Genomic DNA, 70,854 nt, shown 5'->3' with positions numbered 1-70,854 from the left:
AATGCAATGAAATTGACAAATCTCTAACTAGACTTACTCAGAAAAAGAGAGAAGACACAAATTACCACATTGTGACAGACGCCATGGCCTCTCAAAGGGTGACAAGGAAACACTGGGAGCAACGTTACTCCCATTACTTCAATAATTTAGGTGAAATTAATTCTTTTTCGAAATGTTACTTTGGTTGTATAAAAGAATGTCCTTGTTCTTAGGAGATGCATGCAGATGTTCACAGTGCAACTCACTTTCAAATGGTTCAGCAAAAATTTAACAATTGGGGAATCTGAGTGGTGGGTATACAACTGTTTATCGTGTTCTTTTCCTTTTCTGCATTTTTGAACATTTTCATATTACAAAGTCAGTAAAATAAATCAGGCACCAACTCTTGCCAGCAGAGAGGCTCCTGCCCCTGGCTTGTCATTTGAAACAGGCGGATGATGGAAAGAACAGTGTCCTGATCTTTTTCCCCAGAGGGCAGGGTCATGACCTTCCCTCTGTGTCAGGATGAAGCTTCTGGGTGATGCTGGTGAGCTGGAAGCTCCTACAAGATGAACACAGAGGGAGGCCAGTCTTGTCCCTTCCACCCGCAGAAGGAAGGAGCAACAGAAACGATTGAGCGGCTCTGAATGTCCAGCTCCTAACAACTTGTAAAACTCCTGGGGCCGTCAGCGTCAGCGCTGGGCCTCGCTTTGTAAACAGAGGCCTGACCTACTTAGTTCTTCCCAGAGGTTGGAAAAAAGAGGCCTTGGCTCACAAAGACATGAAACCTTTGACCTAATTGGATACTAATTACTCATAACAGCTTTGTTTACTCAAACATTAACCCAAGCTCCCTATGTGATTTGAATATATATAAAGAAGCAGCATCACTGCTGGGCAAAGATACAAAATGTCCTTTTTTTCAGAAAAGATATTGCTAATTGCATAAGAATAAATAATACTCGGGTTGATCAATACCATATGGCGGGGTTTATTTAGAGAATGGCTCTCCTGAATTCCTGAGGAGCAGTGGATCCAGCATTGGGTAAAACTAGAAGGCAGGGAACTGGTTATCGAAGCCAAGCTGGATGAGACAAGCAGAATCTCCCATAATGCGGTATCTCTCTGTGATCAGAGAATCTGTAAAGGAAACAAATGGTTGTATGTTTACTGATTTTAATAAAGTGCAAGGAAGAGAGGCTGATAATGTGAGTTTCCGCTTGGCCTTGAGTCCTGGCTCAGTGGAGGCTTGAGAGGCAGTGAGAGGTAGGAAGAGCCGCAGAACGTCTTGGCAAGCTGTAATTGACCCACTTAGGACTTACCTTCTCGGGACGCACTTGTTGAACAAATGGAGCATCTGACTCATGCTCGATGCTATTGTTGATGCTACGTATAGTGGTAAAAATAGAATAAATTGCAGTGTTTATGCAGCTTACATTACGGTTGATTGGGTAAAATCAAAATTATTTATATAAGGAAAAAAGATGCGAGGAAAGCGTTGGGCTGAGGGAATCTGAGTTTTCGTCCCAGCTTTGCAGCTGCTTGTTGCAGACGTGTGCGAGGTCCTCTGATCCATGTCTAGACCTTGAAGCCTCTCGTCCTCTGTGGGAGCGAACTTGACCGGGTTTCCAGTAACAGCCCATCCAGCCCAAGTGTCCTAAGAAAAGACCTATGCGTGCTCCAGGAGAGAAGACCATGGGCTCTGGAATAAAGCATTTTTAGTTGGTCAGTCATTAAGTCTCTGATCTTGGGCAAGCCATTTAACCACTCTAAGCTTCAGTTTCCTTGCTGCAAAATCTCTTGCTCACGGGAGGCACCCTAGACAGTAACCCCCACGGCTCCTGGCTCGCCATCAGACCCCTCTCAGGAGCTTCTGTGGGACAAAAACGTTTTGTAATGCAAAGACCATGATCATTTCACTGGTTAAGCAACCAAGAAACTGGGCAATTTGCCCTCGATCACATGGCCAGCCGATGCTCCACCTAATTCGTCTGGAAGACTGGAAGAGTTCCTTCAAATGAAAAAAAAATCTGGTGGCACCTACATTCAGGGTCCACACTCAGTTTTTGGAAAGTGTGTCCATTTTAATAATCAGGACCATTTTTCACGCAGCCTGTCCTGGTTCACTGACTGCTGCAGGGGCCCACGTGTCGGGGGCAAAGCTCCCCGTGACTAAAGTGTCGCATCCCTTAGGGCCCTTGTGGTAGGAACACCTTGCCCAGGTGGGTTTGACTTAAAGCCACCTCTGCACTCACCGCCGAGAGCAGAGGAGCGCACAGAGGTAGAGTCTGTGCGACAGGATCTCCGAGCCTCCTTTAATGCACCTTTTTGGGAGTAAGACCGAGGCTGTAGGAGTCAGGGTGCCCATTTCCCTCCCTCTCCTTCCTGCCTTCCGCCCAGCAAACGCAACGGAATTTGTGTCTACTTGGCATTTGCAGTATTGCACCCGGGTGCAGCTGTCAACTAATGTCACTGGTCAAGTTCATGGTGAACTTGTGTCCATCCCCGGACATTTCCAGAAGGTCACTTTTAATGTAACTATCCAAAAAAGGAGTATCATTTTCCTGTGTTTCTGTCTGGTTACCTCTGCTTCCTTAAAAGTACAAGTGGTATCAGACACACACACACGCTTTTCACAAACCCTTTTCCTTGTGCCTGTTTGTTTCTCTCAGCAAATTAGCTGATCCAACCTGGAATTAACTTTGCTCAGGGGGAAAAAAATGTATCTTTTATCTTCAGCCTATTTTTTATAAATCTTCATAGGTGAGGTAATAGCTGTCTAATTTTCTCATCCCATTCAACGAGTCCAGAAGTGGGGAGAGATGTGATTTCAGCTTAAAGATTCTGTCTGATGCCTGAAATGAGATATTCCGGAGGCGTGGGAACAGAATTGCCGCTCACATCAATCTTATGATTATGCTAGTCTGTCAGGTTCCATTCATCTTAACCTTATGATTCAGACTTGAAATTCCATCAGCAGTGGGACCAGGAGAGAATATTCAAGTTGAAAGCCAGTCTCCCATGGGCCATCGCTGAGACCGATGATGACTTAGCACCAGTGCCTAGTTGGCAGGGTCAGGATCAGCGGCTGGCGTGGGAGCACTGGGCAAGGGGCTTCGGGGGACGCGTGGGCTGTTGGATTCGGAGCCTCTCCCTCCGGCACCATTCATAACTGCTGGGGGGTCTGAGGGTGGGGGTTCCAGTCGGGACAACCCCTGCCTGCGCAGAGGCCCGACGAGCGAGGGCGGAGGACACCTGGGTGGGTGTGGGCCTCGTCCACGCAGTCCCTCCCAGCCTCAGCCTCAGGGAGCCCCGGGGAGACCTGGCCGCAGGCCTGGGTTTGGAAGGCCCAGGAATAACCCTCAGCTGGGAGTCCAGGCTGTGCCTCATGTCATCGATGATGTCATGTCATGATGTCCATCGATGTCATCTGGATCTTGACTCCAGTGGCCTTCTCCTCCCCCAGGGAGCTGGCAGCTGCTGCTCAGAAGCCTACCCCGGCGGGAGGGACCCCCTGCACGTGCGGGAGCTCAGAGTGCCCGGCTCCAGTCCTGCTCCCAGGAGGAGCACCCCCTGGGCCTGGCGGGTCAGGGGTCAGGGCTGAGCCCTTGCCTCGTGGTCTCTTCTGGGCCCGCTGGGAGGCCTGGAAGAGGCCGAAAGAATCTCACATCCTCAGGCCCCATAAGTGAGTGTGCACCACGGGGCAGAGTAGGGGACTCCAGAAGGGGTGGCCCTATAAGTGTGCAAACGGGGACACTTGCATCTGGTCTTGCGCTTAGAAGGCATGAACCCAAGTACGGCCAACTGCACCCGTGGGCTGTCTCACTTCGGCTGCTCTGATGGACCCTGTGACTCTGGACAGAATGTTCTACCTAACACGGAGCTTGCTCATGGGCAGAATTATCATAAAATACAACCAATAATATCCTTTCACATGCAAGCGGCAGAAACTCAGTTCAAACCAGCTTAAGCCCCCAAGGGAACTCGCTGGCGTGGGTCATTTATGAGACCAGGAGCGGGCCTTCAGGAACAGCTGGATCCAGGGGTCCGCTGCCGGCATCCAGATTTTCAGTGGCTTTTGGCTCTCCTGCTTTCAGGGTGACAGCTCAGAAGGGACACCTTTGAAAGGGGCCAATGGCCATGGGCGCCCAGGGCCTACAAGGTTCTTGGTGCTTGCAATTTCAGAAGGAGGCAAGGCCCCTTTTTCTCAGTGTCTGTATCCATCTGTGAAAGGGCTGAGCCTGGGGAGACCTCATGCTCCCACCTGCACTGAGAGGTTGCAGGTCTCTCCCAGGGAGAAGGGGCAGTTCCCAGAAGGCAAGAGAAGGGGGCAGAGATGTGGGGCAGGTCCCCCATCAGTTTTAACTAGTGGGTGTGGAGACCAGCCTCCCAGCCAGCATGCGCTACTGGGCGTCTGGTGATCGGGGGGAGGAGTAAACTAATAGCCCCTGCGGGGGTGGAGCCTCTAAAAGCCCCTTCTCAGTGACAAAGTGCAGCACTGAAAGACTGAAAGATTTGTGTGTCCCCCCCACAAAATGACAGCCAAGGGCTTGCCAGCCCCTTGGTACCCAGCTACGGTGGAGCTGACATTTCAAAGTGTCCCACCCACAGGTTTCCTCTGGGAGACTTGAGCATCTCTGAACTTCCCGTTCAGGGAATGAAGAGAGCGCTCGGGAGGGCTCCCCACCTCTGAGAGGCTGTCGCTTAGAGAACTGCGAGAGGGGAAGGAAGAGATGCGGGCTGCGTCCACGCTCTCCCTGTGGCTCCCAGCTCCCAGCGAGGGGGAGTCCTTTCCCACCTGGACCCCTGCCGCCCCAGGCTTGGCAGTCACCGCAGCCCCCACCGCAATGACTCCTCAGGGTCCACGAATGAACTCGGATGGGGAAAAACTGCATTTTAATTTTCACTAGCATCCAGCTAAAGGTAGCCTTGTCTTCGATTACCGAATGGCGGCAACAGACAGCAGCCGCTTCAGCAGCACCTGGGATTCATCGGTGGCTCTAGTCGCAGGCATTCCTGTCACAGGGCTATTGCGGCAGAACCTCAGAATGCCCCTGCTATCCGTCACTGCTTTGAAGTTGCAAGTTATTAGACCTGCCACGGGCCTTACTGTGTGATACAGAAGCTCAGAGGTTCCTTTCCTCAACTGTAACTCTATATGCATTGCAGTGTAATTGGTTTCCTCTTACATTTTATTTTAGGCATTAAAACTAGGATTCTGAGAGGAGGTCCGCAGGCTTCCCAAGCCTGCCGAAGGGGCCCCAAGGGGGGTTGTGAGTTGTGCATGTGTTACTGGTGGAATCCCTGCCACCCCACTGTGAGGTAGTATTAATAATCCCCCATTCAACAAAGGGAAGGGCTGAGGCTCACAGTCGCTACGCTCCCCAAGGACACAAAGCCAGGAAGCGGCAGTGCTGGGATTCAAATCCAGAAAAGCCTGGCCGGGAGCCTTCCGTGCCCCCGGGCTCCGAGGTGAAACCCATGCTGTGGCCCAGCGAGGGGGCCGGTGCCAGGCCTGTGCCCAGGGCCGGTGCCTGCCCCCGGGAGGTTTGGAGGAGGGTGCGCACCGGGCAGATGCCCTAGAAGGCTCCCTGGAGAGGGCGGTGGGAGGTGGCGGCCAGAACGGGGCTGGGCCCGGGGCCACGCCCCGGGACCGCTGGGTTTTCCAAGTGCACTCCTTGCACGGGCCTTTTCCAGACCTCAGTGTCTGCGAGCACTTAGTGTATCTGCGACTTACCTTCTGAGAACAGATTCGAGGAAAGTTTTACTTTTTCAAAGGAGCCCTCCACTGTGTCCTGGGTTGGCAGTGACACACTAAGTTTCGGGCGGTGCGAGGGGAGGCCTTTTCCCCCAGAGCCTTCCATCCGTGTTGGTGACAGAGCCCCTGAGCCACCCAGGGGGTTTCTTTTCTTTTATTTAAATAAACATTTTATTTATTTATTTTTTAGAGAGAGTGGAAGGGAGGGAAGAAGAGAGGGAGAGAAACATCCGTGTGTGGTTGTCTCTACCACCCTTCCCCCCGCCCCGCGGGCAACCTGGCCCGCAACCCAGGCATGTGCCCCAACGGGGGAATCGAACCGGCGACCTTTTGGTTCACAGTCCAGCACTCAGTCCATTGAGCCACACCAGCCAGGGCCAGAGGGTTTCTTTTTTTATCCTTTACACTGGAAAAGCCCAGCTCACAGGTAAAGGTCATAGCAATTGGCAGTGAATAAATAAATAAATCCTCAAAGAGAATTCAAGTCCAAAATGGATCCAGAAATCAGGGAGAGGTCTCTCCCTGAAGAAGGTTCTTCTTTCCTAAAAGACTGCAGAGCCGTCCGGAGAGTCTGAGTTCATTCATCCTGGGGAAGGCTCCATTTCTTCCCATCCCTTCCCCTCCCCTCTGCTCCCCTCTCCTGCTTGTCCTTACCATGCCCACCCCCAGCTGGCCCCCTTCCCCCAAAGCTGAATGGCACGTGAGCAGGGTGTCCTGGAAACAATCGATTGAATGTTACATAGAAGTGGAAACCAACGGGAGAGAGATGGATCACATGTTCAGCTCACTTTGATTTTTTTCCTGGAAACCCTGAGCACAACCCTCTTTTGTGTAATTTGGGGCCGTATTTACCGGTGCCCTGGGTCAGCAGGAATGTCCAGCTGTCTCCACGTGCTCAGCGCCTGCCAAGTGCTCCCTGTGCGGAATGAGGGTGGGGTGGGGCGGGGCAGTGGGCGTTGGGAGAGGAGGAGAAGAAGAGAAAGGAGGAAAAACTTGAGGAGAGGAAAGGGAGAGAAAGAGGCAGGAAGGGGAAGAATGGGGGGAGTCAAAGAGACAAAGACTAGATAGACGTGGGCCAAGGGGAGAGGGGAAGGGGCGGAGACCAGGCTCCCCCATAGGCGTGGGTTCAAATCCTGCGCTGGCCTCACAGGCTGTGTGAATCCGATCTCTGGTTTCTCAGCTGGGGACGGGAGGCCTCCGGCATACCCCGGAGAAGTGGCAGGAGGGTGTGGACTCTAGCGTGGGCCCGGGCAGGGCCTGGCCTTGGCGGGCGCCCAGTCCATGGAAAGAGATGATGTGGGCCTGGCGTAACCTGTCACCCTGAGCCGCAGCTCCTTTGGGCTTCAAGGAGAAAGCCTTGTTCAGTGTTTCGTCCAGTCCCGTGTGCTGACCTTGGGAAGGAATCCTGACTCTCCACCTGCCCTTCCCTCTGAACCCACCCAGGCCCCCACGGCAAGGACCTGGCGCGCAGGGAAGGTGCGGTGCCCCCGAGAGCACCCAGGACCACCCCGCGGCGGACCAGCACTTTCTCTCAGTGTCATCTGCTGGCCGCAGTCCCAAGGAATTGACTTGGGGGTGTCCGTGCCCAGAGCCCTGTCCTTTCGCCTCCATCCGTGTACCTTCTCGGACCCCGTACGGTGACTCAGGAACCTGGAGAGCGCCCAGGACTCCTGCCCTAGCCTTCTCTTCTGTCCCTGGGCTCGAAGCCACGACTCAGGTTTCACATTTCACTGGCAGCCCGTCCTTAAAAACAAGCCCAACCCCTCCATCCCTGCCGTCTCTTCCTGGCATCCTCCCTGGCACAGCTTAGGGACAATAAATAACAGGTCCCCTTTCCAAACATCCTTTGATAAACTCTGCATGGCCCTGAAGACAAGGCCACAAGTCTTCCAGGCAGAGCATTTGTCAAATTATCACTTCGGTCCCTGCTCTTAATAACCGGCTGCTGGGCTGCGCACATGTCCCCTGCCCTGGTGTGTGACCGTCCTCTAATTTCCATGCTGGCCGCTCTGTGTGTGAGCGTGCCCACATGTGTGTGGGTGTGCACATGTATGTGAGTGTGTGTGAAGGGAATGTCATTGTCACAGGAGGGAAGGCAAAGGGTCCCTTGACCAGGGACCGAGCAGAGGGTCCTTCCTGGGTGGCCCGCCCAGACTCGCACGGCGGCTGACAGTGATGGGCGGCCCAGCAGGAGGGGGCGCTGGGGGTCTTCACTCAGGCACTGCTCGGGATGGATGCCGCGATGCGGCTGGGACCCGGGTCAGGGGGCTCTGCAGATGCCACCTGTAAACCTGTGACTGCGGCATGGATGTGGCCTGATATTAAGATGCTTTATGGCTTCGATTGGCCAAGATGGGGGGGCCAAAGGACACGCCCATGACGTTGCTCAGGGTCCGCATGTAGATGCCTGGGGAGAGCTCCTTGGCAGCCCAGCCCTGAGCCCGTCCCTGCTTCTTCTGGGATGAATCCCTCCTTGCTGGTCTGGTTTCCCTTCCTGCTTGGCCCAGAGCACTCAGGGCGACACTGGGACTCAGCGCTGTGAACTCTTGAAGGCCCATAGTCTACACCGGTCCTTCCAGCTCCTCCCTCCCACATCTTAGTTCTCTTTGTCCAGATCACTCAGCGTTTGAGGTTCTCTTTCCAGCTTTACCGCCTGCCCCCCATGGGCATTGGACTAGCATGGGATGGGGCCTGGGGATCCACACGCTTGTCCTTGTGTCCTGGACAGCCAAGGGGTCCCCACGTCCTCACGCATGGGACTCCTGGTGTCCCTAGAGGAAACGCTTTCTCCCATCTTCCAGAGGAGATTGGAACATAAGCACGGGGTCCCCGGCGCACTGGGCGGTGCTCTCCATCCCTGTGTCCCCACCACCCAGGGGAGCCCTGGGGTCAGTGGAGAGCTCTCAGGCGGTTACTGAAGGAATGGGGGTCAAGGAGGCAAGAGAGCCCACGCACGCTTCGGCTCAGACTGAGCCTGCCAGTCCCTGTCCGAGGGCCCCGGGCCCTTTGCGGGCCTGCCCCGTGCCCGGGGCCCACCCCGGCCGGCACTCCCCGGGCCCAGGGGTGGGGGCAGTTGCCCTCTTGCCGGCACCCGGGCCCGCCCTGCTCCCTCCCTCAGCCCCGTCACTGGGAGGAGGGCCTTTGTCCCAGGGTCTCCTCCGGCCCCGTTTCTGAGCGGTTTCTGGTGGGGCCTTGTTGGACGCTCCGGGCAGCGCAGCTCCTGTGCCTGTGAGGTTCCGGGGACGTCTCTCTGCGCACAAACCACAGGCAACCACGTTGTCTTTCTACGGGCTTATTTATTAGACATACTTATTTAAGCTTGCAACACTATTTTAAAACTTTATTGCGCTTGAAAACAACGAAGAGAATCTCGCACCTTCACGTCGTGCGTGCGTGTGTGAAAGGACGAGAGCGCGTGCGTGCGTGCAAGCGAGGCCATCCAGGGAGGCCCTTTCGTTTCGACTGCAGAAAATTGAGGAATGCTGGACAATAAAGAGGACCTTCTACAAAGAACAAGGGAAAACTAGAATGCAGGAATAAACTCTAACGCTTTCTAATCTCTAAGTTTAGGGCGAAACGATCTATCATTAAGATTAAGCTATGCATTCAGGAATAAGTAATACAAATATTATGTGGTTTGATTCTGGCGTTGTCCTGTTCCAGTTCCGATTTTTTTTTTTTTTTGGCATTGATATTAAAACCAGCCACACTTTTTTCAGGTACATATTAAGTCACTTCTATAGATCTGAGAAGCACCCGTAGTGTGCAATCACGGCCTTTGTGAGACAACCACATCAAATGGAGGTGGCGCTTTAGGCCACAGTGAGGGGTCACTTAACTCAAAATACAATACTTCTACTAAGCAGATAATTCTGAAGGGTCTCGTGGGGGGTTTTGTGCTCGTGAGAATGACCTTAACGAATCTGCGTCCAGGTGGCGTCACTGGAAGGCTGCAACGCCGTGCACCACGAGAGCAGCGGAGGCTTCGCTTGGGTGAGGGTGGCCTCGCTAACGAGGGCCTGATGGATCAGAGTCCCTGGAGGAGACCCCCAGGCGGGTGTTGTGTCCTGGGCGGGTGGTGGGGGGCACTCAGGGCCCCGCCCCTGTGGGAGCCAAGTCAAACCGGCAGGTGCGCCTGGATCCTTGAGACCCCGCTTCGTGACCCTGCTCCTTCCTGGGGACCCGAGGACCCAGGGGAGGGCCTGGCACTTCTGGGCCTCTGTGGGCTGCGGGCGGAGCGGCGGGAGCAGAAGGCCCCCCCGGGAAAGGCTGGCGGGTGGACTGGGCCTTGGCCAGCATCTGCCCGCTGCGGTCGTTCTCTCTCCGTAGCTCCTGCAGCTCTCTCTCCGCGCGCGCGGCTGCCATCCGGGCTCCTTCAGCTCTTTCCTGGTGGTACCGAACCTCCCCGTCGTAGTAGGAAGCGCTCCTTCGCAGATCCTGGTTCATGTCTTGGAGCATCTTCTTGTACGTGTTCAGCATCTGAGAGGTGGAGTTCATGTTTCTCCAGTTGTTGAGAAACCTCTTCTCCATTTCGAAGCAGCGCATTTCCGCCTCACGCACTTGCTGGTGGAGCTGAGTTAAAGGATCCTCATCTGTTTCAGGCCGCGCTTGGAGCTTCAGCGTCAGCTGCTGGATCTCAGCTTTCAGGTTTGTATTTTCACACCGCAGAGACGCATTCTCGGTGCGCACGCGCGCTATTTCTGCTGCCAGCCCCTCGCTTCTTTGCCTTTGCTCCCGCAGCTGCCTGGCTGTGCCCTGCTTTTCCTCGTCAGCACGTGGAAGGGACGCGTTGAGGCCCGCATCACGAGGCACACGTTTGAGATCACCTTCCAACCCACGGACGGACCGATCCCCGCTTTCAGCTTCCCTCTGCCGTTCGAGCTGCGACTTGACGTGAGCCAAGTGACCCCTGAGGACCTCGGGCCTGGGGCTGGGCTGCGGCGGGGTTCCCGCCAGGGACAGGGACCGGCTGACTCTACCTTGCAGGACCCGCGCCATTGGTGCCGTCGACTGCTCCGGCCCTCGTTTCTCCTCCTCCTTCTCTTGCCTGTCCTGCTTCCATCCCAAAATTTCGTCTCGGCGCAGTGCTGGACTTTCGGGGTGGCGACTGTTTTCGTTCAAGTCACCCGGTGTGTTCCCCTGAAGCTGTTCTCCCTCAGTCCCCGGTGCCTCGGAGATGGGCCTCTCACCGGTCACGTGGGAAGGTCGAGGAGGCTGGCTCCTGCGCACCGTTTTCACCAGGTCAGCCAGGTCCTGCAGTGACAACATCCTGCTCAGCTGCTTGTTCAGGGCCTTCAAGCACAAGGTCTGTAACCAGGGAGGACGGGCCTCCTCCCCGCCAGGGGGCTCGAGGGCGTCGTCGGCTTCGGTCGTCGGTCCCGTATTCTCACCGCATCCTGCACAGACTTCGTCGCGGGCAGGTCGCCTTTCGCCCAGCGCCTTCGCCCTTCTTGACGTGCGTCGCCGCTTGACCATCAGAGACACCACCACCAGAGCGCCCCCCAGGGTCACGCAGAAGAGCGCAGGCCACGCCGGGGCTTGCCTCCAGCCCTCAGAAATCAGCAGCAGGACCGCGCACAGGTGCTCCAGGATCAGCTGGGGGGTGGACGCGGAGGCTCTGGCGCTGGCCGGCACCAGGCCCCCCATGGCTGGCGGGGCTCACCGCTCTGCCACCGCCTGCCAGTGTCCTGTGGGCACAGATAACTGCTCAGAACCCTGTGCAGTGTTCTGTCTCTACGGTGAACAGGTGCCTAGCAACCAGCGCTGGCCAGTGGGCTGGGGGAGGGGAGGCCGGGAGGTCTAGAAACCAGTCCCCCCCATGGCCCTGGAGCAGGAAGCGGTGGCATTCCGCAGCCCCGGGCCCAGGAGAGCGCTGATTGGCCCGGAGATGGTCCCCCTGGGCCCACCCGGCTCCGCAGCAAACCCGGGGGGTCAGGGCAGGGCCGGGCCACGTCCCTGTCTGGGCGCAGGAGCCCGTCAGGGCCCTGGCCGGTGTGGCTCAGTTGGGTGGGCATCATCCAGAAAACCAAATGTCATCAGCTCCATTCCCGGTCAGGGCACATGCCTGGGTTGCCGGTTCGGTCCCCAGTCGGGGTGCATACGGAAGGGGACCGATCAATATCCTCCATCGGTGTGTCTCTCCCTCTCTTTCTCCCTCCCTTGAGAAAGAGAGAGAGAGAGGGAGGGAGAGAGAGAGGTAGAGAGCGTGCGCTCACCAGTCCGGGCTGATGGTGGGATCATCCTCAGGGGAAGCCCGTTTTCCCGATTGGAAGTTTCCTTCTGCTGCAGGGACGCCCACGGCACCCCCCTGCCGTGCCTGGGCCGTCCCCCTTCCAGGGAGGTATCACTGTGCACTGTGCCACTGTGGGCCGGCAGGGGCCCAGAATCAAGGGCGTCACCATGGCTATTTACCAAGGGTTACACAATGGAATACTACTTGGCCATAAAAAAGAAGGCAATCTTACCTTCGCCACAGCATGGATGGACCCAGAGAGCTTTACGCTAAGTGAAACAAGCCAGTCAGAGGAAGACAAATACCCTGTGATTGCGTTCCTATGTGGAATCTAATGAACAAACTGAACTAACAAGGAAAATGGGGACAGACTTATAGAAGGCGAGCAGGATGACAGCTGAGGGGAGCGGTTAAGGGTGGAGGGAATGAGCAAAAACAAAAAGGACTCATGGGCAAGCACACCAGTGTGGGGGTTGCTGCGGGGAGGAGGTATAAAGGGACTAAATGGTAATGAAAAGTAATACAATAAAGATTAAATTTAAAAAGAAAATTATATTAAAACCTGAAAGAAAACGATGTATGATTGCTAGTACTAAGAGAGAAGATAAAACAAACATATAAATTGTGTGATTCAGATCACAGAAAGCAGAAACGGAGGTAAAGGTAAAAAGTAAACAGAACAAAGGTAGCAAAGAGAAAATGACAAACATGGTAGGTGTTAAGGAAGAAAATCTCAATGAGCACTTTGCATGCCAGTGGTCTAGATACATGAATTGAAAGGCAGAGACTGAGTGCATTAAGAAACAAGACCCAGCTCCAATGTTGTGCCCAGGAAACCCAGCTGGATGCTAAGATGCAGAGAGGTTGCAGGTGCAGGGACAGACAGCTGTGCAGGCTGACGCTCATTTTAAAAGGCTGGAGTCACCAGGTCAGCCCTGGGCACAGCAGACTGAGAGCTAGGAAAGCGCCGGGTCAGGGGCGGGAGGGTGACTCACCAGGTGGAGCAGTAGCGATTTTCAGGGCAGTGAAACTACCCTGTGGGGCCGTAAGGTGTGTACAGACATCAGGCCTCCCTGCCGGCCCACAGTGGCACAGTGCACAGTGATACCTCCCTGGAAGGGGGACGGCCCAGGCACCGCAGGGGGGTGCCGTGGGCGTCCCTGCAGCAGAAGGAAACTTCCAATCGGGAAAACGGGGTTCCCCCGAGGACGATCCCACCATCAGCCCGGACTGGTGAGTGCACGCGCTCTCTCTCTCTCCCCCCCCCCTCTCTCTCTCTCTCTGTCTCTTTCTCAAGGGAGGGAGAAAGAGAGGGAGAGACACACCGATGGAGGATATTGATCGGTCCCCTTCCGTATGCACCCCGACTGGGGACCGAACCGGCAACCCAGGCATGTGCCCTGATCGGGAATGGAGCTGATGACATTTGGTTTTCTGGATGATGCCCACCCAACTGAGCCACACCGGCCAGGGCCCTGACGGGCTCCTGCGCACAGACAGGGACGTGGCCCGGCCCTGCCCTGACCCCCCGGGTTTGCTGCGGAGCCGGGTGGGCCCAGGGGGACCATCTCCGGGCCAATCAGCGCTCTCCTGGGCCCGGGGCTGCGGAATGCCACCGCTTCCTGCTCCAGGGCCAAGGGAGGGACTGGTTTCTAGACCTCCCGGCCTCCCCTCCCCCAGCCCACTGGCCAGCGCTGGTTGCTAGGCACCTGTTCACCGTAGAGACAGAACACTGCACAGGGTTCTGAGCAGTTATCTGTGCCCACAGGACACTGGCAGGCGGTGGCAGAGCGGTGAGCCCCGCCAGCCATGGGGGGCCTGGTGCCGGCCAGCGCCAGAGCCTCCGCGTCCACCCCCCAGCTGATCCTGGAGCACCTGTGCGCGGTCCTGCTGCTGATTTCTGAGGGCTGGAGGCAAGCCCCGGCGTGGCCTGCGCTCTTCTGCGTGACCCTGGGGGGCGCTCTGGTGGTGGTGTCTCTGATGGTCAAGCGGCGACGCACGTCAAGAAGGGCGAAGGCGCTGGGCGAAAGGCGACCTGCCCGCGACGAAGTCTGTGCAGGATGCGGTGAGAATACGGGACCGACGACCGAAGCCGACGACGCCCTCGAGCCCCCTGCGGGGGAGGAGGCCGGTCCTCCCTGGTCCCTGGTTACAGACCTTGTGCTTGAAGGCCCTGAACAAGCAGCTGAGCAGGATGTTGTCACTGCAGGACCTGGCTGACCTGGTGAAAACGGTGCGCAGGAGCCAGCCTCCTCGACCTTCCCACGTGACCGGTGAGAGGCCCATCTCCGAGGCACCGGGGACTGAGGGAGAACAGCTTCAGGGGAACACACCGGGTGACTTGAACGAAAACAGTCGCCACCCCGAAAGTCCAGCACTGCGCCGAGATGAAATTTTGGGATGGAAGCAGGACAGGCAAGAGAAGGAGGAGGAGAAACGAGGGCCGGAGCAGTCGACGGCACCAATGGCGCGGGTCCTGCAAGGTAGAGTCAGCCGGTCCCTGTCCCTGGCGGGAACCCCGCCGCAGCCCAGCCCCAGGCCCGAGGTCCTCAGGGGTCACTTGGCTCACGTCAAGTCGCAGCTCGAACGGCAGAGGGAAGCTGAAAGCGGGGATCGGTCCGTCCGTGGGTTGGAAGGTGATCTCAAGCGTGTGCCTCGTGATGCGGGCCTCAACGCGTCCCTTCCACGTGCTGACGAGGAAAAGCAGGGCACAGCCAGGCAGCTGCGGGAGCAAAGGCAAAGAAGCGAGGAGCTGGCAGCAGAAATAGCACGCGTGCGCACCGAGAATGCGTCTCTGCGGTGTGAAAATACAAACCTGAAAGCTGAGATCCAGCAGCTGACGCTGAAGCTCCAAGCGCGGCCTGAAACAGATGAGGATCCTTTAACTCAGCTCCACCAGCAAGTGCGTGAGGCGGAAATGCGCTGCTTCGAAATGGAGAAGAGGTTTCTCAACAACTGGAGAAACATGAACTCCACCTCTCAGATGCTGAACACGTACAAGAAGATGCTCCAAGACATGAACCAGGATCTGCGAAGGAGCGCTTCCTACTACGACGGGGAGGTTCGGTACCACCAGGAAAGAGCTGAAGGAGCCCGGATGGCAGCCGCGCGCGGAGAGAGGCTGCAGGAGCTACGGAGAGAGAACGACCGCAGCGGGCAGATGCTGGCCAAGGCCCAGTCCACCCGCCAGCCTTTCCCGGGGGGGGCCTTCTGCTCCCGCCGCTCCGCCCGCAGCCCACAGAGGCCCAGAAGTGCCAGGCCCTCCCCTGGGTCCTCGGGTCCCCAGGAAGGAGCAGGGTCACGAAGCGGGGTCTCAAGGATCCAGGCGCACCTGCCGGTTTGACTTGGCTCCCACAGGGGCGGGGCCCTGAGTGCCCCCCACCACCCGCCCAGGACACAACACCCGCCTGGGGGTCTCCTCCAGGGACTCTGATCCATCAGGCCCTCGTTAGCGAGGCCACCCTCACCGAAGCGAAGCCTCCGCTGCTCTCGTGGTGCACGGCTTTGCAGCCTTCCAGTGACGCCACCTGGACGCAGATTCGTTAAGGTCATTCTCACGAGCACAAAACCCCCCACGAGACCCTTCAGAATTATCTGCTTAGTAGAAGTATTGTATTTTGAGTTAAGTGACCCCTCACTGTGGCCTAAAGCGCCACCTCCATTTGATGTGGTTGTCTCACAAAGGCCGTGATTGCACACTACGGGTGCTTCTCAGATCTATAGAAGTGACTTAATATGTACCTGAAAAAAGTGTGGCTGGTTTTAATATCAATGCCAAAAAAAAAAAAAAAAAAAAAATCGGAACTGGAACAGGACAACGCCAGAATCAAACCACATAATATTTGTATTACTTATTCCTGAATGCATAGCTTAATCTTAATGATAGATCGTTTCGCCCTAAACTTAGAGATTAGAAAGCGTTAGAGTTTATTCCTGCATTCTAGTTTTCCCTTGTTCTTTGTAGAAGGTCCTCTTTATTGTCCAGCATTCCTCAATTTTCTGCAGTCGAAACGAAAGGGCCTCCCTGGATGGCCTCGCTCGCTCGCACGCACGCACGCGCTCTCGTCCTTTCACACACGCACGCACGATGACGTGAAGGTGCGAGATTCTCTTCGTTGTTTTCAAGCGCAATAAAGTTTTAAAATAGTGTTGCAAGCTTAAATAAGTATGTCTAATAAATAAGCCCGTAGAAAGACAACGTGGTTGCCTGTGGTTTGTGCGCAGAGAGACGTCCCCGGAACCTCACAGGCACAGGAGCTGCACTGTCCGGAGCGTCCAACAAGGCCCCACCAGAAACCGCTCAGAAACGGGGCCGGAGGAGACCCTGGGACGAAGGCCCTCCTCCCAGTGACGGGGCTGAGGGAGGGAGCAGGGCGGGTCCGGGTGCCGGCAAGAGGGCAACTGCCCCCACCCCTGGGCCCGGGGAGTGCCGGCCGGGGTGGGCCCCGGGCACGGGGCAGGCCCGCAAAGGGCCCGGGGCCCTTGGACAGGGACCGGCAGGCTCAGTCTGAGCCGAAGCGTGCGTGGGCTCTCTTGCCTCCTTGACCCCCATTCCTTCAGTAACCGCCTGAGAGCTCTCCACTGACCCCAGGGCTCCCCTGGGTGGTGGGGACACAGGGATGGAGAGCACCGCCCAGTGGGCCGGGGACCCAGTGCTTCAGCTCCTGGAGGGGACGGTCTGGTGATGAAGGATGACACCGCGTGCCCACAGACTATTCCCACGGGGTTTGGGGGAACGGGGTGGCCAGGGGCACTGGAGGTGACATTGATGTGGGACGAATGTGAGGGGCGTGAGGCCGGGAAGTCGCAGGGGCCGCATGTCCCAGGCAGGGGGGCGCCGAGGGCAGGCAGTGTGCAGGCCTGAGCACCCGCCTCCGGGGCGCGCCTCTGGGGCAGAGCTGTCCGGGGAGGGGCGGGCAGGAAGCGCCCCCGCCCAGGTGACTCCTGGGTGCGCGGTCGGGACAACGGGGGAGGGTCGGTGCTGGGACGCGGTGGGTGTGCGTTCTGCGCAGAGCTCCGTGGCTGTGGAACTAGGGTCGGGTCGGGGGCAGGACACGTGGGGGCAGCCTGGCACGTCCGCACAAGACGGGGCGGCCATGGGAGCGGGGCTTGGGTGGCCGGGGGTCAGAGAAAGGAGTGAAGGAGGATGTTAGGCCTTTCCTAACAGGCCTGCGTGTCGGCCTCAGTGCTCGGCAGGGGCCCTGCACACAGCCCGCAGGACACAGGTGGGTCACCTGCCCTGAAACCCTGGATTTCTTAGCGAGAGAGTGTGGAGCCGGGAGCGTCCATTTGGCCTTCCACGTGGCTCCTCCAACACCTGAAGGCCCTCTGAGTCAGGGGGTCCCACCCCCCCGGGACCTCCACCCCAGGGCCTCCAGGGCAGGTTCAGGAGGGGTTCCAGTGCAGGGCGGGGATTCCAAGTGCGGACACTTACTGCCTGAGTCGGGCCTTCCCGCTGCCACTGGCGGGGGGTGCGGGCAGGAACGATATGTTCACCCCAGGAGGGTGCAGAGCCCGGGGATGAGAAAGGCTCGGGCACCGGAGGGGCCCATGGTGGGGTGGGTGCCTCATGGGGGGCACCGTGCCCGGCTCCCGGACTCTCCCCACTTCAGCCTGGGGTGGGCTGGGGGGTCTGGGAGAGCTCTCTGGAGGAGGCGCCTCCGAGCTGAATACCGAAGGATGAGTAAGCGTTGTTTACATTGCTCTTTGCACTGTAAGGGGCCCGGGAAGCGCTTGGCGGTTTGTTTCACAGCAGTCCTGAATCACCCGCTCTCCGGGGGGTCCGAGACCCTGCGCTGCTCCCCGGTGTTGTCCTCGCTGGGACCAGAAGTTTAATAGGCAAGATCTCCGGACCATGATGGGGAAGGAGCAGGGCAGTTGAAGGGGCAGCGGCATTTCTGGCAAAAGGCGCAGCAGAGGCAGCAGCACGAGGGCACCAGCAGCCAGTTGGCGTGAGCAAGTGAGTTGGCACGGTCAGCTTTCCGGAGCCCAGAGACTCAGTCAGGGGAAGACACCGGAAAGCCGAGCACAGGTATGACGTGTGCCCACGCCCCGTCCCCAGTTACCCAGCTTCACACACCTGTCTCCGAGGGGTGAGCCTTGTTCCTAGACAAGCCCATGTCAGAGGAGCACGGTGACCCGCAGAACAAGGCCACCCTGGGAGGCCAGCCCCGGGGGACCATCACTGCTCAGATACAGGGACGCTTCGCAAGGAAAAAGCTCTTGAGCCTGAAGGTAAAGTCAATAGCCTCAAACCACAGACACAGGCTCATTCGTTCCATGTCTGATGGCTCAGGTGTCCATTAATCTTAGTGGACACGTCACATGCAGACACTCCTATGTCTAAGTATTTAAGTGACAAGTATATATTTTTACCCTCCTTGGGTTTAAAGGCTACATATTTCACTGCGTCCACCTCAGCCAAAGATTTAGGCATACATATATTTAACATGGTTTTTAAAACATTACAACTCTCTATGCTTTCTCATTTCGACCTACGAGATTCTCATCTGACCATCGCCCCAGGTAGCCGTTTGAAGGTCAGCTGCTAAGGATATTGTTTGTCCTTTTTCAAGGAACATGTGCTGGCTAGACTTTCACTCATTCATTCACTGATCAAAAATGATTACGTACTAGGCACCAGGCAGATTTGGGGAATGCTGCTGTGACCAAGACAAGTCCCAACTTGAAAGAGTTGATCTTGACCAGGAGGTGATTAGGGATCGAGGCCACGTTAGGGGTACAGGTCCCGGCCAAGATCCCTGCTTGGGTCAGTTTCCTGAGAATTATAAACGAGATGGCAAGTCCTTAGCGAGATGGGAGACTGGATTCACCCGCAGGGTGGGATGGCGAGGGAGAACACCTGCTGCACTGTGCAGGTTCCCTGGGACCGATGGGGCGAGATGGGGGTGGCTGTCTGTGAGAGGCTGTGCAGCCCGTCTGCTGCGGTGGCAGCTCTGAGCCCAGGCGACTGAGCCCTCGGCGACCCCGCGCCAGAGTCCGCACCTCATGCACAACAGATCAGGGGCCCCCGGCCGGACCCGGTGAGTCCCTCCAGTCTCAGTATAGGGGTTACGCCTCTCCAAGGCCCCGTTCTCACTTCTGTGAAATGAGCATAGTAAACCCAAGCTACCAGGGTCACAGCGAGGGGACAGGTGACAGCGAGCCCTGCAAGGCGTGCCGGACTCTACCCTGATTAATGACATATTTGTATTTTGATGAATGCAGCTCAGTGGAGTTGGCTAGCACGTGGCATAAGTGTTTCTCACAGGTTTACATGGAGACGGACCACAGCGGACATCCGATTTTCTTTGCTTGTCATCCCCTTCGCTGCGACCCACGCTCCATTCTCCAGCCAGACCGGGCCACGGGCTCCCATGGATCAGCACGTGTGGCCCCATGCCACCCAAACACACGTGTGCGTACTGAGTCCTGCTGTGTATGTAGGGTATGAAGCCACAGACACAGAAACAGCTGGCGGGGGACCGATGTGGCAATCCTGGGTTGTTTTGTCATCTGAACATGACTTTGGGCGACAAGGAGGAGCCGTTACTCATAGCACGCGGACCAAGGCCATGCCAGTTCCCGTGGCGACGGTGTCCTCATACCAGCGATGACCAAAAATGGTCTTCCCCAGATGTTCGGTGCCAAGCAGCGTCCCACGCTCACACCCTGCCCAGGAGTAACAGAAGAGTCACGCAGGAGGGGCTCCCCCTTCCCGGCTGCGAGCCACGCCTGCTGCTTTGCTCTGACAGATTACCATCTGGCCCAGATTCTGGGTCCCAGTATCAGCACAAACTAAATGAGCTGCCGCCGCCGGCTGCATATGGGAGGACCGTGTGTTCTTTGGGTCGGAGGTTTGTGGACAATTTAAAATTCAAACCACGGGTTCTCTGGAAGGAGGAACGGGAAGCCTGGGAGAGTCCCCGGGCAGCGGAGGCAAAGGCAGAGCCCACGCAGCGTGGTTGTCGGGCCGGAGAACAACATCAGGGGGCAGGGGACCTGGGCTTGAGTCCTGGTTGCATTAAGTGCCAGCGTCATGTGCCTGGGTTTTTTACGAAAAAGGAGCTCTGATAGGGTCAGACTCCCCGCTGGAACGCTTAGCTCCTGACTTCACTGGACCGCCCCAGGCCATCAGCTTCCCACAGTGTGACACCTGAGGCTCATCTACCCCCTGCTGCCCAGGGACCCCACCATAGGGGAGGGGAGACTGAGGCATAGAGTCATTAAGTCACCTGCCCAAGGTCACACCCCAGTGCATGACAGTGATAACCTAAGGTCTGGCTGCAAAGCACAGAGAAGCCCTACTGCTGGCCTGTCCCATGTTCCCAAAGTGGGAGGACTGGCCACGACCTCACCCTGCCCCTGTTCCCTCTCCACCTCCTCGGGCCCCACTTTCTACACCTCACACTCTCAGGGAGCCCGCCAGGCCCACTGTGAGTGTCCCCCTTTGCCACTCACAGGCGGCCTCAGGCCCCAGAGGCAGGGGAACCAGGACATGTGGGGTAGGGAGCTGCTAAGGGCAATTTCGTTCACGTCTTCCCCGCCCTGTGGGAAACTGGAGGACGGGCCACGTGTACCTCCTTCTGTGTGGAGTATGTTAAGAAAAATGAGGTTTCTTTACAAAAAATGTGGTAAAAGATACATTTTACTCTCATTTCTAAAAATTTTGGGTTGGAAGGAAGATAAAAAAGGACAAAGTAGAGGACTTTGAGAAAGTCCAGTTTCCCCTTCATAAAGTTTATCATGCAGACCATCAGATGATGATTTTGCTGCAAATTAAAAAAAAAAAAGAAAAGCTTCTTAACTGGCTGTGGAAAGGCTGGAAGCAGAGACGCTGGAAGAGGAAGGGAAAAGGAAAATGGTCCCCCTCCTCAGCCCTGTCTTTGTAGAACATTCTCCAGTGAGGTCCCCAGACAACTGGGTACCCTGACAGCCTTTCGGGGGGCTCCTCAAGCTCAGAATGGTTTCTGTACAAAGAGGAACACTTTTGCCTCTTTCGCTGTGCTGGCATTGGCACCTGTGGGTGTAGAAGAAGCAAAGGTGGGGAAACAGCCAGGGCCTGGGCGCTGAGTGGCACCGATAGTTGCCACGGTCGTCACAGCCATGAACTCGCAGGGAGAACACCAGGACACGGAAAACGTCCTGCGTGAGGCCGTGAAAATGAATTTTTTTTTTTTACTAAGTGAATACACATCTTTTTAAATTCTGGGTAATGAAATGGAACGTGCACATAAGGAACGTCTGCTGCCGGAGACCATGGTCAGGAATATCGTGAGAACTGCACATGGGGTCAGGGTGGGTCCTGGACTTATCGGGGTGATCCCCGGGGAAGGTGACTAACATCTTTTAATTTTCCAGTGGCAGGTGGCATGCAGCATTCTGTTACTCCCAGGTGAAATGCTTTTATATTTGGTATTTTAAATTTAATATATAAAATAAATATTTATACTATCTTCAAAGAAGAACATCTTTGAGTTGTAAGCTAAAGTTGTAGCCACTTTATTCATGAACACTGTGTTTACAGAAAGCACAACGTGCCAACCTCTGTCCATTCAGACTTGGGCATTTGACAAGTAGTTCCTCAAAAGTACTACATGAAATAGGTCTGTTGCTTCAAAGAAAACTTGGTGTTTTTTGCTGATAAAAATTGAGCCTCCGAGAAAAATTTCAAGTTTTGAAAATTTGTATCTGCGCTTGTGAGCTTGATAACTCCCCGGTGCTTTGCTGATGAAATTGGTGGTAAGAGTAACTGTCATTGCTCGATACTGTATATTCAAATGTGCCAACATTTTGAAGCAATATTTTCCATGTGACTAATGCACAAAATCCCATGGGGTAAAAATCTATTCAAGTGACCCATGAGACTTACTGTAACCACAGGAAAGTTTATTGGTATGGTTTCATATTCCATCTGCAATTAACCTTTAAGCAATTCGTCAGTTTGGGTGTAGTATAAAGCAATATCGACAGTTACCTGGAAGTTATTACATACCCCTCCCTCTTCCAAGTTCCATCTCTCTCTGAGGCCTGATTTTCTTCCAGATGTTTCAGAAACATTTCTTAGACTTCTTAGACTGAAGGCGGAAGTCTCAGAACCCAGGCCTCTTCTATGAATCCAGACATCAAGAGGATTGGAAAACCTGTGAAACACCATCGTCTTCTTAGAATGTTATTTTTTATAAAAATGCTGGCGTTATTTTAAAAATGAATCATTTGGAAGTGTGTGGATTTCTAATATGTACGCACTGCTGCCCAGTGAGTGGTGTGCTGGTTAATGTTTAACAACCCGCCCCCACGCGTGGGGCGGGGGCACCTCCCTCAGTTGCAGTGTTTGCTGATTTCCGGGCGTAAATGCTCACGTCGGGACCAAGTCGAAGCGACCAGCTCGGCTCCGAAGCAGACTTGGGAGATGAGTGAGTGCCGTTGGAGTCTTGGGGCGTCCTCACTCGTTCTCAAGAGCGGGCAGGGGCCCTGAGGAGGGGTCTGAGAGCAGCCCCACTACCCCCCTTGTCCGGTTAAGGTATCTCAGCAATGCCAGGAGTCCAGGAATCGCCTGATGCTCTTAAATGTAAACATCCCCCAGCCCCTTCCGTAGGCCCACCAACCCCCACCCCCCCACCTCGCAGCCAAGACAGAACCTGAAATCTTCCTATTCCAAATGCTTCTCAGAAGCACTTCCCACTGTCGGGAACACTTTTTGGGAACTGCTTGCGGGTGGGCTCACAGCTGGTTCCAGCTTGGTCATGATTTACTAGGAGGCTGTGTGTAAAATCGGTTAAACAGTGACGTGACTCAAGGAATGACCACTGAGCGAGCCGTGGCCCAGGGCTCAGCACCTCCCTCTACTGCCCTGTGTTGGGGTGGGGACGAAGAATGACTCTTATGAGGAGGACTTTATATAAACAAAATACTTTATTTGGGAAAGAAACGGCCAAATTACAAAATTTTTATACTTAAGTTCCGTCCTTGACCGCGCCAGAGGTTTATAAGGGACTTCAGTTCCCGTCACTCTTAGGTTGACCGCATGAAACTGCCAACTTGGTCAATAAAAAACGTTAAACATTGGCTGCGCGTGGGTCGACCCCATACGTGAGCCGTTGGCTTCGATTTGTTTCGGCAGCAGCACGTTCCCTGTCTGCCGACGTTACCGATGTCCGAGTGAGCAGTACACAGGTCCTGCCTGAGAAACGTCCTGTGTTTCAAGCTCCTGGAAGCTGTCTCGTGTGGGTCTTGAAGCAGTTCCGCCCTTCTCGGCTCCTGTCCCCAAGGATTGTCTCAGCACACGGGTGGGTCCAGGGGTCCCCTCACATGGCTTCGGGTGACCTGTCCGAATCGCCAACCCCCTGGGCCAGATCATTCACCAAGGCCAGGAACACACGCCAACACAGGCGCATCTTAGAAACAGCCGCCACTCTCCACGGCGCTCAGAACGCTTTCTTCACGGGACCGAGTTCGCTGCATTCCCCCCGAGCCTGTGCTTACTCCTGGGGCGTCTGGGCATTCCGCGTCCAAAATACAAGGAAAAACGAAACCTATGCCGCTGCAGCTGCTGGGCAGAGAGGAGCAGCGTGGCATCCGGACGCCCCAAGACTCAGATGGGACAAATGTGCTTCATTCAGGTCTGAGGGCGTTCAGAGAGGCTCCCTCCCCGCGACCTTCGGCCCTGCCCAGTATGTTTAACTTTACGTGGAGCTGAGATAAAAAATAAAGCTTTCTTACAAATTACATTTCTTTTCCAGTGAATTACTTTTACAGTAAAAATAGCTGCTACGTAAATCCCTCCTGATCGCGGAAAAGGAGTTGCATACTTCCAAAAATAGCATTATTTTAATCCTAGAGCGTCACCTGGGACCTGGCAGTAGGGCACGGGGTGCAAGCGGCTGGTCAGGGACACGAGCGGTGGGGGAAACACAGCTGCATTGAGAAGTCAAGTCTGAGCATCGACTGAGTTAAAGGCATGCACAGAAATGGAAAACATATGCCATTTGTCAAGAAAAATACTGCTTTATAGCTTTTACATTACAATTAAAGGAGAAACCAGAGGCCAGCTGTGCCCCTAGATAATAACATTAAGTTTCTTATAAAAATTCCCAAATGTACAAAGTCCTTGCCAGATACAACCCGGGCAAAACAAAACAACAAAACAGGGATTAACCGTCTTAGACCTTACTCCTGTAGGCGTAGTAAATGTAAATAATACACATTTTACAAATTCTCTTAGCCTGCCCGTGGCAGATTCAATGTTTGCAAAACGCCATATGTGCTCTTGAAAAACGGAATAAACATTGCATTCTTATTTCACATACAGTAATATAATTATTTTAAATTACAATATACAATTTCTGTTAAATAGAACTGTTAGAGGATCTTGATAACAATGATAAGATTACAATCATATATACAAACCAACGTCTGAAAGGGCACGATTGTTTCCGGGGCCCCTCCTGCCCTCTGAAACGCAGGCCGCTTTTGCCTGTGTGATTCCTGGTTGCAAAAGGCCAAAGAAAATAAAATGTGTGTGTCCACGACGTGCTCGCTCCTTGGAGAATGCCCAGCAGCCAGAGCGGTCCTGTCGCCCAGCCCGCGCGGGGCGCTCCCCTCTGGACCACGTTAGTGCGACTGCATTATAAATAGCCTTTTCCCATCCGCGGGCTTCGGAGGCGACAAGCCGCACGGCTCTGGGCGAGAGCTGCGGCTCCCGATGAAGTCAGGCCACTGCTTCTTGGCGAATTTCCTGGAGTGTTCAATCGGCCTGGCAGGGGCCTGGGGGCAGTCGGTCGGGATGACCCTGTGGGCAGTCCCCGGGCCTCAGTCCTCCGTGTCCGGCTGGACGCCCAGGATGGCGTGCAGTTCCTCGGGTGTGAACCCCAGCAAATTCTGCAGGTCGCACACAAAGCGGTACACGTAGCGCTTCCCCGACGTCTTGTGGATGATGTTCTTGTCGTAGTAATAGCGCAAACCCCGGCTCAGCTTCTCATAGTTCATCTTGGGCTTGTTTTTCCTCTTTCCCCACCGGCGGGCCACCTGCGTGGACATGGATGGAGACAAGTTCAGTTCCATCGGGGAGTTAAGAAACCGCGAATGACTTCCCCACTGATGACGGCGCTGATGCGTGCTCACAGGGAGAACGTTCCCGCTAAAGGACCCCGAAGGTGCCTGTTTTAGGACATGTGCCAGGGCATGTGTCCCTCAGCTGGTTCTCAGAGGACAGAGAGAGGGGCAGAGGGGAGTGCGGTGCACCGCCCCCGCCCCCCAGAGCCATTTGATACAGGACTCTCCAAGCCTCTTCCTCGGCAAAACCTCCCGGAAGCCAAGGGCTCCGGATGGAGGGTCCCGAGACAAAAGGAGAGCTGTGTCCCCCTACCCGCTTAGTCCCACGGGCAGCCACTGAGTGGGGTTCTGAGCTGTGTGACATTATGCCGTCCTCAATGCTTCTGCCTCCCAAGGGGATAGGAGGGGACAGGCTGCGCTAGACCAGAGACCCAGGGCTTCTCCAATATTGTCCCAGCAGTCAGGTGCTGGACCTGCCCTTGGCTTTCTCCTCCTGATGGGGCTGCGGCAGCTCGGCCGAGCTCAGCTGAGGGGCGCGGAGAAGCCCAGCCAGCATGCACGCGTTGGGGTACGAGGCTGGCTCCCCACAACAGAAGAAAGCAGCTTTCCCGAGGCGTTTTCACACGGTCAGGAGACAGCCTCAGTTCGCCGCTTGCGCCTTTTTACGGCAGAGCAAGACGGTAAACTCTGGCCAACACCTGCACACAGACCCGAGACACGGCTCCCCTGCCGTCAGGTGAGCTCCCTTTTGTCCCAGGCAACCGAATTTGTGATCCCACAGGGATGAAAACAGGGCAAAAAGCCCCAAGACCGACCTCCCGGGCGTTGGCCATACCTCATCGGGGTCGGCGAGCTTGAACTCCCATCCGTCGCCGGTCCAGCTGATGAACGACTGGCAGGACTTATCAGAGAGCAATTCCAGGAGAAACTGCCACAGCTGGATGGGCCCGCTTCCTGGGGGAGAGGGCCGGGTTACCGGTTTTTACAGACTTGGAGCAGGCCAAGGCGGCCGCCATCCGATGCCACCCGCAGGCTGAGGGGCGCGAGCCCCTTTCTGGGTGCCGACGACAGCCCTGAGGGCTGGTGGGACGGGGCGGGACACCAAACGGGGGTCTTCCTCCATGCCCCCTACTCCCAGGAAAGAGGTCACTGGGCCCTGAATTCAGAGCTTAGTCTTTCTGGGAAAAGTTTCAGGGCCACTGACTCTTGGCCTCAAAACTCCTCCTGTGTCACTGTCCCTTCTGTAGTAACTCTCAGTGTTTGTTTCTACAAAAATGTTGGGACAGGATGGGGCGGTTGAAGGGGGGGTGGCACTGAGCCACAGGAGGCACGTTATGCGTGGAATCTTGTGCTGTTAACTTCTGGCCACGTGACAGGGGCTAAATGGCTTAATCCAAGACTCAGCTGCGTCCAGAGCCACCAGGGCACCGGGAGTGGCATCCACGGCCTTAACACCTGTGTGCCGAGGTCTGTGCTTTGCAAAGTGCCTTTAAGGGGCCTTTTCGTGAACAGTATTTAGAACCAGCGCCTTGTGAAGGAGCACCATCAAAATAGGAGGAATAAGACGCAGTGCAGAGGTCAGGGGCTGCCCTGGGTCACGCGCCCACCAGAGACCTGTCCCCCAAGACACTAAGGCCACAGGCAGGAGGGCTTGGCTGTGAAGCTCCAGGAGTTCTCAAGCCAGACAGAACTGGCTGCCCATGTGACCAGAGAGCTGTGTCACCTGAGTGCATTTCCCCATCTGTGAAATGGGTCAACGCCCCGCCCACGCTGGGCTGTCCTATGGATTACCGACAACACGCCTGGCTGACCACACCAAGCGGGCAGGCCACGCATACTGAAATGACCACCACCAACGCCGTGGCAGTTTATTTTCTTATTCGGCCCTGACCACTGCCCCCCCCAGACCCCAGGGTGAAACTACAACGCTTCTCATTCACTCGACACGTATTTTTAACACGTTTCTATGGCTGTTTGTTTTAGACGACAGAAAGAAATGGATGCCTACACATGCATGTCTTAACCTGTCAGATTTTTGTAAGGAGGTATTTCTTAAATCCCCCGTGGCTCTATATATAGTCAAAATATGAGGGAAAATAGCTCATTTAAGGACACATGAAAGCAATTAAAAAAAAAAAAACCTCAGTATTTTCGCTCAAGTGGAAATACCTGTTTCTAAAAATGGCTTTAATATTTGACTTTTGCTTAGAATAGCTCTTGCCCAAAACCTTAAAAATAAGATGGGGTTTGGGAGCAAGAAAAGGTAAACAGTCCTGTGCTATTTGAGGCCGGCCTGCTGCCCCTCCCCGAGCCAGTTTACATTCTTTGACATTCCTGGTGTGGGTGAGTCAGAACGAAAGCCTCTGCTGGCCCCTGTCCCCTCCTCTCTGAGTGACCGAGTGCATCCGAGGTGGCGGGAGCAGCCACGGTTTCCATCCATGCCGCTGAGCTGCGTACACAAACGTTCCCACAAGGCTGGCTGCCTTAGAGTTCAGCGTGTCGGGAGTCAGGATCAAATACCCCATGGATTGAATGTGGGGTGCAGACGCAATGGGCTCAGGCTAGAAACACCCTTGACAAACACGACTGTGCTGGGCCAGGCACAGGGGCGGTGACCGGGACACCTGGAGCGGCGCCCTTGCTCCCTCCCTCTCCCCCTCCCTCCCCTCTCACCTGTGAAGCCAGCCAGCACGGCCGCAGGTATGACCGGTTTGCCCTGCTCCACCGGGCCGCTCCTCTCCTGGATGTAGTCCTTGAAAGACATGGCCGGCTTGCCGAGGCCCAGGGCCTGGCCACAGTCGTCCTCGCAGCTCTCGAAGGAAGGCACCCGCTGCTCCAGCAGCGACGACTGGCTGTTCCAGGACTGGAGCAGCGAGTCCGAGCTCTCGAAGCTGTTGTCCCTGCCGTTCTCGGGCGCGTCGAGGTCGCCGGCCTTCCCTGGCAAAGACAAGCAGGCACAAACTTTGACGCCTCCAGGACGACGACACGTCTGGCCGTGCTGCCGAGGAAACCGCGGGCCGTCCTGGCCCCAACGGCGGCATCACTTCCAGCCGCCCCCCTTCAGCCACGCTCCCTGCCGGTGCAGAATCATTCAGACGGCAATGTGCTCTCAAACCGAGGGGCTTGCTCGTTACACATGTACTGGACAACCACACCTTCCATCCACAACAGAATTGATAAATCAGGTGTAGCCCCGTAAGAGAGAGTCCTACACAGCAGCGAAACAGGACAACCGGCTGCTGTATCCAACACAGACGGATCTCAGACACAATGAGCTAGAGACAAACACAAAAGACAACGTACAGTATGACTCTTTTTATATCAAGTTCAAGAACAGGAAAGACGAGGAGGACAAAAGTCAGGACAGTGGTTTCCTCTTGGGGTGGAGATGCTACTGACAACTGGGAAAGGGGACGAAGGAGCCTTCTGGGACGCTGGAAACCTGTCTGCGTCAGTGGCTGTTACACAGGTGCATGTATGTGGAAATCCAACCGGCTACCTATCTGGAGACTCGTGCACTGTCTACACATCCATAAAAAAATGTTACCTTCCTACACTGTCCCCCAAAGTCTCCCAGTGGGTGGAGGAATCTATTCACGGCAGCAGGCACTTGCGTCTGTGTCTCGTTTATTCAACGGCCTCCCAGCCCACGGCCTGGAGCACAGCAGGAGGCCGCCTGCTGAGTGCATCGGCCGTCCCTGACAGCGACGAACATCCCATAGAGGGATGAGCCCTTGACTTCCTCCAACCGCTGAACACAAGACCGCGGCGGCAGAAGTCCGCGTCCCTGTCTGACCGGGGCCCCCAGGTTCCAACCAAGCGCCTGCTGGAAGGACCAGCTGGGAGCTCCTTCTTACCAGAGCCGCTGGCGATCAGATTCAAGCTGCTGCCCGCGAAGTCCTGGCTGAGGGAGCAGTAGCCGATGCCGACAGAGCTGAGCCGAGACTTGGGGAACATCTGGAACTCCTGCTCGGCGCCGAGGCCACCGGGTGTCGCTGCGGATGGACACATGTTGTCCAGAAGGCCGCCTTTGGGGTAACTCTGCGTCTGCATTCCATACGGCGTCTGCTCCACGCCAAAGCCTAGAACAGGGCCATCCGAAAGCAGGGCTATTCAGGGACAGCATGTGATGATGAGGGACCCTCCACACCCCTCACCAGATAGAACGCAAGCGGTTCTGCAGGCCCTGGCCTTGCCGACCCTCGGTAGACACGTGGGCTTTGATCGGCAGCTTTGCCACAAAGTCCTTCATTTTCAAACCATTTGTCCCCCCAGCTTTACAGGCCCTCTTCTCAAATACCCGCGGCCGCTGGGCTCAGGGCACAACGCCTCAGTGTCTAATGAGGCATAACAACATCAAGTGCTTTCATGTTTCCCCCAGAATGACAGGGGCCACTGGCTGTTCTGGCCTCCAATGACGCTGAGGCTCAGACAGACGCAGTGATACGTTCTCTATCTGTGACTCCTATATGGCATCTCCAGTCACCTGTCCCTGGCTGGCTGAGGGGACCACCCATAACCTATGCTCGCCATGTCAGGGACGAGACAGAGAGCCCGAAGTCCATGACATCTTTTTCAACTCCCAAGTTCAGAGGACTCGTGGTCTCGCTTACCGCCCACGTCCCGTGCCGGCCACCTCTCATTTGTTACACTAAGCGTTGCCCCAGCTGTTACCCCGCTACACTGTGCGCCCCCTCTGTGCGTAGCCTGGGCCAACGCTGGCCACTAAGCAATGTTCAGTATTCCAGTAGCCACATTTACAAAGTAAAGAGAAATGAGAAACTTTAAAACTTTACTTGACCTAAGATATCAATTATCATTTCAACAGGTAATTTTAAAATTAGGAAGGCGCTATTTTTCAGTCTTTGTTTCATACTGAGGCCTCCAGATCTGGTGTGCACTGTGTTCTTATCACACATCCCCACGGGGACCGGCCACATTTCGAGCCCCAGTAGCTCAAGGGCCATGTGTGGCATGGCCACCATATGGGTCAGCTCGGGTCTAGACAGTGCCTTTGGGCCATCCGTGAACTATCGGGACGACTTAAAACCAAGATCTTAGGGGCAGAACCCAGACTGACCTAAAGAATTGCTGTTGATCCAATGGGGAACGGAGTTGAGGTGGGAATTCTCTTCGTACTGATCTTCTGCCTTTTCCTGGTTTTCTGAGAACAGGCACAGGAGAGAGGTCAGATCGCAAATCAAAGACAAAACAACACAAGAAAAAGTGACTTTCTGCGTTAGTGCGATAGGGTTATTTCAGAATTACTCAACGCAGCTAGCGGTTCACATTGAACCCGACAGCGTTCTAAGCCATCCCGTCCCTTAAAAACCTAGAGACAGCAACGCGTTTTTTAACAAGTAGAGGAAGTTTTCCAACATGAATGCTGTCAAAGGCAAAGTTAAATTTTCTGCTGCCTCATCTGAAAGACGCAGATGTGTCAACGAAGAGTGAGATGCTGGCGGGGGCCACCTGCACCAGGCAGGGCTGGGGACAGCAGACTCCCTCCCCACCTCCTTCTGAAAGGTCCCCCTGGGTGCGGCGAACACTACACAGAGAAGGCCAGAGCAGGACGCAGGCGCCCAGTAACTTGGAAAGGGAAAAGGTTTGTGGCTCTGTGTCTGTCTGCTCCCCACAAACACACGGAACCACACAGCCACCCAACATACCCAGAAACCCAGTCCCACGGACTCACTCCCGAGTAATGGCAGAACTGGCCCAACTTGCCAACAAATGGGTCCTCCCCGGAACCTTGTCCCTTGTCAGGTCAGACGTGCCCAAGTTCAAGGAACATTTGGAGGTCTTTAAAAACAAGTTTCCCTGGCCCTGAGGAGCCCTATCTAAAAAGAGCTGGCAGTTGACTCCTGAGGCCTTTTTAAACTTCTGAGTCCACAACAGGTGTGGGAGCCCAGCGCTCCGGGGAAGGAGGACTATTTCCCTGAACGCTGCCAACGGGCTCATTTTCCGAAAGTTTTCACTTAAGTGATCTCTCGCTACAATTTTTTTTTTTCTTTTTAACTCAATGTCTTTTTAACAACAATCTTAATGTTCTTATAAGGTCTGAATTGAGACTTTCTATATAATGAGAGTTCTATCAATTACTTCTATCAATTACCTATTGATAGGTACCTATCAATTACTTCTACATTTGTTTAAAAACCTAAAACCAAAAAAAAAAAAAAAAAATTCTATTTGTCGGAATCCATTGGGACTTAGGAAAACCTACTGTCGAATGCACAGTTTGTCTGGATAAAGGCTCCCTTTCGCTGAAGCCGGCTTCTTTCATTTGGCTCTGGAAGGTGAGCCACGAACCAGGGGAATCCTTTGCTGACCTCCTTATCTAGGCCAACACATTGTCCTCTGACGAATGCCGTCCGGCAAGAGTGAACGAGTCAGTGACTAAGGCTGCTGCCCGTGGCTACACTCGATGCCACGTAAATGCACTTAGGCGGATTCAAATCTACCACCGTGTATCTGACTCACTCCACTAGCATTTTCAGGCCACTTCCATCATTTGACTCTCTGACCCTATGGCTGTACGTCCTTCCCTCCCGTAGCCGGTACCTTTGATCATCTGCTCCAGGTGCTCCCATAGAATGTCGCCCACAAAGTCTGGGGCCAACTCCAGAAAACGCTCCTTGCCCAGGTTGCACAGCACCTGGCCGTTCATGCCAAACCTCTGGAGGTTTACGTTCACCAAGCTGAACTCGTTGGTGGCCCAGAGCAGCCACTGGCAAACTTGTTGCTCTGTCCACAGCCAGGGGTCTACGGAGAGGGAAGAAAAGAGGGGACGCAGGAGGAATAAATGGGAGGAGGCAGTGAGACCACACAAAGGCCACACACGTGCACCAAAGGCCGACGGTAGGCGGGAGACCCCCAAGGAAATTCTAACATGGGAACACCGGGGCTGGCCGAAGCCTTGGGTGGACTGCGTGGGAAGAACTGGCTCAGGGTAACCCCATCGGTGCCACGCTCTGCGAGATGCGTTACACAAAAGCGTAAAAGCACGACCCATCTCAAGTAATGGCGGTCAAGTTCGTTCATCCAGCACAGCACAGACTCTGAGAAGCAGCTCAGAGAGGAGGCACTTACTCTTGGGGATGCCCAGGCGGCACTGCTCCTTCGTGAAGCCGCTGAAGGTCGCCTTCAAGGCCTGGCTCATCACAGCCTTGCTGCAGGGCGTCAACAGGGGCAGTTCGTAGGTGGCCGCATCTGGAAGGAATCCCGTGGGGGCTGTTAGGGTTCCAAAGCCGGCAAGGTCAGAGGGAGGCGATCTTTGTTTTTCAGGAAAGAACAGTTCTGATCTCCAACCTTGACATAATTCCTTCCGAGAGTATAAATATTAGCAAAAATTTTTTTTGACTGAGATTGAAGAAATAGTAGACATCTCATAATATGCCATATTAAAAAACACTAAAATGTTATGCCTTGGTAGAGTGTCTATTGGAGGCTATTTGAAAATTTTAGCCAATGAAAGAAATTGCATGATTTTGGGCCCAAAGGCCTCAGAGATTGCAAATACGTACTCTGGAAGTCAGTCCCATTAAACCAAGCAGCAGACAGAGATGTGGGGCCTAGGACAGGCACACAGGCCTCCGTGCCCACGAGTTTGGCACACTTTCAATTTTTATTGAGAAACGATCTTCCCTGGCCTCCCTCAGCAATTCCAAGAATGATAAATGACTATCACATGATGGCACACTGACGCAAGCACATGTGTTTTAATTAATTTTCTGGACTGTATTTTCTAGCACCTACTTCATATGACAAAGTCATCTCTGGAACGTCTCCAACTAATAAGTCTCTCCCAGTAACTGCAGAGGCGGTACCTGACGTGCCGGCCCCTTCTAAAGAATAAACACGACATGAGGAACCACAGAAGTAAAAACAGATGGGCAAAGATTAGCAAGAGTAACCTGTTGCCCCCAAGCTCCAGGGGATGATCTGTGAACCCAGAATAAAAAGTACTGGGGTGCATTTACACGTGCCCTGTTTGTTGCTCAGCTGAGAACCTGGGAGCTGCGGGTTGGAGACACCCTGATGGAAATCTCAGGGTCCCCTGCCGGGTGCTCTCAGCAGGACACCTGCTCCCCTGGGGGGCACCTGGCAGGGATGACACCGGAGTCCTCACACACGCTTTGGAGAGGAAAACAGCCCTGTCCCAGGCCCAGGGCCTCCACCTGACTTTTCACACCGATGGCCCAAGACACCAACACCCTGTGCTCGTCAACTGTCATGTCTTTGTTAACGGAGCCACTCCGGGCAACCACGCACGGGTCGTCAATCTGGGTGACAGGTTACCGTGAGAGATGGAGTCCAAGCCCGTCGGCACTTCTTGGAGCGCTTGCTTTTCATTCAGGGAGGGGAGGATGGCAAACAGGGACCCGTCCAGGGTGTCAAAGGCCGGCTGGCGCTGCGAAAACGGGCGGAAAGAAAACGGAAAAGTAATATTTACTTGCTGAATTACCTGTTTCCAAAGCGGTCCTCGGGCAAGCCGACCAGTGTGCCCTGACTAAGCTGGCCACTGCAAAGCCACACCTGCAATGGACCAGCAGTTCTCAAGCAACTTTCTAGGACAGCCCAGGGGACCAAAGGAATCTCTGTCACTCTGGGTCATTAAATCACCCTCACAGAGTCAGAACGACTGGGAATTTATTTTTAATGGCCTCATCCCCTAAAATTAATAAATTAAGTAAACAAATCGAAAACTACCAGAATCCCAGAATACTGCTGGGATCCATTTCAGAGCCCACCTGGTCCAAACACCTGGCCCTTTTGTGACATCATTGGAGAGAAATTCAGTTAGGCCACGTGCAGGAGAACAGTGACCTTTGGCAGAGCTGTTTTAGGTCACTGATTTCAAAACAGAAGACCAATGACTGAACGAAAACTGAAAATCGAATGATGAAATAAAAGATCTGTGGAGGCATTTCTTTTGAAACGTTTACAGTGAAACACTTTTACTGAAACTAGGTGTTTTCCCTCATCCATTCCAATGGTTCAGAAAATAGTAAAACACATGAGAAAATTCCTTAAGGTTTATTTTTATAAAGGTAACGCGTATTAGAAAGAACCTCCCTTCCCCTGCCCCACAATCACCTGGGGTGAAGGATTTCTAAAGGACACAGATTTAAAGTTAAAACTCTCTACAGCTGAGAGCAAAGGAGAGTGGAACGCACAGAGATAAAGCCCTACGCTGTCCAGTTTTCATCACAGCGTTTGTCAACAAAGTAGCCTTTAGTGTAAGACTTGTTCCTAAGTAACAGAGGCCTTGAGTCACCATTGCCCAACTCGGTAAGGAAAAAATATGAAGAAAGAGTCTACTTTTCCAACATAAGCTGGAAATCCCATGTTCTGTGTAATCCAATGACACGTGTTGAGTCATCACGAAGAGAATGGGTAACACATTTACAAATAAAATTGGTTTGTGTGCTTTTGTTTTAGAAATGTAGAACACAGATGACAGATTACACAAGAGGGCGGGAGGAGGCTGGAATCGGCCCAAACACTCGGGGCGATGAGTCCCATGACGGAGCCCAGCTCCCCCCCCCCTCCAAAACCCAAGGCATCGAGGGAAAAACCGATCAGGCAAATAAGAAACACTCATCTAGATTTATAAACAGATCTATCATGTCAGACTCACTCTGTGTAAAATATCCGATCGACTTTTTAAAATTCCTACTAGCACTGCCCAGGTGATGAAAAAATTTCTTTCCTTCACTGAGGTAAGTTCTTTTTTTTAAAAAATCAGGAAGTCAAAAGGCAATACTCATTCATGCCACATATTTCACCATGTCAATTCCAGGGACTGCTTCTTCCCTGCATCCAGAAATCGCATGGACATCGTCAACCAAATCTTTTTATTTACAGGAGAATTTTTCTTTCTAGGGTTGTGGTTTCAAACTTGGTACCGTCATAACTTGTCTAGTTTCTGCCCTGCTAAAAAGGTCTGACCAAACCAACAAGATAGCTCACGGGCCTCAAGCTGGATGACCTACGTAATCCTCGAAAAAGGCCTGGGCCCATTTTTTTGGCTCTTTGGGTTGCATCACACAAACAACCTCACAGTGATCTACAGAGGAAAACAGAGCACGCCAGAGACACCTCTTTCTACAAAACACGGAGCTCAGAGCAGGCCCACTGCTCCGAGATACGCTTGCTACCCAAAGCTAAAAACAAGCAGAAGTGCAGAGAAGGCAAATGGGGAGTTATCCGCCTGTGTCGCTGTGGAGTATTCCCCAGAAGGACCGAGCGAGACGCTCCGTGACAGGTGTGCTGTGCAGCAGCAGCAGCTTTCGGCCTTCGTCTGTTTCTGGCTCCCATGCACACAGCTGCCCCATGGGTGCGGCCAGGTTTGCGGGCAGCAGCAGAGGGTCCGCCCGCCTCTCCTAACTCCAGTTCACCCCTGCAGCAGCCTCCCCCATTGCCCGAAGCCCGAGAACACCCCTGCTCTGTTCAACTAGGAACCACATAGGCATCTCGGGAATAAACGACCAAGGCCTCGACTTCTACCAAGTAACTGGCTGCGTATCTCGGAGGACAAGTAGAACAAGCATCAAGATGCCCATTTCACAGACTAGAAAACTGAGGCCCCGAGAGAGTGAGCAAACAGCCCAGAGCCACACAGCTCGGAAACTAAAAGCTGGGGCGAGAACCGGTCTTCTGGGACCCAGTCCATTGGTTTGGTTTTTGTTGTTGTTGTTGTTTTTCCCCTTAGAGATTGAGCTTTCCAAATTGTATAAAAAGAACTTTTAAGTAAGACTTTGCTCACTCACCTTGAGTGTCCCTCTGTAACTGTTAGACACAGGGGCCACCTGGTCCATGTTCTTGATTCCAAAATCATTCATCTTAAAAAAAAAGGAAGAGGAAAATAAAGAGTCAGAGGCAACAAGTCAAGTGCCTTTTCTAAGGAGTCTTCCCCGGCTGGTAAGACACTGGATTCTGGCTGAGTGTGTCAAGTTCTACCTCATTAACAGTCATTCACAACCAAACGCCTGGGATTCTTATTTAAAAGCCCTTCTCACAAAGGCTATGCGGTGTAAGTAGTTAAATAATAATATGCTGATCCCCACTGAATTCCACTGAGGGGAAGATGAAGTCACTTTCTGTGGCTGCTCAGAGCGCCCTAAGCCGGCCTGGGTGCTTCTAAGACAGGAGAGGGGTGCCGCATCGGGGGTGCTACCTCCTGTCTGCAAGGGGGCAGCAGCTCCACCCAGGCTCAGGCGCCTCAGGGCGGCCAGGGGTGACCCGCCCCAGGCAGCTCCAGGTGTATCCAAGATCCGGGAAAGCACACGGACAAGCCCCGAGGCCCCTCCTCTCCACCGTGGAGGAAGCTCCTTGGCCCCAAGATCAGCAGGAGAACCACTGCTTCCAATCTAAGCCCCTTCCCAGTCCCCTGTGAAACACACGCGCTCTCCATCCCGCTGATGGGGCCGCTGTGTGTCGCTCAGCTGTGCATTTCCTCGAGAGGTGATTCCAATCACAGACCTGCCTTGCTTGCTCTGACGGCATCCGGGCTTATAGGAGACCCGTGCGCCCAGCGTGGCGGTTACCAACCACGTGTGGCTGCTCGGCGCCCGGCACACGGCTGAGATAGACTGAGACATGCTCTGCATGTACATACACACGTGATTTCAAAGATCTCTCAAAAAGTAAAATGTCTCAGTAATAATGTTATATTTACTGCATGTTTATATAACATTTTGAATATATGTGGGGAATGGAAATATACTGAAATTAAGCTCACCAATTTTAAATATATAACGTGGCTATTAGAAAATTTTAAGTTCCATATGTGGCTTGCAATTGGGCCATACTGTAATAGACTAAGAACTTATTTGGGGCCTTAAAATGTAATTGTTTGGTCAGGTGAGTTATATATTAATAAATGAGATGAGTACCTAGGTAATGCCACCAGTGTTAGACAAAAGACCAGAGAAACTAAAACTCATTTTCAAATGTGGGTTAGCTCCTGCCCATGGAACCAAAGGCCTGTAAGGCAGCTTTACAGGGTCTGCTAACTGCCCTCCCCCCATCTCTGCTGGGTGCTCCCACCTGCTACACTGAGACCTTCAAGTAATTAAAATATCGTGCAATTGATAGCACTGATTGGAGGTGGCAAATAGCATATTTTTCCATAACTAATTGGGTTTTTGTGTTTTCTTGATTTTTCTTCATTACCAACCTTACGGCTAAACCAAACTTCCCAACAAGTCAACACACATGCGCGCACGGGTGCGTGCACGCACACGCACGCACCTACTCTCACACACGCACCTCTTGGCTGGAAAGGCCGCGTGGGCGGTGAGTGTCTGTCTCAGGCGAGGCCAGAGGCACTGGCTGTTAAAACGCCCAGAGCGCAGGTCAACTATCCTGGAGGGGCTGGGGGGGCCTGGGGGGGGCTGAGGGGGGGAGGCTAGGAGCCCTGGAACAAAGTACCAGTGCTGTGAGAGGAGGGAACCGGCTTGTGCTGCATCAAAAGTGGCCACATCTGTTCAGAACCTCCACTTTGTGGGTCATGGGAGCCACACGCACTCAAGAATCAATATTCACCATGGATGATGGCTGCACTGACAGATTCCTCCTCGCTAAGGGCTGAACCTGAGTGGGGGGACCGCCCCTTCCCCCCTCACTAAATCTCCCAGACAATCCCTGAGAAATCAGTGTGACATGGTGAGGCCCAGAGACCTCCAGGGACCTGTCCAGGATCACACAGCTACTGCGGGGGCTTCCCAGGGGCACAGGGCGGACCACATGGCCATCAAGGGAGGCTCAATCCTGGGCACCTCCGAGTGCCAGGACACCCTGGCAGGGCCTGGGTCCCGTCCCACCTCATCCGGCAGATCAGAGAGCACGCAGGCATTATTAGACCAGGCCTTTGCATGCGGCGCTTTACCATGTGAAGTGCTCCTGTAATTCAGACAGGAGGGGAGTGCTGTCTGAATTACCTCAGGGGACTAAGTCCTGTGAACCTGTGGACTAAATACACAAGCCTCAAGCAGAAGACCCAAATGCACAGCCCACCGCCCTCCCAACGTCTGGTTTGCAGACGCTTGGTGACTTGGGAAACGGAGAACCACTTCCCACCTTCACAGAGACAGACGGAGAATGGCTGCGGAAGGCGACAGAAAAGCTTCGTGGGGTGGGGGGCGCGGGGGGTTGTGTACGAACACTTGGGAGAAAAGGCAGTCTACCACCCCCACAGAAAGAGCTCTAATTACTCACTACAGAATAGAACTCTTCTGTTGTCCAGTTTTTAATTTGTTTTGTAAGAACTATGAAGAGTCAAAGTGGTTTCAGGCAGACACAGAACTAATCAAATTTGAGTTCATTCACTTATTCCACTCGACTTGGCTCCTTAAGGTGGCAGACAGGCCAAGTTCCTCCATGTAAATCAATTTCAAGTTTGGGTCCTTTTGGTGTGGACCTTAGGAGTGCTGCATGTGAACAAAAAATTAAAAAAAATAGGGAAAAAAAGGAAAATGGCAGAAATCTAAGTGGTGAGGATGGTTAAACTTTTAAACAAGCAGAACTTGCCTGACAACCACACTCTTCTTGGAACAAATGATCACTTATGTGAGATTAGACCGCAGACTTGTATTTAGGTAAATTTGGGGGGGGGGAAATGGAGGAAGAAAACAACAGACCCCCCCCCATATACTTTTTGAAGATTGCTGTGCTTTTTTCCCTTTCAAAGTTATCACTTTAGCGAGAGGAATGACTAATCCCAAAAATGAGTATTTGATATTTCCCTGCAGGACCGGCGGTACTAACATTAACTGTACTACGATATTACTCAGGATTTTAATAAACCTTAACTTGGAGATTTATCTCCCTGATGGGTGGTGGTGTGGGCAGGCAGATGGCGCACAGGCGCTTCCATTGTCCGGAACAAACATAGTCTCATAGTGGTGAATTAAAATAAATTACCCTTATCTCCACAGGGGACTGCTCACTTCTTTACTTTCTAAACAAGTAGCACGTCAACTACTATTTTAAGCTACCTTGAAATTGAATAGAGGCCAATATAAAAAGTCTCCTGTGCTTAAAAAAAAAAACAAAAACCTCAATGCACAAACGCTCACTAATACCCCTTCATTAAAAATGCTTTACGAACAAGAAAATCAAAGCAGTCCTGCGCACCCACGTCCCCATTCCCGACAGGCTCCCGCTGCTCGACTCGCAGGGCCCAAGGGCCCTGATCCACTCCCGGGCGCCCGCGGGGGTCTCACTCTCCAGGCAGGACGCGCGGGCCGCCCCGACTCATCCTTCCGGACCTTCTCTCGCCGGCCGCCCCAGGCGAGCCCTGGACACGGCCGAGCAGGTGACCAGGGGCCCAGCGTTTTCGGGGAGCCGCGGCCTCCCAGGTATTTGAGAAGGTAGGCGGCCCCAGGTCCTCCCTGGCCTGGAGGGCTCGGGTAAGTCACCGCAAATTCAGGCTCCCGGGAGCCTCCTCGGACACCCTCTCCTGCCTCCCCCAAGCCTCTTCGCGAAATCAGGTCCCTCGGGGCGCCCAAGGCAGGAACCCCAACCAGGCCCTCGGTATTCTTTTAAAAACAAAAACAAGCGAAACAAGCCGGCGCGCACGCAAGCTCCAGCCGGCTCGGCGACCCTGGGGGCCGCGGCCCGAGTTCGCAGCCGGCTCCGCGCGTCACCACCGGGCCCATCCCGCGCCCTGCCCTGGGCCCCGCGTCCCGACTGCCCTCAAAGCCACCAGGCCACCCTCAACCCGAGCCCGGAGAGGCACGGAACCCAGACACACGACCCCCGAATCCTAGGAGTAGCCGCCACCCAGCCTGGACCCCGGCGTCCAGACCTCGGTGCTACTCATGTCCCCAGCCCGGCTTCTAGGTCCCCCGGGAGAGGAGCCGGCGCCGAAGGGTGCTCTCTACGGAACCCCCAGCCCGCGCCCGGCCGGCCGGCCCGCCCACCCCAGACCCAGCTCTTACCGCGCCGCTTGTGGCAGGGCCGACGCGCGGTCGGGCGGCAGCTGCTCGGGGCCCGGGCTTCTCGATGCGATCGCGGCGAGGCCGGGGCCGAGGAGCGGGTGGGGCGCTTCGGGAGGCCGGGGCGAGGGCAGGCGGGCGAGCGGGCGGCTCCGTGCGCTCAGGGCTGCGGCTGCACTGCGCTCCGCACCGCCGCTGGAGGAAGTAACCGGTCCGGCCCCTTCGCAACGAGCTCTTCAGGCTCCCGGGGAGGAGGGCGGAGGGAAGGGAGACGACGGGAGAGGGGAGGAGGGGCAACGAAAGGGGTGGGGACAGAGAGAAGAGGAGGGAAGAAGGCTGGGGGAAGGAGGAAAGGAGGGTGAGGAGAGAGGAAGAGGAGGGAGGGCAGCGGGGGCGGGGTGGGGGCGGAGCCGGCCTTTTCCGGCCGGGACCTCGCTCGCCGGTTGCCGGTCTCGGCCTCTCCCTCGCTGTTCCAGGACCGCGGTGGCCCAGCGCGAGCGTGCTCCCTGGAGCTCAGGCAGGGAGTCTCCTCTTGTCCCGAGGCTTTAACGTCAAATACTGGGTGCTGGCGGCCGCAGGGCTTGGGTAATAAGAGGCCCCATTCTGAGACATCTTCCTAGAGCTTTGATTTCTGATCATTCTCATCGTGAAAAGACTCTGAATGAGATGATAAACGTGCTAACGGGGACCCTTTGCTGAGGGGCTGAGGCCGCCTCGCTCCAGGCAGCCCCGTTCCCACAGCCTCCGTGTGAGTGGCGCCCCCTAGAGTTGAGCGGTGCCTCAGCGGTAACCGACCTGAGCTTCCCCGGGCTAAGGCGCCTGATAATTCTCCAAGGCCTTCTTGTTCCCGCTTTCAGTGTGAGGGAGTTGAATCTTAGGGTAGATAACTTGCCAGGTCATACAATGTATAACAACCACCCATCGCCCATACTCTGCCAAGTTTTCATTTTTAGCAGAAAAGAGTCGGTGGCTAGAAGTGTGTGCATTCCTTATGCAAATTCACGTCAGATTCTCAATATTTTGGAGGCAAATATAGATCCCTTAAGGTGGATGTAAAATAAAACAGCCCAGCTTAAACAAGGGCCATGGGACTAAAAATTGGTGCATCTCAGGGACCCAGTGCTGTGAAGCCAGAGGAACTGCCTCACTTCTCTGTTACCAAGGTTCCAGGTTTCCATGGCAACTCTAAATCCAAAGTTACTCCAATAATTGAGATACTGCCCGTACCTTATTGTTTCCAGGTACCTGAGGGTCTCCGGGTATCACCGTGGCATGGCTCAATGGCGGGGTCTACACTGAAACAACCCAGTGCAGTGGGCACTGATATTTCCAGGATCCTGAATTCATTCTGGTGGCTTCTCAGTGTGCATGCTGGCCCTCCATCACAAGCCATAGATGGGTCAACGAAGAGTTTCATAAAGGGAATATGGATCCATAGTACATTACCATGGAGACATGAAGAGTCCGCTACTTTTTAACTGCAGGGGGAAATGCGGACTCCTCTGGGCTGCCGTCCTATCTGATGGAGGATCCCCCCGCCCTCAGGCTACACACAGCGGCCCTTGAGTGTGTCTGAGAAGCTGGGGGCCCACAGCCTTGGGGTCAAGTCCAGTTGCTTAAAATGGGACTGCCGTCCATTGCACCTTCTCCGGCACCCATGGGTGTTCAGTGTGGGATGCTCAGGGGCTGAGTCACTGACATCCAGTGGCTCGTTGGGAAGACACCGTTCTCCCCTGGGGAGGCTGGTGCAGGCTGGGGCGGGCCTGGCGGGGTGGGGGTGGGGGTTCACTTACATTGGGCCACTTCCAACATGTCTGAGCAGAAAGGTGTCAGAAGGAGCACAGTGGTTTGCAGGCAGCCCCTTCCTGACAGCAACGTTTCCTATGCTGAACTCAGTAAACCCTGGGCTCCCTGTCTCCTCTGTAGAAGAAAAGGTGATTCTGGAACCTTTGTCCTCAGGCTGGGATGAACAATCAGCATAGAACCAAACAGGTCAAGAATTTATCAGTGTTGAGCACATGGTAGAGTCTCGAAATGACATAGCTCTTAAGTTTCTTTTTCCAAGCTCCCCTCTGAGGGCCTCTTATGAAAGGGACCCTTTGGGGAAAAAATATCGTATACATGAAAAGACACCCTCTCTTCCCTCTCAGTGGGAAATGTGTGACACCCCACCGCAAATACCCTGGCAGGTGTGGCTCCGCTGGTGGGAGTGTCGCCCTGTAAGCCACAAGGTTGCGTGTTCAGTTCCTGTCAGGGCGCGTGCCTCGGCTGTGGGTTCGGTCTCCAGACAGGGCGCCTATGAGAGGCAACCATCGATGTTTCTCTCTCGCATCAATATTTTTCTCTCTCTCTCCTTCTCCCCCCGCCCAGATCAATAAGCATGTCCTTAGGGGGGGATTAAAAAAGAATAAAAGAAAAGAAATGATCTGGCCAGAGTGCAAATGCCAGAACTGGAAGAGGCTCGGGAGCCGGGGGAGGAAGCCGAGGGCAGGCGCCAGCGTGGGCCCTCGCCTCCCGGCCGAGCCCCTGTCGCTCCCTGACTCCCGTTCTGAAGAGGCCTGGGCTCATTCAGGCAGCGCCCTTGCCCTGGGTCCTACGCGGTGACCAGCGCCCCTGGATGCCTGGGTGGTCGCATGGTCATAATAAAACGGCATATCCTGGTTCTGGGGCGATGTCAGGCTTCCTAACATTTTTCGCCTTCCTGCTGTGAGTTGGTTTCCTAGTTACTCAGCTGAACTAAGACCTGAGCCCGGCTGAGGCCTGTGATTACTCATTGACGATTATGGCTTGATTCACAAGAAGCACTGGGCTTCACAGCAAATTAAACCTAATAAAAGTACAGCCCTTGTGCTTGCACATCAAAAGTCGAAGGTGTTAAAAGGAAATTAACAGTCAGAGGGCAGGCGGGATGAAATGACCAGATGCGCTACGTCAGCCGCAGTCTCTTTTCCCTTAAGAAAGAGAGAGGCCCCGGGAAAGGGGAAGGGAGACCCGACCGGGGTGTGCATGTGCTGTGTTTAAACACCAAGTGTCCGAGGAGTAAACTGCAGAGTTCTTTAGAATCCAGACATGATTATTAAAACTGATTAGTGTACCAAGTCATCCTTTTAAAAATTAGCAAAATCGTTACCTTAGAAACATGCCTGTGTTTCCCTTGAAATCCAAATCAATAGTTGACATCCAGCTCCAGGTGTTCCCGGTGCAAACTAAAGACGTCATCTGGTCTGAACTGTGTTATTTCTTCATTCAGCAAACGGTGTCACCTCCTGAGAAGACAGAGATGAGTAAGGCTTCATCCTTGCCCTGGAAGAAATAAAAATAAAGTGCCCAGGACTGTTATAATTACACACAGAAGCGAGACTCTGGAAATCCTGGTGGGGGAGGGGCGCGGTGCAGGAGAGAAGAATGCACTTAGAGGCAGAAATAACTGACTTCATGCCCATTTGCCCCTGTGCTTCCTTTCCTGCCCATTCACCCTGCCTCCCAGGGGGGTGCTCAGAAGTAGCAGGTGTTCCACTGGTACATGTTGGGGTCCAGGAACAGATCGCGTCAAGCTTTATGCCACCCCCAGCCCCTCTCTGGGTCTCCGTTTCCCTGTCTGTCATATATGCCTGACCACGGGACTTTTCCGCTAGGACTGCCTGCGGATGAAGCGAGCTGATGTTTCTGAAGCACTTAGAACAATGGCCGGCTTGTAGTTAGTCTACACGTGCCATAAATAAGAGCTCTTGGAGGGCGGGAAGCTCAGTCCGCCTTCCCAGCAGCCGCTGCGATCACTGCTTCGCTGTACATGCTAGGCAGGGTTGCCGGGCACAGCAAGGAATCGGGTCGAGACCAAAGCTGTCACTAGGGGCCCACGCCCTCTTTCACGGTAACCCTCTTACCTTGGGTGGTGAGATACCAGGGCATGAAACACTGAATTTTAAAACTAGAAAACACTTTAGGGCAGGGGTCCCCGACCTCTGGGCCATGGACCAGTACCGGTCTGGGCCTATTAGGAACCGGGCCGCCAGCAGGTGAGCTTGAATGCAATGAGCTTGAACCACAAAACCATCCACCTCTCTGCCCCCCTTCCTGCCCCCTCCCCACTCCGTGGAAAAATTGCCCTCCATGAAACTGGTCCCTGGTACCACAAAGGTTGGGGACCGCTGTTTCAGAGAGTTGATAAGTGAGAGCATCTCCTCTTTTCATAAGGAACCTGAGGCCCAAAGGGGATCAGTTCCTTCCCACGGTCACATGGCTGCTTTCTGGCAGGGCTGGGACCATAGTCCTCCCTGTCAGTCATTTTCCCTTATAAGGCCGCTCTCTGGAGAATATAAACCACCTTCCACATCCACCATGGTATTAAACAGCAGGATGACATGCTTAAGGCAAGTCCAAACAACAAAAATAGTAAGAGGAACTGTTGTATTCTGCAGTATTGATACCCCCTAAATAAATGGGTCTGAGGCGTGAGTCAGACCCGCACAGATATGTGGTTTGGTCGGCGCGTGTGTTTGTCCTGAATCACAGCAGGGTTCCCACAGTGAGCACCAAGATGAAGAGTGCCCGGAGCATCGACCTCATCTCAACCTGGAACACACTCAACCACTGTCTTCCCACACACAAAGGGCTGGTCACTATGTGCTAGTCATTCTAGCAGATGACTGTCATTTAATTCCCCTGCCACTTTTGGCGGATGAATGTTTTGAAGCTAAATAATGCTACGGACATAAGCTGGCATGTGAGTAAGTCGCGGAGACACTGGGATGTCTACGCTGCACCCTGCTTTTGAGAAACGCTTACCAGCAGCGGCAAGGTTTCCCCCTACTCCTTTGCATTTATGAGTGTTGGGATCTATGTCTATTTCAGAGCCACTGAGGCATCAGCACTTCCTGTTTATGGCTGTTGGAAATCACCTCTCCTCGTGTGCTAGGCTCCAGGTGAGGGCTTTCTTTGCCTCCATGCGAGACGCGGTCGCCTGGCCGTGCCTCTGGTTCAGCCCTTGCCTCCAGGCAGGAAGGACCAGCGAAGCCCTTCCATCTGAGCCTGAGCCCCTGTGTGTCTTAGGAGCAAGAAGAATGTTCGACTGTCCTTAGCGAGTGGTGCCTTGTCTCTTTATTTTCCCCCGTATCGTAGGGTTTGTATAGAAAAGTGGGTAGATTATTTCTCTGCAAGAACCGCTTGTTCTTGTTTAGGAAAAAAGCAAGCACCTGACATTGTATTCATTCATTCATTCATTCATTCATTCAATCATTCATTCCAGTTTTACTGAGAAATAATTGACATTGTTTGACATTTTCACAATGATTTTTCAGCGTAAATTAGAATACGTATACTCATCTCTGAAGACTTCTCAACGTCATGTCTGTTCTCGGGACAGCAGCCAGAGGGGTCCGGTTAAAACGCCGGTCAGATCTGTCCTTCCTCAGCTAAAAACCCTTTAATGGCCCCCGTGTGGCTCAAGGAAAAGCCCAAGTCCCCAGCAGGCCCGGTGACCTGGCTTCCCTCCATCCCTGCGATCGCTCCTCTCCCCTGGACCCAGGACCTTTTCCAGCCACCAGCCAGTGGATCCCCAAACGCCAGGCGGGCCCTTCCTCGTGTCATGCTGTCCCCTCTCCTGGGGGTGCTCCTCTCAGACGCCACCCGCCTCCTTCCCTCACTGGCTCTGATTGTCACTAAGTCGTCACCTTCGCTAAAAGTTTCCCTGGCCACCTGACCTAAAATTTCAACCGCACCCGCTCTGACCCAGCATGATCTATTTTTCCTTAAGTTGCATCGCGATTTAACATCCTTCATGTTTGACTTTTTGACCCCGTTCATCCTCTGTCTCCCAGCACGAGTTCTGCTGCAGCGGGGCAGGGATTGCGCCTGTTCAGAACAGTTCCCGACGCGGGGCACTCAGGATTTGCAGAGGACACGCCGAACGTGTCAAATGCTGATAGGGACACCAGGGATGGGAGCCTGGAGAGACGCCACTTCCTAAGAAAGTGAGGGGTCTTAGTACGAGTAAGAAAGTTTTGGGTGAATTTTAAAAATCGGGTAAAAAAATATACAAAGTGAAATTAGGCAGTGGCTTGGATCTTTGACATTCTCTAGAGGAAAAGGAGAAAAGGGGATTTATGAAATTGCTTTAGCAAACTCTCCAGCCAGTGGGGGCAACACGCATTTACGGTGGCAATAACATGGAATGCCAAGGACAATTTTGAGGGTGAGTCACATCTACAGTTACGGTGAAAGATATTGTAAAAATAAAAACTAAATAAGAACTTTCAACTTAGGTCAATTACATGTTAATAACAGCGTGGAGTGGTCAGGGACCAGAAGACCAGCAGGAGCCAGGAGCCAGAAGGTCTTCTTTGTCTGTCTCGTTCCTGCTCGTTTCTAGTGTTTTCCGGTTGTCGTCTCTGGGGCCCCTCCACTTCGGGTCCAATTAGTCCCTGTTCCTGACTTGGAAAGAAAACTGGGCTGGCCTTGTGGACTTTTGAACAGGGACCACAAGAACACCAACAGCCAGCTCCACGTGTGGTGGGGCCAGCCCTGTCTCCTGGCCAGCCCGGGGCCACAGCAGGGTTCTGGGAGCCCTGCGGTCCCTGCTCTGCTGTGCACAAGAACCCCGCTCCCGCCCCGCCTCCCCGCCCCCTGCCGCCCTTCTGCCACCTCTGGTCTCCTGGGTGGAGCTCCTGCTTGGTCTCATTTCAGTTCAGACTTCTCCCTGGCCTGGTGTCCTCCGTCCCCTCCCTGGTCAGAAGCATGTCCAAGTTCTGTCATCGAAGGGGGGCCCATGCAGCGGCCACCGGTCTGCCTGTTCTCTGCCTGTGCATGAACCACACTGGGGTTGCCTTCCACCCCATCTGTTAGCATGTGGGAGTGTTCGTGTGGGGCCCTTACTGCTGCGCTTAACATGCCCACCCAGGGCTGTGGGGGACAGGGCGTGTGGCAGCAGGAAGCTGGCCAAGGACTGCAATGGGAATAAAGGTAGGTGATGAGGGTGGCTCGGCAGAGATGAAGAAAAGTGTCCCTATCTCAGGCACCAGCAAGCCCCTTCACCAGGTGCTCGGCTCAGGATTCTAGGAGTCTCCCTTGATTTCTCTTCCTCCCTCAGCCCCACGAAACCATCAGCAAATCTGTGGACTCCACTCCCGCAGCCTGTCCCGAATCTATGCACGTCTCCCTTTGTCTGCCTCCGTCCCCTGGTCACCGTTTTGCTCCCCTTGACCAGGCATCAGGCTCCTAACTGGCGAGCACCCTCTGCTCCAGCCCTCCCGTTATCCCTCCTCCACACAGCAGCCTAGGTTGTCTTTGAAAAAAAAAATTCGGTGATGCTACCTCTCCCCTCAGAACCTCTACAAGCGTCTCCCTCCACAAAGAATAGGATCCCAACTCTGTTCAATGACCTAGGAGAGCCGGCCTCACCTCCTCTGCCACCTGTCTTCCCCGTGCTCACTGTCCTCCAGGGCACCAGCCCGCCTGCCCCTGGAGCACCCCAAGCTGCTCCTGCCTCAGGGCCTTTGCGCTTGCGATGCTCTGGAACGCTCTTCGCCCGTGTCTGCCAGGCTGCTCCTTCTCACCCTCCAGGACAGACGTCACTGGCTCAGGGCAGAGCTTACTGGCCCCCTGTCAGAGGGTGGCTCACCGTCCCACCAGTACCGCGCTGTGCTGACAGTGCTCTTCCCAGCATTTATCACTACAATATGTTCTTGTTAATTTATCTTTCACTGGATTTTGCTGTCCTGTTCTCCTGCAAACTAAAACGCAAGCTCGGTGTGAGTAGAACCTTCGTCCATCTTGTCCCTTGCTGTGACCTGATGATATCTGGCCTGTTCTACGTGTCAACACAATATGCTCAGTGAACGAGGGAATGGATTTGGCTAGATCCAATGCGTTATTCCAGCCTCTCATATCTTTATGACACCTGAGGTTTGCTCTCCAAAGCATCTTCCATTACTAACTGCTTTGATCACCTATTAACTTGGTAAACAAGCCATTGAACAAATAATGACTAAGGCAAAGCCCACAGTGTGTCACTAGGACTCTCCCTCTGGACAGTAACCCTGGGATGAATAACTCCTTTTGTATAATGACCATGAAGATATAAGACATTGTGAGAAATATCCTGCTGAAGAACAAACAAAGACATCTGTCACATTCACCTTATCTGCTTTCCCAGTAAACCTGTCGGGTCACACTGATACCCTTGTTGCCACGAAATCTGGTGACTCCAAGGCCCTCTCCGTCAGGTGTGTTTCCTGACTACGTCCCACCAGAGCAGATGTGAAGTGTCCATTACTGGCCAGATGTGTGCTGCAGAGCTACGTGGCTTCTGCCCCTGAGCGGGCGTGAGCCTCGGAGACCTGGCAGGTGCTCTCCACACCACAAATGGATGCAGAGCCTATGGGCAGAGTTCGGTGACTCTGACAACTCTTGGTGCAGAGGTTCAGACTCTCAACCGCCCAGTCACTTAGAATACAACAAAAGCAAGTGGGCCTGCCTTTCACAGAGAATGGCAGTTGAACACAGCATGTCAGTGACCAGACACCACGAACACAGGGGTTTCAATGAGATAGAAGTTTATTGTTCTCCAGAATAATACTCAAGGAAGGTGGTCTGAGGCTGGTTTGGAGGTTAGTGATCTTGGGACCTAGGCGCCTCCCATTTTGTTCTGCCCTTGTCCCCCTGGCTGAAGATGGCTCACTACCATGTCCACGTTCCTCCCTGGGAAAGGATGGAAGAAAAGCAGAGGCACTTCCCAGTGAGGGCCCTATTCAAAATTGCACATGACAGCCTTGTTCATTCCTGTTGGCCTGGATTTAGTCACATGACTTCATATAGCTGCAAGAGAGTCTGGGAAATGTAGTCTTTAGCTTGGATGAACCTGTGTTGAGAAAGAATACCAGCAGGCTCAGCCACACCCATCCCTGAAATTAGCACATCCTCTGGGTTATCTCCCAGGCAACACATCCTCACGCTCTTCTATCTTTTGCCACTCCCAAGCCAATCTGGAAGCAGGGCCTGTAAATTCAAGCTCCTAAATTTCTTTAATAATCAATTTCTTATTTCTATTCTCACTGATCTCATAGGATCTGGCAGTCATAAAAGGAAAATGACATCTGGCAGTCATTTTCCTATCAGATGTCCTCCTTCTGATAGCCTCCTTTCAGTCAATACTATGCCACGCAGCCAGATATGCTTCCTAATCCATTGCTCTAATTATGTTATTTCCCTCCTTAGAAATGTTCAATGCCTCTGCGCTGCTCTTAAAATGAAATCTAAACTGCTTGGCACGACTTTCATCTGCATTACCAGCCTCATCTCCCACTCCCCACCCCCAGCTACCCCAAGATCCAGCCAAGGCAAGGGAAGATAGTGAGGAGAAAAGAGAACAGAAATTTACTGAGCACCTTCTGTAATAATCTTTGCGATGGTCTGAAAGTTTATGTGACCCCAATATTCATATATTGAAATCTAATCCCCAGTATGATGGTATTTGGAGGTGGGATCTTTGGGAAGTGATTGGATCATGGAGAAAGAACCTTCAAGAATGGGATTAATGTCCTTATAATAGCAGGCCCAGGAAGCTCCTTTGTACCCTTCCACCATGTGAGGACACAGTGAGAAGACAGTCATCTGTAAACCAGGAACTGGGTCTTCACCAGGCACTGCATCTGCCAGCCCCTTGATCTCAGACTCCCAACCTCTGGAACTGCGAGGAATAAATGCCTGTTGCTTACATGCCACCCAGTCTATGGTATTCTGCTGCTGTAGCCCTCACGGACTGAGACTGTCCCCACTGCAATCTATTGGGTGCCCACCGGGTCCAGGCCCTATTTGTACAGGTCCTCACAGTCACCTTGCTGGTTCTCTGAGCTGACTCCTGGATCTTAACTCCTGGGCTGTAATGGTCGGTCTTGCCTGACTGGGTCTCCATAGAGCTGCTGAGCCCCCGGAAGGCCCAGAAGATTCCCTTTCACGAAGGCCTTGAGCATCCATGGCAGGGAGCACCGGGGTGTTTTAGAGGAGTTGGTAGGTGGCTATTTCCGGGCTGGAGAGGCTGGGATGGACATGGGCTCCAGGAGCTCAGTGGCTACCAGGACCCTGGCTGGCTGAGCACAATGCCACCTCTTCATCCCTGGAGATGTTCAGAGGGGGCAGCAAGGTTCGGCCTGTGACCGTGGCTCCCTAACCGTGGACTGACCGACAGCAAAAGCAGAGGGAGCTCCTCGGAGGGCACACCTGGCAGAGCCAGGAACCCTCCAGGTGTGGTCAACGGGGCCTGATGTGTATCACCAGATTTCATTCAGAGGCTCTCAGCCGATCCCAAGGCCTGCATCTGGCCGCAGACCAGAGCTCTCCCACCGCTCGTGCGGATGGATCTTCCCTGCTAAGCTCCTCCAAAGGGCTCTGAGGTCATTTCCTGGCAACCTGTGCCTGGGGGAAGCAGCGTCCCCACTCCTTCCAGGGTCAGCTGGACACAGGCTCTCTGCTAATACCAACTCCAGGAAACTCAGATACCCCCATGCTCTGCTGGAAAAGGGGCTGCCTTCTGGGGGCCAGATTGTAGAGTCATATGACGAAGGAGGGGACTTCTGGCTTTGCCGCTTACCATGTGCTCTAACACAGGGCTCTCCATTTCTGATGTCTCAGATTCTCCCACGCAACAGAGATAGTGCAACCTGCCCTGTCAATTAAACAGATACTGGAAGAACTAAGCCTGTTTCCTTCCCGTCCCCCCACTCCCAGGCACAAATATTTATCAAGGATCTGCTATGTGCCACCCCAGTTCTAGGCAGCCTTGGATACATGAATGAACAAAGTAGACAAATACTCCCAGCCCTCGTGGAGTTTATGTGAGGCGGTGTACGCACAGTACATAATAAGCAACAAACAAGGAGAGGCTTAGTAATAAAGGTGGCAATAAGTGTGCAATGGGGAAAAGGAGAAGAAATGAGGACCAGGTGAAGGGAGGTCCAAATTACCGGACAACAAAGGGCCCTAAAGATGATCTAGTGTCATGGGTCTCGAACATCCTGGTCTCAGGGTTCCTCTACATTCTTCAAATGTCTTGCTGACATTGAGTCTATCCGTTTTTACCATGCAGCAATCAGAACCGCAAGCCATTGAAAATATTTATTTATTTAAAAATAATGACGGTAGCCCTGGCTGGTATGTCTCGGTCGGTTGGAGCGTCATCTCCCGCACCGGCAGGCTGGGTGGGGGTTCGATTCCCAGTAGGGGCACATATCAGAGGCAAGCGATCGATGTGTCTCTCTCAAATCGATGTTTCTCTCTCTCTCCTTTCCTCTCGCTCTAAAATCAATAAACGTATTTGAAAAAAGTGACAGTAAACCTATCACATGGTCACAGGAATAACATTTTTTGAATGAAAAAGTAAACGTACGTTCTCAAACAACAAAATATTAGTGTGAAGTATGGTATTGTTTATATTCCTGTAATTCTTCTTAAAAGGTGGCTCAGCAGAAGCAGAGTTCTCATCTCTGCCTCTGAATTCTAGCCTTTGCCGTCTCACATGTCACGGAGTCTCTGGAAAATGCCACTGTACCCCTCGTGAGAGAGCAAGAGTGAAAAAGGCAAATGCTACCTAAGAAAGTCGTTTGAACCTCACAGATCCCCAGACAGAGGCTCAGGGAACCCTAGGGTTCCTGGCCTGTGCTTTGAGAACTGCTGCTCTGATGTATCCAATCTCCTCACTTTTCAGATGAGAAAACTGAGGTCCCCCGTGGGACACTGTGACTTTCTGAGGCGCCTCGGCCAGTCAACAGGACGAACTGAGGACCGGGCCCATGACTTCTTATCTTATAGCCCAGGGTTCTCTCCCCAGCATAATGTTTATTTGTTGCTTGATTTTTAAACACCAAGCAAATGCCCCCGCCTTTAATTACACTCATAATGAAGTCTCAACTTGTGAAATAAACACGGTCCAAGCTTGATGGCCAGGCACAGCGGAAGGTAAGTGACGCGGCCCGAGGAGCGCCGCGTCAATGGCGGGCTTGTCACTCCTTCTCTGTCTCAGGGCGGGGGCTGGCACAGTGCTCCTTTGTGCTTTCTGAAAGGCCTGTGTGTTTCGGGAGTAGCCTTCAGTACACTGACGGGAGTCATTACAATTACGGTAAACATTCCCTTTGATGTATGGAACAATTGAAGCTGAATCCTGACCGGTAGAGGGCAGGTAATGAGCTGCTCTGGGCCGGAGGTCACAGCTGGACGAACATCTCACGTTCTGAACAGCTGAATTTGACACACCGTGACCTCCAGTCCCAGAAGGCACCAAGTGGGCTTAGTTACAGCCAAATAGCGTGAACAGGGCAACCCCTCTGGTTCAGGGACCAGGGAGTCAGAGCTGCCAGTGGTCACCAACAACTGCTGGCTTCTATTCCAGGAAGGAATAGAATACGCTTAGAGTGAGTGTGGTCTGAGCAAACAGCACCTTCACTCAGCTCCCCAGGTGTTGTAGGCATTAGTCATCTAGACGGTATCAAGATGTAGAAAGTTCTGACAGGGTCTGGAGTGAGTCACTTGTCCCCATCAAAGGCCGATGAGACAAACAGAAACACAGTCGAAAGATCAACATGGTTCATTCACTTCACTCAATGGCCCCGGCGGGAGTGGAGAGGGTTGAGCAAGAAAAGCCTTCAGCGCCAGGAAGCTGGTGTCGGGGCAGCTGGGCCCCTGTACCCCGCTGCGGGGGCCCATGGGCTGGGCAGGCGTCTCGAACCCCTGCCCAGGACTTGTTATGTTAGTCCATTACTCACATGCCAATCTCTCAGGTGGTCCTTCTGGTGGGATGTAAGGATGTAAAGCCAGTCATGGGGCGTGGGGGGATAAGGCTGAGGGGCTTCAGGAGAGCGGGAAAAGGGAGGGGACATTGCTAGAGAAGGAAACGGGTGGCTGTTGGAAATAGGAAGGCCAACTCCAGAGCGGTTAACGTTTATTCTTTGAACAAACAGCTTTCACTAAGAACTCGTATTTTAAGGTCTTAGTTCCTTATTTTTAGACATTTCAAAAAAATAATATGCCCTGGCTGGTGTGGCTCAGTGAACTGAGTGTCAGCCTGTGGACCAAAATAATAAATACTTATTAAATACTGTATGGCAAGCATTTATTTAGATAGTTGAGATACACAGTAGAGAACGAATCTAGACATTTTTGATATCACAAAATAATTGGGTTGACAGGCTTTATGGCCATTGAAAATTTGAATTATTTAAATATTAACGATGTTTCTTGAAACTCTGATGTACGTTTAAGATGTTTAATGTACTATCAGTCTATAAAATGAAAAAAATTATTTTCAGTCTCCTTTTTCAAATTTTCAGCTCGAATTGATGTTGGTATAAAGCGACGCTATGATTAAGCATACATGGAAAAGTCTGGGCCTATACTTACTGTCTCACCATAAGGCTCAATACTGATGCCAACTGAAAAGTCATTGCTTTAAAATCTATAGAAATTATATAGACAGAAGTTAGAATACGCAAATAATTTTATACCATATTTAATGCTAACATTAAATAGTTTAAAAGCACCATAGACCAGTGAAATGACATTTGAATACCCTTATGTCTCTCACAATAAGAATTTTACCCTCTTTTTAGTGACAGTCACCCCTCTGATATCACTTACGGTTAGGGGTGTTCACTAACCTAATGTGTTAATTTTAGGCTCTCTGCATCAGGGGAGTATTGTGGATGTGGGTAAGATGAGAAGCTTTGCTTCTGATTCCTCCTGACCCAGCTTCTGTGCATTTTCCCATGTATCACGAGGACTTGGACCCCTTCCTCTATTCGCCACATTCATAAGACCGTGCTAACTCTACCGGAGTCAGCCACATAGTGCTTTCCGCGCTGGTGTAATCCAGTGAGTGAGAAAGTGCCGGCTTCTCAACGACGTACATTCCTGTTCTCCTTCGCATCCATTCCCTCAGCAGGTAGTAGGTCCTCAATAAATGGGAACAGCTGGCAGAAGGAAAAGTAAAATTTACTATGATGCCACCTAACCATACATTTTACAAGGAAATCCCCGTCTTCAGAGAGAACACTTTTTTTTTATTGGTCGCTTTGCGGTGGTCTCAAACTTTCCAGGGCACTCAAGGATTTCAGGAGAAACCTCAGGGAAGTCAGGCAGACACGCTGCTGCCGACACAGGGCTGAACGCCAGCAGGCCTCACGGACTCAGCTTGGCCCTCTCGGAAGATCATATAAATGCCTTGGAAGCTCCATGGCCCAGCCTCACGGGCAACGGCGATCACCGAACTCCGCAGCTTCTGATGGTGTTGGAGTAAATCCCAAGGCCCCAGGTGGGGCTGCTCCTGCCCGGTGTCACGTCAGCAAAGCAGAGCAGACGACTTGCATGTCCCTGTACATGCTGTGCGTGACCAGAAACACAATCTATCCAGGCCGCCAGCCCCCAAATGCAGGCCAGCTCCTAGCTCTCTGCTTACTGCCTGTTTTTTATTTTTTATTTTTTAATCCTCGCCTGAGGATATGTTTATTGATATTAGAGAGAGAGAGGAAGGAAGAGAGTGGGGGAGGAACACCAATCGGGCGCCTCCCACACAAACCCAGACAGGATCGAACCTGCCACCCAGGCCCGTGTCCTGCCCAGAGATGGACCCTGTGACATTTTGCAGCATGGGACAATGCCCAGCTCACCGAGCCACCTGGGCAGGGCCTGTTTTTTATTCTTAATCCTATAAACGCTTCCTGCCTTCTGCCCCATTTTGCTGCTCTCTGAGTGGAGATTGTCTGCTTCGTGACTTGCTAAATGAAGATTATATCATCTAAATTGTCTTCTTTAATAATTTCTAACAATATCTTTGGGGGTCTGTTAAAAGATCAACTGAGGCATATAAAATTTTTAAGAGTTTATTTTGAGTAAAAAAAATTCTTTCGAATTTGCCAGCGCCAGACAGACGTGCTTCGGAGGGCTCCCGCCAGGCCCTACGGGAAGAGACTATTATAGAGAAAGTACGGAAGCAAAGAAAGGAACTTAATGATTGGCTGTAATTTAAAGCCTACTTGCTGTTTGTCATTGGTTGTCCTTAGCATTTTGACTTCCTGACCTTGAGGTATTTATAGGCTTGGATTTTGGTTCACTGACGTAGGCCACCAAGACAGGAAGGTCACCTCAGTCTAATGTCCTCCTTGTTTACTTAATTTAATAGGCCTAGGCTCCCAAATTTGGGATTAGAAACCTACACAAACTTAATCGTAGGACTGCAACCTTAGAAGAAACAGTTGGCCAAATAGCAGCCACATTTGAACAAATATACAGTAGGCAGGTATATTTTTTATTTTTATTTTTTTACAGTTGGGCATTTTAGTGTGTGTTATACTAGTGTATAACTCAATTCAGTGTCAACCTAGTAGAAATGAAATGCTCACACCACACAAAGTGTGCGTTCTGTTCTGGATATATTTTGAAGGCGGCCAGGCAGCGTGGGTCCGATCCTGGCCTGGGTCAGGTCTGGGCTCTGCTGCTCATGAGCTGTGTGACCTTGGGCTAGGTACCAAGCCTCTCTGGGCCTCAGATGTAACCTGGGGATCAGAGCACGAGCCACAGTGATGTTGTGAGGGTCGGTAGCCACGTTGACATTCTATCTATCTGTCCGTCTGCCTGTCTGTCTCACCATCTATAGACCAGGTTGCATACACAATGTTTGGCACAGTCTGTGCTGGGAACATAAACTCTGTCATTGGCTACTACACCATATCCACAAATAATTGCATTTTATGCTTCTGTATGAAGTAGACTTGTTTACTTCCCTGCTATGAGAACCCGGTAGAATGTGAGAGTTTGAGAATCTAGTACAATGTAGTAAAAATGGGAAACTGAGGAGAAACAGAAGTTATCATTTTCTTGCCTTCGTTCTGTCCTGCTGCTTTGTAGTGGAATACGAATGACTTTTCAAAATTCAGTTTAATTACATCGGATAATGGACCGAATCAACCTCCTCTGGTAGGTGAGAGCATGCAGTCCCTGTCTGTGACTCGCTCGGTAAACGCACATCCTGTTTCTTACTCTACAAAATGGAACTCATGTTCTGAACCTCCCTTTAGGGCTGCGAGGGGATTAGAGGCGATGTTTGCTCAGAGCCAGGTGGGAGCCAATGCATTCAGCGAAGCCGGCTTCTTCCTTCTCAGGAGACCTTCTTTAGGTTTTGTAAATACAGGCAGATCTCCTCTTACTTTTAAACTTTGCTTTATTGTGCTTCCTAGATACCGCATTTTTTACAAACTGAAGGTAAAACCCTCTACCAGCCAAAAGGTTACAACTTGCTGAAGGCTCGGGTGATGGTTAGCATGTTTTAGGAATAAAGTATTTGTTAACTAAGGTATGCATATTGGGTCTTTTTTTTAGACATAATATGATTGCACACTTAATAAACTACAGTATAGTGTCAACATAATACTTATGTGCACGGGGAAACCAAAATATTCATGTGATCCACTCTATTACAACATTGGCCTTGTTGCGGTGGTGTGGAGCGTAACCATCAGCGACAGCTCAGACGTACGCCTGTCGAAAAACAATTCTGATTTAAGTAGAACCTGATGCTTGGTTCACGATGAGCGATTCTTCTGGAAAACCAAAGTGAAAATAAATCGTCATCCTGACAGCCTTCGCGTCCCATAAGGACTCGATCAGCATGACAGTCCTCCTGAGAGGGCTACTCTCTTCGGCCTGAACAGAACGGTATTTGACCGACGCGCAGGGATCTAGAAGGCCAGATTAATCCCTTACCTTGAAAAGGCTTCTAGCTACGATTTCAAAGACATGAAACGGTAGACTGGATTCCTGCGGCCGTTTGGACTCAGAAAAGCTGAGGTTCTGGGCGACAGTTTTTCTTCCTGGCTGGGACCCCTTCCCCACATCTCAGTCTCGGGGTCCCCTTAGAAGGAAGGCCCTCCGGACCTCAGGCCAGGCTCCATTCGGAGCAAAGCGACCCAGGAAAGCGCGGGGCGGTGGCGTGATGGTGGCGCGCCCCAGTAGCAGAAAGGACCTTCTGCAAAGTTCAAGGTCGGCCCACACGCTCCCTGCCGCCCCCCACCCCCAATGTGAATGCCACCAAGCCTTTCTCTATACCTAGTTAAGGTTCCTACAGGCAGGCTCGTCATGAGTGCTTCCTCCCCAGGGGGATGAGTGACGCCCACAGGCCACCTTTGCACAGGGCTCTGGCTTCTGCTACGTACGCCACCGTGTCTTACTTCTCGTTACCAGAAGAGCAGCCAGACTTACAGAGAATTTTATAAAAATTTATTGGAGCCAAACAGAGCATACACCTGGGGGCAAGATCTCAACAAGCTGAGAAAATTCCTTCCTAGAATGATAGTGTGCAACTTGTTTTATACATTGGGAACTGTATAAAACAATGTATAAAACTGTATAAAACATGAGGAGGGGACATAAGGAAGATTGTGTGAAGGTGGGAGAAAGCAAAGCGGGAATGGCATTATGGGACAGTCCAAGCGGCGTTTTTAATGTGTGAGGCCAAACTGAGATATTCACACGGCTTCCAGGGTTTGGCCCGTCTTTCCACGTGGGAGGAAGCTCGCTGGGGACCGGGCAGGGTTAGGGTATAACGCACCAGGAGAAGTGCAGACAGCAAGGTGAGGGGTTGAAGGCAGGATTCTCAAACGAGCTCGGGAGAATAAACAATCCTTGATACTGTCTCATGAAGAGTGGAATCATTCGATGTTTATTTAGATGGGTTTTCCTGAGAAGACCCTGTAACTACCAATAAAGTCAGTAACTTCTGTTTTTCCAGACAAGGATTTCTTTGAATAGTCAAGCCATTGATGAGCACAGTGGGATGGCACAGCCACGCGAGGGAAGGTGACGAGAATGAAGTCACATCAACGTAGACAGGAAACTGTGGGTGGAGGTGGTTTTGGAAGCTCCTGAAGGTGACCCGAGGCAATATCATAGAGGATTTAAATACTGTTTGCAGGAATTCGGATTTTATTTGGGGGGAAATCTGGAGATTGTATTGGAGCATGAATGTGGCAGCAGATCAAAGACCCAGAGGCCCCTGGAGTGGATATGAAATAATACAAACGAGAGGGAATGAGGGCTGTGACTGGAAAGATTGTGGCATTTATTGCCCACATGTCCATTCACCCAGACAACACTCTGCTAGGTGTCACCTGAATGGCAGGCACTGTTCTCCATGCTGGGATACCTGGGGACCAGTACGGGCCAGGGCCTGTTGTGCGGTGCTTACCTAAAGCTCACACAATGCGCACGTGTAGGATGAGTGACTTCATGCCTTCACTCAAAAGCTTTCTGAGTCCAAGACTGTTGGTTGTTTTAGGTGAAAGTCTCACCGGCCTCCAATTGGAAGTCCTCAATGTTAGTGTCCTACGGCTGCCCTAACAAATGACCACAAGCTTCATGGCTGAAAATGACAGTCTACCCTCGTACAGTTCTGGAGGTCGGAAGTCCTCATATCAAGGTGTTAGGAGGGCTGCGTTCCTAGTGGAGCCTCCAGGGGAGAATCTGTTTCTTGGCCTCTTCCAGGTTCTACGGGCTCCCTGCACTCCTTGTCTTCAAGGTGTAGCATCATGCATAGCATCTTGAAATCTCTCTCTCTGTGACCTCAACTTCCATCACCGTATCTCTTTTTCTGAGTCAGATACCCCTCCCTTCCTCTTATAAAGATTCTTGTGCTCATATTTAAGGTCCACCTGGATAATCCAGGATGCTCTCCCCATCTCAAAGTCCTTAACATAATCACACCTGCAAAGTCTCTTTTGCCATGGAAGGTCGCATTCACAGGTTTGGGGGTTTCAGACTTGGACATCCACAGGGAGCCATTATTCCACCCACGTGCTCTCCAAGACTAGGTCTCTCTCTTCTTCCCCTTGATCCCTTTTCCTCTTTATTCCCCTGTGAGAGTTTCCACTCCAACCAGGCTCGTGGTCTCGCCATCTTGCCCCACAATCATACTGGCTTCCAGAATTCTCTCATAATATCCTAAACCGTCTCTTGACTCATCCAAATTTTCACCATCTTTGAGGGCCTCTCAAAGCCCACCTCCTCTAGGAAGCCCCCCCTTGAAGCCTGCCACTCACTACTTCCTCCAATTTAGACCCTTCTCATTCACTGCAAACATAATAAGATCTTGTCAGCTCTTTTATGCTCCTGTCTTCTCTTTTTGAGGGCAGAGACCGCACCTCAGCCATTGCTGTTCAAATCAAATACATGTAAGAGCAACACATTATTTTACCGAGACAGCAAGGAGCAATGAGAAATTTATACGATGTCAGTAACCCAATAAATGAAGCCACGCAGAACAGAACCTGGGGGCAGCATCCTGGTCCCTCGTTGAATGGAGTGAATGGGAACAAGATGAGGTCTGCCAGCGGGTCTGGATGAGCACTCAGAGAGAGCTCCTCAGTCCCCGGGTTTGAGCCACTGAATGACAAGGGCGGGCTGTGGGATCTCATGCTTGGCTGAGCAGGGCACAGCCTGCCCCCCCGGGGGCAGCCATGCTTAGATGCAGGGAATGAACCAGGTGGCCCTTTCACTTTCCCTTTGCTCTGGGAGTCTGCAGCGATCTGGGTCTGAGGTGACTATCACTACATCCCCCTCATCCTGCTTCTTTCTCTTCCCAACTGCAATCCTTTCGGACCAATTTTCAATTCCACACTTGATCAAGAAAATGCCTCAGAATAAGTTCTCCAAAGCACCCTGCTCAGTGGTATCTATCTGTATTTTCCAGAACTTAGATGCACAGTCAGGAGACTAAATGCTAACAAACGTTCTCCAAATCTCAGTGTCTTATAATGAAGACCTGTTTTCCCCTCCCCCACAGTCTGATGCAGCCTGGGCAGCTCCCTTGGGCTCTCCTCCAAGTGGCAACTCAGGGATCCAGTCTGCTTGTCCCCTGTGCAGCCACCAACTTCACATCGGACCTTCAGGGCCGTGGTGGAGGAAGAAGAGAGTGCACCGAAGGTCCCGCGGGAAAATTTATGGCCAAGCCCACAAGTCACTCTCATCCCTTCTGCCCATTTTCCATCAGCCTGGACCCCATGAACTGGCCAGCTAACTGCAAGGGAGGCTGGGAAATACATCCATGCCCAGGCAGAGGACATGATGCTGTGAATGTCTTACTTTGCCCAGCAACAACATGTTTAGACATAACCAAACTTCACCTGTGGCCTCATTCAAATGTTTGATTAATGTAGTGTTTCATCCTAATACTCATGGGTGTCTGGAAACGTGGAGACCAAACCTTCAGGTCATTTGACTGATGATGGTATTGTATCAACCTGCTGCTATTGCAGCTCCTGACGACTTGCCCAGACGGCATGTCCAATCGAGTAATAATTTCCTATGAATAAAAACCCATGAGGATAACATGCACCCTGCAGTGATTTGTGACCGAGGCTTTGTTTTGACTTTCTTTTCTGGTAGTTTGAGAAAGGACCAAGTTCCAGATTGTTTGGCTTCAAATGAAAGGGAAGGTGGGCTTTCCTACCAGAAACCTCAGCCAGCATGTATCCATGCTTGCCAATGGCCAGCAAGGCAGCGGTGCCCTCACGGCCAGGGCACCAGCCCCACTTTGTGCCTGTTGTGGAGCCAGGAGCGCCCTGGCTGGATGGGGAGGGAATCGCCAAAGGCAGCTCCCAGGCCGGCTCTCCAGCCTGTTTCACCTGCCCACACTCGCACCCCTAACGCAGCCCTCAGTCCCCCCAAAGCAGCTGTCAGGGAGAGCTCGGCCCAAGGACAATGGTCTTTACCGCGCCCTCTGGAAGGAAGGGACAACCAGCTTTGACAGAGTCTGGTAGAATTTTTTTTACCATATAAAGGGAAGTATAGTCAAACATGTCCTTGTCCGCCTCTCAAATTCCTTTAAGTTTGAAATTCTTCACTCTTGCATTCAGCACGGGAACGTATGTGAAAAGGCTTCCTAGCGCCTGCTGTGCAAACAGGGCTGATTGCTTTATTTATAAAAGACCTTTCTGCCTCGTTCTAGTTTTCTTGGTAATCTCTCTGAGACGTCCCTTGCCACTAAAATGCAGATTTGCTTATCATCTTTCTCACCTGGGGTCCTTGCACCCAGAGAAGGAGGGGCAGGGCTGTTGCCGCAGAGGACTGTGGTCCCGTGGCCTGCCCCCGCTCCAGAGTCCTGCCGGCCCCTAACTTCTTCCCCCACTGACAACAGCATGGCCAACCTCCAAATTCCAGGGACTTGTTTCCCAGCGCCTCCCCCTGGAAACTCTATGAAAAATATTCTGAAGCAGTCTGAGTACCGGATCTTCTGGAATGTTCTTCAATAAATCGATCAATACCATGAGAATGTGCAAGTAAAGGGCATATCGCAACACAGGCAAGTGGATGCTCTATTTGTTCTGTCTGCACACCGGCTGACCGCGGTGCAGCATGCCTTTTTATTGGGAAACAAAATGTCCCCTCTGCTGTCCCTCGCTGTCATTGCCCAGTGAAGATTCACCTACTAGCGGGGAAATGACAGTCAAGATGTCTTTGAACTTAACTGTTTTATGTGTTTTCCTGACATACTGGTCCGGGACATCCGTCTTTGCTTAAGAGCACATCTATTTATATCAACAAGCATTTACATTGAATCCTTGGAGACTGATTCACACAGATGTTGCATGATATGGGCTTTTAATACAATCCACTTTGGAAAAAAATGCGGCATTTCCTTCTACCCTGCTCCTTCCCCAATAAAGTTAAATCCCAGAAATTTATAAACTTTATAATTCTGTGTACACAGACTACATCCTTTTAGCTTTTGCATAACACGTGACTCATGTTACTTTTGTGATGGTTGACTAATGAGTCATTTTCGTGCTAGGAGGTCTGGAGGGCGGTGGGCCTGGGGGAGCCGGCTGGCTTAGAAGGCTCATGCTGAGATTACTCATTCAAATAGAGACCGGGTGGAGGCTGGGAGCCGCGTGCCCAGATGTTGATAAACCTCTGCATTGGCGTGCAGCACTGGGCATGGGCAGATCGCAAGTGGGTGGGGGAGCCTGGGGCTGGTGATCTGGAGCCTGGCGAAGCCAACGACAGACACTGACGGACAATCGGGGGAGAAGCCGAGGGTGAAGCCACCCTCCGCTGAGTTATCTGCCCCTCTGTCCCTCCCATTCACCGGTGGCACACAGAAAATTTCATTCTATTCAATATGTATGTCTTTATCTGTGCCTAAACAGAGTTCATTTTGGTGGAATATAATTTTGAAGCCATTTCTTCCTTATTCTTTGAACTGATACCCATAAATTACACACACAGGGACCTCTTTCCTCGGGGAAACTTTGAGTAAAGGCCACTTACAGTGAACTGACTGCGGGTGGGGAACGGGGTTTCTCAGAACCAGCGGGGGGGGGGGCGTGTGGCGCCCTGCACATCATCTTCAAAAATGAAACTAAGAACTTCAGCTTATTAACAAATTGTAGGTTATAATTGCAACACTAGGCTTCATTGCACACTGGACAATTTCAGTAGTTCCTCAATCACATCCTGTAACTTCATGAAGCCTTATATTCTAAGCAGGATTTGAAGTTTCACTTTGTCATTCATTTGCATTGTCTTTGTACAGTGTTCTCAGATGGATCGATCTCTGCCTGTTGGTGAGACCAGCGTAGACATTCACCCAACAGCCTGCGGTCAAGGCTGGTGTTGGGTGTGGAGGGTTTGAGTGTCATGACTTCTCTGAGGGGGTCCATTCATTAGAGGATATTGAAGAATCATGGTCGCTTTGGATTTGCTATGTAGTATTGTCATATTTCTAACTTCAGGGGGAATACTCTGAAAAAAGGCCCCTTTTTAACATCAATGGCTATTTATTAAGGGCAAGAGCCTTTATCTCCATTAGTCCGTTTAAACCTCATGATGACCCAGTCATTAAAGTATGACTGTCTGGTTTTACAGGGTGGAAGTCAGAGGCTCAGAGAGGTTAACGTACACCGTGGATAGTGGACCCTGGCCTGCTCTCAGAGGCTGTGACCCTAGGGTCTCGACACACTTCTCCCAAGCCAGCTGTGTGGCTGGCTAAATATCTAAAGGTCACACTGACCTACAGACGGGGAGCGGTCCTCAGCTTTCCCAACCTTTGGACCTCTGGCGTTGACTGAAAGGAATCTCAATTCCGTTGAAAGGCAAGACCAACGAGTAGGAGCTCGTTTCAGGTGTAATTTTAACTCTGTGTGCCTCTGTTACAATTCAGAGCCCATTTTCCGTCACTGCCCCTGAACATCTTAGTCTGTACCTCAGAGCGTCAGAAACATATTCCCACAAGGAACAACTTCCCCCAAAATAGAAACCCTACCTTGAAAAGATTGTCTCTATAGGCCATGTGTATTTTGCTACTGGATTTGAATCAAGTTGATGTCTGTGTGGAAGATGGCGCAATAATGGCCAAAGATGTCACCGTTTTTCAGACACTCAAAATTTGCAGCTTTTTTGATGTCAACCAACGGAACAGGCCATCTGCAGACCAGGATAGTTTTTATTGGTTCCTACTGTGTTCCGTGAGCGCCTCCTGCAAAAATGACCAACCTTCGTGGGTGCTGAGTGTACCAGCGCGAAGGGGCAGGCGGAGGCGCACAGGTGGAGGCGCACAGGTGGAGGGAGCTGAGTTTCCGGGTGTTTCTTATGGCGGCCCCTGATTGGCTGCTGGCCGGGTTGCCCCGCCCAGAGGGGGTGATGTTTGGTGACGCACGACGGTCTGGACCAAGGAAACCAGATCTCCCTGTCGCGTGCTCGTTACTTCTCAGGCGGGCGCCCGCCTAAGCCCAGGCCTTGGAGGTCTCCTGCTGGCCAGATCGTCTTTCCAAGCTGGGTTTCCTCATTTCTATTATGCAAAAATAGTAGCGCCAGGCTGGGGCGGTGGCATGGGTATTGGAGAATCAGATGCAATTTCACTAGATAAAACAGGTGAGTGGTGCTGTCAGCGATAAAAAACTGATATCGAGGGAAGGGCTGAGGAGGAGCAATTGGACTTTGCACAGAAGTAAAATTTCCCCCCTTAGTTATCAGTGCTTTGTTAATGATAAAATCCTGTCGCTATTTTGAAGACACTTTTTTTTTTTTTTTGGAAGAAGACATTTGGATATACACATCGAAATGAAAATCCAAGCCAGTACAGCCCAGTTAAGCGCTGGAAGGAAGGAAGCCTTTTGTGAACTTGACAACTTCTCTGAGAATCTAACAAGACGTGCTAGACTGTCCTGAACGACTCTAATCAACAACCCTGTCTGCTATCCTCTTTATCAGAAAAGTCATTTACGCCGTACGTTTGAGTTGACACACACGATCATCCATTGCAAACGCTTGCTTAATGCCCCGAACTCCAAACCCTCTTACTCATTCGTGCATATTTGGATGTGACTCTCTACAATTAGGCTGCATTAAAGCCACCCACCTAGAGCATGCTGCAAGAGCAGCATTTAAAAATAGGAGCCGAATAATTAGGGTCATTAATAGGAACTGATAATTTAGTTTATCATCACTTCAAAAACAAATAGGGATCAGCAGTTTTCTCGTTTCTAATGAAAACAGGGAGGGCAGAACAAAGTTTATTTGAAAGGAACCCTCACTCTACCCCAGGAATGGCAACGCGTATCAGGCTGCTGCAAGTCACTACTGTGCCCTGGCAGGGGCGGGGGCTGAGAGGAGAGCAGCCCCCCTGCCCAGACCCCTGGGCCTTCGCGGGCAGCATGAACCGCTGCAGGTGGCCCGCGGCCCCCGTGCGGACGCCAGCCTCCCGGAACTAAGTCTCCATCGTCGCTGGTGCTCTGGTTTCTGCCCGGATTTTTCTAGGGCCACAGGGAAGCCCTTGGTGAAACTCTGGGCTCCCCCACCGTCGGCTGCTACCTGCGGTAAATAAACAGTTAAGGTACACAAGGCCGCACCGCAGATGGCCCACATTCCTCCGCCTGGCTGGTGGGCTTACAGAGCTTCCTCCTCACCCGGACCGTGGGGACACCCCAGCCCTCCCAGCGCCCTGCTGACCTCAGGAATTCACAGTCTGCACAGCTGGTGCCTGGGAGGGGTCACGGTGGGAGGGTGACACGGTCAACGCAAGCGGGGCGCCAGAGGCTGATAGTCACTGGCAGACCCAGTGAGAAAGGGAGTTTCCCCCTCGGGCTTGAGCTGGGTTTTATTCACAAAAGTCAAGAATGTGTGTGTGTGTGTGTGTGTGAGATCCTGGGCAACTAACCATATAAGAGGGCAAGTTTCTGTTCCTCCCTTTTGACCCTGTGCTCCAGGCGCTGAGTGTCATCCTCAGGCTGTGAGTAGGTTTGTTGTGAGGTAAACAATTCCCGGATTAGCTGTAGAAGAAACAGCCCTAATCCTCCAGGGTCTGAGGTCATACCTTGCCTGTCTCGAAATTCTGTTCCCTGTTTTCAGTACTACTGTTTATCCCGACCGCATAGTTTTACAGGTGAAGTCAATTCATTCAAAATGCTCACTCCTACTTTGTTTTGTGTGTGTGGGGGGGGGGGGGGGGGGTGGATGGGCAGGGGAATAGGGTGGCGACCATAGATTGGTTTAGATGCACAAGAAAATGATGTGAATCTGTGTTCCGATGTGTTTATAAAGTTGATTAAATAAGATTTCTTTCCCACTATAAACCAAAAGCAAACCCTTCAGGAAAGGCGTACCCTGGGGCTTCTCAGCTGGCTTTCCGGTTTGGACCTTTCCTTGCCGTGAGGGGCCATCCGATGTATTGGAGGATGTTCAGCGGCATCTCTGGTCTCTACCCACTAACACTAGCAGCTCCCCACCCCAGTTGTCACGGTCAAGGATGTTCCCAGGGGTTGCCAGAAGTCCCCCGGGGGGTGGGAACAGATCACCGCAGTTGAAACCCCAACATAACATGATTAATCAGAGTGGGAAAATTAATTCTGCCTGCCTCAGTGCCTAAAATATCTCGAACAAATCTTGTTTTTCTGGGGCATTCAAGGAATGACTGAATCTCAAGATTGTTTATCCTCTTTAAGAAAGTAAACTCTAGTTTTTCAATCACTTTTTTGTCTTTTTTTACTTTGTGATTTAGCTGCAAAATGTTTAAGATTAAGGAATTAAATTGCACATTTATAAATGAAGTCTGTTTTTAACCTGACTCAAGATAAAAACATACAATTTCCACTGGCTCTTCAGCTCCTTTCACATCCTTAACACTTCTGGCTGCCTGTAACTAAGGACCCTTTCTGGGCTTCCCTAGCAACCACTTTCTCCCTGCGAGGAAGAGAGACTTCATACAGTTGCGGTGACAAGCCTTAGCTTTAAAACTGGCCCCTGGGTTTTTCCACATCTCTCTCTCTTTCTCTCTCTTTAAAAGCCTCACCTGGAGATACGTTTATTGACTTAGAGAGAGAGGAAGAGGAGAGAGACAGAAAGGGGGGGAAAGATAGGGGGAAACATCAGTCAGTTGTGCCTCCCATACACGCCCTGACCTGGGTCAAACCCACACCCTAGGTGTGTGCCCTGACCGGGGACTGAACTCCCAACCTTTGGGTGTACAGGATGATGCTCTAACCAACTGAGCCACCCGGCCAGGGCTCCGCTTCTCCTGATCTTCTTAAAACCTGTTGCTCTCCAGACTTTGGGGAGTGCCAAATTAGCGCACTGCAGGGTGAACCCAGAGAGAGCTGTGGGCCTCCTTGGGGCGCACTGTAAATGGATGACCAGGGCTTGGTGACAGAGCTGCCCTACGCGGGTGGGCAGGGACTCTCGGAGATAGCTCTCCGTCCGCTGGTGTGGGAAGAGGACCGTGACGTGCCAGTGACGGAGAACGCAAGTCGCCGAACACCGTGGCTTTAAAAGACCATGGAACAAAGCCTAATGGCGTCAGGGCCTGTCTGCTAAGTGTGTCCACGCATGTTAAAGCCAGTTGCTTCCTTGGAGCCTGAATACGGAGAAAAGCTCAGGGTGGAGGAAGAGACAGGGGCACTTTTATTTGGACTTCATACATGTTCATATAGTTTTAATTTCTTGAATCAGCGTTACTGCCTTTCTAACTTAAATAAGTGAAACTTAATTTCCCTTTCTTTCTGTGTGTCACTAGGTGAGTGACACTTTTTGTTTTCACTTCTCACCTGCTTTCCTTCTAGAGATGACGCTATCTTTCGTTTTCAGTTTGAATGAGGGCATCCCTTTCACTTGCTTTTGGCTCTAGGTCAAGTGATACCTGCAGCAGCTTCCCCTTGCCTCAGCTTACCGAGGGGGCCCCCACACACCAGGGGCAGGCGTGGCGTGGTGTTCTGCATGTGCCCGACACCCCTCCTCTGTGGCAGCTTGGGCATTGGGCAGAGCAGAATTGGCAAGGCCTCCCTAAAATCTCTCCATTTGAGAGCCTTCTGAGAATAAGCAGACAGTGGGAACTGTTAGAAGATGAGGCTTACGCACGTGGGGCTCTGACCACGTGGCTCAGTGGATTGGGCTTCATCCAGCAAAGTAGAGTGTTGCCAGGCTGATTCCTGGTCAGGGACGAGCCTGCTTTGCAGGTTCAGTCCCCGGTTGGGGTGCATACGAGAGGCAACCAATCAGTGTTTCTTTCACACACCCTGTTTCTCTCTTTCTCCCTGCCTTCCCTTCTCTCTAAAAATAAGTAAATAAAAGCTTTTTTTTTTCTCCTTAGACTTAAACAAATTGGGGAGGTGAATGCTGATAGAGCGTGAACATGAAACACCCACAACCGACTGGGCCTGAAAGCAGGTACTTTTAATAAGATAAATCAAAATAAGGACAAGGCTTGTCCCTGTGATCGGGACGTCATCTGAGTATTCTGGAGCTACTGTGACAGAGTTCCACAGGCTGGGGGCTTAAACAGTGGAATGAGACTTTCCCCAGTTTGGGAGGCTTAGAGTCTGAAATGAAGGTGTTGGCAGGGCTGTGCTCTCTCTGAAAGCTGCAAGGGGGGACTTTCCTTGCTTCTTCCAGCTTCCGGTGGTTTCCAGCAATTCTTGGTGTCCCCTGGCTTCTAGACGAGTCACTCCAGTCTCCACCTCCATCCTCACCCAGCTTCCTTGTGTCTCCGTCTCTGAGGCTCCTTTCTCTCCTTAGGGGGACACCAGTCACGCTGGACGAAGGGTCCCCTCTCATCAGGTATGGCCTCTTCTTAATTTAACTAACTGTAACTGCGAATAATCCAAATAAGGTCACGTTCTGGGGCGGCAAGGATTAGGACTCAACGTGTCACTTTGGGGACATAATGTGGCCCATAACAGCCCTCTGCCGGCCTGGCTGTCTGACCGTGGTCATCCCTGCCTCTCCCGGGCTGGACCTAGGTATGGAGGCTGGAGCACAGGTGGATGACGGTGCTGGGCTTGGCCAACCTTAAGGAAGTCAAAGCCTACGCCTGCAGAAAAACGCCTGATTCGAGCTATAAAATATTGATGATCAGGACTCAGCACCTCTGGATGTAGGAGTTTAAAAAAATAAAGTGGGCCCGTCAGCTTGCAAAAGGATGCTTAGGATCTTATTGTTTTAGCTATCAGGGAAGTGTAAATCGAAGCCTTATTATACACCCATGTTCACAGCAGTACCATTACAGTATCCAAAAGGGGAAAACCACCCACACGTCTATCAATGGATGAATGGATAAACAATGTATGGTATACACATTAGCCAGCCCTAAAAAGGAATGGAATTCTGACACATGCTACATCATGGATGGGCCTTGAACACATTATGCTCCGTGAAACACGCCAGACACAAAAGAACAAACATTGTATGACTTCTTTTACAGGAGGTTCTTAGAATAGTCAAATTCATAGAGACAGAAAACAGAATGGTGGTTACCAGGGGCTGGGGAGGGAGGATGGGGAGTTGGTATTTAATGGGGTCAGAGTTTCAGTTTGAGAAGATGAAAAAGTCCTAGAGACGGGCGGTGGCAGGGGTTGCATGACAACGTGGATGTGCTCAAAGCCACTGAACTTCGCGCTTAAACCTGGTTAAAATGAAACCACTTCACACGCACTGGGATGGCTACAACGAGGACAGGTAATAACAAGTGTTGGGGAGGATGTAGGGATATCAGGACCCTCTCGCACTACTAAGGAGAATGCGAAGTGACGTAGCTGCCTTGGAAGACAGCCTGGCCTTCCTGAGGCGGTTCATCAGACAGCTACCACATGACGCCGGAATTCCGCTCCTAGGAATCTACCCAAGAGAAATGAAAACATGTGTCCACACAAAAACTCGTTCATGAATATTTGTAGCAACATTATTCATAATAGCTAGCAGTAGAAATAATCCAAATGTTCATCAGCTGATTAATAGATAAATATCATGTGGTATAGCTATACAATGGAATATTATTCAGTCGTAACAAAGAATAAAGCACTGACCTATGCTTTAACATGGATGAACCTTAAAACATTATGCTAAGTGAAAGAAGCCAGAGACAAAAGACATCTTATATGATTCTCATTGTATGAAGGGCCCAGAATAGACAGATATATAGAGCCAGAAAGCAGATTAGTGGTTGCTGAACTCTGAGAATATACTTTAAAAAACCCACTGAACTGTCTGCTTTGAAAGGGCATATAGACTATATCTTAATAACTTTTTTTAACCTGGAGGAAATAGAGTCTATGCCTATCATCTCACTTCAGTGAGGTGAGATTTCTTTTTAATCTATGAATAAAGAGTAAGATGCTATAAAAAAAGCAACAGTTTGAACACAACAGCAACCCAATGAGCTTTGGGAAAATAACAGCATAATAGCAGAACAGAAAGACCCAAAAGAAGGATTTGAAGGTATGCTTGAAAAACCCTATCAGAAAATGGAGGAAAAAAGATAAAGAGAGAAGGAAGGGGAGAAAAATGTAAGAAATTAGAGGCCCCATGCAGGAGGTGCAGTGTCCAGAAAACAGGAGTCCCAGGATGAGTGGGCAGAAAAGATGATAAAAAGCCTTTAAAATACAACTCAAGAAACTTTTGCAGAAATGAAAGATACCAGCTTGCAGGTCAAAAGAGTCCAATAGTATCATGCATAAACGGGACCCATACTAAAGCATATTGTTGTGAAATTTCAGAGCAACCAAGGCAAAGAGAAGATTCCCTAAGCTTCCAGGAGGAAAAAAAAGACAATATAAAAAGAACCAGGACTCAGAATGGCTTTACCTTTCACAGCAGCAACGCTGGGAACAAGTAGATAATGGAGCATCCTGGAGGAAGGTGATTGTTAGCCTGGAATTTTATACCCACAGAAACTATCCGTCAAGTGCAAAGGCAGAATAATGTTTTCAGAAATTCAGGGCAGCAATTTCAAGTAATAGGCTAAATATTTATCCTGCAACAAGGATTGAGCTCAAAAACAGTCCTGAAGGAAAAGAGTCAGGAACATAAGGAGACTAAAAAAAAAAAAGAAAACAGCAGTTACAAGGGCTTACACAAAACACAATATGCACTCTGCAGATGGCCGACAAACGTAGAGCCTGGTATGGAGGAGGTGGAGGGGAAGAGAGGAGGGAGACGGAATGCAAGGGAAAGGGAGGCAGGTCGGGGGAAGGAGGAGGAGCAGATGGCAAGGAGACCACATTGTTGTGCCTTCCCCTGAAATCATCTCAGGAAAGGACACTAGTTCTGCACAACCTGAAGAGCTTCCGTGGAAATAGCAGAAGTTTCATTCTAGTTCCGGAGACCTTGTGTTGGTGTCTTAGTGCGAGTACCACAACAAAGCACAACAGAGTGCGTGGCTTAAAATAATAGAAACGTACTTTCTCACTGGTCTAGAGACTGGAAGTCCAAGATCAAGGTGTCAGGTGGTTTGGTTTCTGCCGAAGCTTCTCCTGGGCTCGGGATAGCTGTTTTCTCTTTGTTCTCACATCATGTTCCTTTTGTGCCGCTTTGTGTCCTAATCTCCTCTTCTTATGACACCAGTCACATGGGATTGGACCCACACCAATGAC

The 70,854-nt window shown here is 52.1% G+C and overlaps 1 protein-coding gene across 1 annotated transcript; it reads right to left on the bottom strand.

Moving 5' to 3' along the window:
- Positions 1-23,955: 23,955 nt before the first annotated feature.
- On the bottom strand, positions 23,956-40,217 carry ETS2 (ETS proto-oncogene 2, transcription factor). Its single transcript, XM_054578376.1, has 10 exons — positions 39,971-40,217; positions 35,798-35,869; positions 33,324-33,435; positions 32,115-32,234; positions 31,587-31,787; positions 30,103-30,186; positions 28,880-29,104; positions 27,696-27,959; positions 25,858-25,976; positions 23,956-24,995 (listed from the first exon to the last, which is right to left on the bottom strand). The coding sequence occupies exons 2-10, from the start codon at positions 35,867-35,869 to the stop codon at positions 24,780-24,782; spliced, it is 1,413 nt and encodes a 470-aa protein (XP_054434351.1). The 5' UTR covers positions 39,971-40,217; the 3' UTR covers positions 23,956-24,779.
- Between the last annotated feature and the right edge of the window lie 30,637 nt (positions 40,218-70,854).

This window comes from Pteronotus mesoamericanus, unplaced genomic scaffold (genome assembly GCF_021234165.1).
Source record: "Pteronotus mesoamericanus isolate MK-2021 breed Mesoamerican mustached bat unplaced genomic scaffold, CSHL_Meso_final contig_116, whole genome shotgun sequence".
Taxonomy (NCBI): domain Eukaryota; kingdom Metazoa; phylum Chordata; class Mammalia; order Chiroptera; family Mormoopidae; genus Pteronotus; species Pteronotus mesoamericanus.
Note: the sequence above shows the minus strand (reverse complement) of the source record. Positions and strands in the feature narration are given on the sequence as shown.

What these genes read in the sequence shown, in the direction of transcription:
- ETS2 (XM_054578376.1), bottom strand. Translation starts at nt 35,869, where the DNA reads ATGAATGATTTTGGAATCAAGAACATGGACCAGGTGGCCCCTGTGTCT. An exon ending in CCGCCTGGGCATCCCCAAGA is followed by an intron (nt 31,788 to 32,114) that starts GTAAGTGCCTCC and finishes CCCTCTCCGTAG; the next exon opens with ACCCCTGGCTGTGGACAGAG. An exon ending in AGCTCGCCGACCCCGATGAG is followed by an intron (nt 24,996 to 25,857) that starts GTATGGCCAACG and finishes ATGTCCACGCAG; the next exon opens with GTGGCCCGCCGGTGGGGAAA.